Genomic DNA, 72,089 nt, shown 5'->3' on the forward strand with positions numbered 1-72,089 from the left:
ACGTTACATGTATGGTAAGCCTGCAGTATTCCCACGTTACATGTATGGTAGGCCTGCAGTATCCCCACGTTACATGTTTGGTAAGCCTGCAGTATCCCCACGTTACATGTATGGTAAGCCTGCAGTATCCCCACGTTACGTTATATGTGTGATAAGCCTGCAGTATCCCCACGTTACATGTATGGTAAGCCTGAAGTATCCCCACGTTACATGTATGGTAAGCCTGCAGTATCCCCACGTTACTTTACATGTTTGGTAAGCGTGCAGTATCCCCACGTTACGTTACATGTATGGTAAGCCTGCAGTATCCCCACGTAACTTTACATGTTTGGTAAGCCTGAAGTATCCCCACGTTACGTTACATGTTTGGTAAGCCTGCAGTATCCCCACGTTACGTTACATGTTTGGTAAGCGTGCAGTATCCCCGCGTTACTTTACATGCTTGGTAAGCCTGCAATATCCCCACGTTACGTTACATGTTTGGTAAGCCTGCAGTATCCCCACGTTACTTTACATGTTTGGTAAGCCTGAAGTATCCCCACGTTACCTTACATGTATGGTAGGCCTGCAGTATCCCCACGTTACGTTACATGTGTGGTAAGCCTGCAGTATCCCCACGTTACGTAACATTTGTGGTAAGCCTGCAATATCCCCACGTTACGTTACATGTATGGTAAGCCTGCAGTATCCCCACGTTACTTTACATGTTTGGTAAGCCTGAAGTATCCCCACGTTACGTTACATGTATGGTAAGCCTGCAGTATCCCCACGTTACATGTATGATAAGCCTGCAGTATCCCCACGTTACGTTACATGTGTTGTAAGCCTGCAGTATCCCCACGTTACTTTACATGTTTGGTAAGCCTGCAGTATCCCCACGTTACAAATATGGTAAGCCTGTAGTTTCCCCACGTTACGTTACATGTTTGGTAAGCCTGCAGTATCCCCACGTTACGTTACATGTATGGTAAGTCTGCAGTATCCCCACGTTACGTTACATGTATGGCAAGCCTGCAGTATCCCCACGTTACTTTACATGCTTGGTACGCCCGCAGTATCCCAACGTTACCTTACATGTTTGGTAAGCCTCAAATATCCCCACGTTACTTTACATGTTTGGTAAGCCTGCAGTATCCCCACGTTACGTTACATGTTTGGTAAGCCTGCAGTATCCTCACGTTACTTTAGATGTTTGGTAAGCCTGCAGTATCCCCACGTTACTTTACTTGTTTGGTAAGCCTGCAGTATTCCCACGTTACATGTATGGTAAGCCTGCAGTATCTCCCGGTTACATGTGTGGTAAGCCTGCAGTATCCCCACGTTACGTTACATGTGTGGTAAGCCTGCAGTATCCCCACGTTACGTTACATGTTTGGTAAGCCTGCAGTATCCCGAAGTTACTTTACATGTTTGGTAAGCCTGCAGTATCCCCACGTTACATGTTTGGTAAGCCTTCAGTATCCCCACGTTACGTTACATGTATGGTAAGCCTGCAGTATCCCCACGTTACGTTACATGTATGGTAAGCCTGCAGTATACCCACGTTTCGTTACATGTTTGGTAAGCCTGCAGTATCCCCACGTTACGTTACATGTTTGGTAAGCCTGCAGTATCCCTACGTTACGTTATATGTATGGTAAGCCTGCAGTTTCCCCACGTTACGTTACATGTGTGGTAAGCCTGCAGTATCCCCACGTTACATGTTTGGTAAGCCTGCAGTATCCCTACGTTACATGTTTGGTAAGCCTGCAGTTTCCCCACGTTACGTTACATGTGTGGTTAGCCTGCAGTATCCCCACGTTACATGTTTGGTAAGCCTGCAGTATCCCCACGTTACATGTTTGGTAAGCCTGCAGTATCCCCACGTTTCGTTACATATATGGTAAGCCTGCAGTATCCCGTGCCCCATGCACACTGCCAAGTTTCGCTGGCCAACCGGCCATGTTTAATTTGCATTTAGACCTATTTGATTATTTACATGTATGATTTTATATTCAGCTTATTTAATTCAGTCATACGTAAAACACATAAACTCCCTGTTAAAACCTATATTCCACCAAAGTGCCTATTATATACGCCCTCTTTGAAAAGAAGGACGAGCCTCACATCCCAATAAATCATTGCTGATGAGACAGCGATTAAATTCTTATACACATGATATAAATTATACACCAAAAACATGAATATGTCATGACCTTATTTCTAGTTTCCAAATTCATACCAAAAGGCACACATTTCAGAAGCCAATTGTCTATTTTCAATAATGACATTAAATACTCCCTCTCATCTGTGTCCTGTAATACAGTACTCAGAGTCAACCAGAGTTGATTCACAAACTTTAAAAGATAATAAATTTAAAATACACATCTTCGGGTGGAAGCGGTACATAAAATATATATATATAAAATATAAAGAGTCACACAGTTGGAATTGTCAGACAGTCACACGGGCAGGACAGTCAGGTAGTCCGGGTAGACCAGTCAGACAGTCAGACACGAAAACAGCATGCAGTTAGCCACTCAACAAGGACAGACAGTCCAGTCAGACGGGAAGAGCTAACAGTAGTTAGTCTATAGTCAGATAGTCACACTCGACTAGGACAATCAGATAGGCTCTCGACTAGGACACTCAGATAGGCGTTCGACTCTGACGGTCAGGGGGACACTACGCTAGGACAGCCAGAAAGACGCTCGACTAGGACAGTTAGAAACTTGCTCGACAAGGACAGTCAGATAGACACTCGGCTAGGACAGTCAGACAGACGCTCGAGTAGGACAGACAGAGGGACACTCGACTAGGACAGTCAGATAGACGCTCCAGTAGGACAGACAGAGGGACACTAGCCTAGGACAGTCAGATAGACACTCGACAAGGACAGTCAGAAAGGCGCTCGAGTAGGACAGTCAGATAGACACTCGACGAGGACAGTCAGATAGACGCTCGACAAGGACAGTCAGGTAGGCAATTGACGAGGACGGTCAGATAGACGCTCGACAAGGACAGTCAGACAGACGCTCGAGTAGGACAGTCGGATAGACGCTCGACAAGGACAGTCAGACAGACACTCGACTTGGACAGTCAGGTAGGCACTTGAGGAGGGTCAGATAGACGCTCGACAAGGACAGTCAGACAGACGCTCGAGTAGGACAGTCAGACAGACTCTCGACTAGGACAGTCAGATAGGCACTCGACAAGGACAGTCAGACAGACGCTCGACAAGGACAGTCAGATAGGCACTCGACAAGGACAGTCAGATAGACACTCGACTAGGACAGTCAGGTAGGCACTTGACGAGGACGGTCAGATAGACGCTCGACAAGGACAGTCAGACAGACGCTCGAGTAGGACAGTCGGATAGACGCTCGACAAGGACAGTCAGACAGACACTCGACTAGGACAGTCAGGTAGGCACTTGACGAGGACGGTCAGATAGACGCTCGACAAGGACAGTCAGACAGACGCTCGAGTAGGACAGTCAGATAGGCACTCGACAAGGACATTCAGATAGACTCTCGACAAGGACAGTCAGACAGACGCTCGACAAGGACAGTCCGATAGGCACTCGACAAGGACAGTCAGATAGCCTCTTGACTAGGACAGTCAGACAGACACTCGAGTAGGACAGTCAGATAGGCACTCGACAAGGACAGTCAGATAGGCACTCGATGAGGACGGTCAGATAGACGCTCGACAAGGACAATCAGATAGGCTCTCGACTTGGACAGTCAGATAGGCGATTGACTAGGACAGTCAGATAGGCGTTCGACTCTGACGGTCAGGGGGACACTTCGCTAGGACAGTCAGACAGAGGCTCGACTAGGGCAGCCAGAAAGACGCTCGACTAGGACAGTCAGAAAGATGCTCGACAAGGACAGTCAGATAGACACTCGACTAGGACAGTCAGACAGACTCTCGACTTTGACAGTCAGATAGGCACTCGACTAGGACGGTCAGATAGACGCTCGACTAGGACAGTCAGATAGCCTCTTGACTATGACAGTCAGATAGACGCTCGACTTGGACAGTCAGTCCAGTCAGACAGGGAGAGCTAACAGTAGTTAGTCTATAGTCAGATAGTCACAGGAAGTCGCTCGACTAGAACTGTCAGAAAGACGTTCGACTAGGACGGTCAGATAGATGCTCGACTAGGACACTAGGACAGTCAGATAGCCACTTGACTAGGACAGTCAGGAAGTCGCTCGACTAGAACAGTCAGAAAGTCGCTCGACTAGAACAGTCAGAAAGATGTTCGACTAGGACGGTCAGATAGACGCTCGACTAGGACAGTCAGATAGCCACTTGACTAGGACAGTCAGGAAGTCGATCGACTAGAACAGTCAGAAAGTCGCTCGACTAGAACAGTCAGAAAGACGTTCGACTAGGACGGTCAGATAGACGCTCGACTATGACAGTCAGATAGCCACTTGACTACGACAGTCAGGAAGTCGCTCGACTAGAACAGTCAGATAGACGCTCGACTAGAACAGTCAGAGGGACACTACGCTAGGACAGTCAGATAGCCACTTGACTAGGACAGTCAGGTAGACGCTCGACTAGGACAGTCAGATAGACAATCGACTAGGACGGTCAGATAGACGCTCGACTAGGACAGTTAGATAGCCACATGACTAGGACGGTCAGATAGACGCTCGACTAGGACAGTCAGATAGACGCTCGACTAGGACAGTCAGATAGGCACTCGACTAGGATAGTCAGACAGACGCTCGAGTAGGACAGACAGAGGGACGCTCGACAAGGACAGTCAGATAGACACTCGACAAGGACAGTCAGAAAGGCGCTCGAGTAGGACAGTTAGATAGACACTCGAGTAGGACAGTCGGATAGACGCTCGACAAGGACAGTCAGATAGACTCTCGACTTGGACAGTCAGATAGACGCTCGACTAGGACAGTCAGATAGACGCTCGACAAGGACAGTCTGATAGACGCTCGACAAGGACAGTCAGACAGACACTCGACATGGACAGTCAGAGAGGCACTCGACAAGGACAGTCAGACAGCCTCTTGACTAGGACAGTCAGATGGGACGCTCGACAAGGACAGTCAGATAGGCTCTTGACTTGGACAGTCAGACAGACACTCGACTAGGACAGTCAGGTAGGCACTTGACGAGGACGGTCAGATAGACGCTCGAGTAGGACAGTCAGACAGACACTCGACAAGGACAGTCAGGTAGGCACTTGACGAGGACGGTCAGACAGACGCTCCAGTAGGACACTCAGACAGACACTCGACAAGGACAGTCAGATAGCCTCTTGACAAGGACAGTCAGACAGACACTCGAGTAGGACAGTCAGATAGCCTCTTTACTAGGACAGTCAGATAGACTCTCGACTTGGACAGTCAGACAGACACTCGACTACGACAACCTGGTCAGTAGGACAGAGGAATGTTAAGAAGCCAGATAAATATAAAAAATACGTACGATGCTGTGGGTCAAAAGTGACAGACAAAAGGCCCATACAGTAGCGTAAATGTCAGTATACAGTTTTTGACTACCCAACTGATCTATTCCAGTGATATGACACGTTTATTATTGTCGGACGTTCTAAATATAGCCCCACAGCAGCAGCTGGGTGTTGTCTCGAAATGAATACAGACTGACTGAATAAGAGATTCCGACATCATTAATAGTCAACGATCACTATCCACGATACGGGCTAGTGTGGAAATACTCAGCCAGTAGCCTATGCTTATGCATAGAATGACACTCGAGACCTGTTTGGTCGGGTCGTTCTAGAATACATTAACCGAGATGACATATGACGAGAGGTAATCAAATGTGAGGTAGTCACGTCACCTGTTGACAACATGTGAAATATACAACGTGTGACCTTGATGCTGTTTATATTAGTTGTGGACTTCGTGACCGAAAAATATTGACGCAAGCAACAAAATGATTTTCTAAAACTTTGTTAAAATTATTGAGTTTAATTGGGAGTTATATATGTTATTTTATATCAATGAATGTTCATGTTTTGTTCATTATTCGCGATGATTATCTAGTGACTTGTGGGTTTAATTTGTTTAGTATATTCAATAAGAATTATTGATAACGAATTTTATACATCACAGCGATCACTGGTTGTGTGAATGGAATGGGTTGGGCGTGTCAGATTGGGAGGATAGCCTAACGTGGGATTCGTGTTGTTTGATTGTTTGTATTCCAGCTATATGACAGCCGTCTGTAAACAATCGAGTCTGTACCAGACAATCAAGTGACTGACATCATGAGCATCGATCCACGCACTTGAGATACGACGACGCAATCAATCAAGACGGACAGCTAGTTGGCGACCTGTACTGTGACCCCATGTGTGGAGTGTTGACGCCTATTTGAGTCCCTGTCAATACCAAGGAAACAGCATAATGATGAAAGACATGCCCCTATGGGAGTGAGTGTTTGTCAATGTGTTCCCGGCGCTGCTAAGCCAGTCCAATATGAGGTACAAAGCAGGGACACATCTGATATGACCCGTGAAGATCCGGGGTAGAATAGGCGACTGTGCTTGTCGTAAGAGGCGACTAACGGGACCGAGTGGTCAGGCTCGCTGACTTAGTTGATGCATGTCATCGTATCCCAATTGCGCGGATCGATGCTCATGATGTCATTCACTGGATTGCCTTGTCCAGACTCGATTATTTGCAGACCACCGTCCTATAGATGGAATATTGCTGAGTACGGCGTTAAACAACACATCCGATATTCTGGATTATTTCAATACGCGAACATAAGTATTTTAGAAATCTATGAAGGTGTCTAACCAAATACAACCATTGTGTTTCTGTCACCAGAACACTGCAAAGAATGCTCTCCTGGGCCATGTGTGAAGTTCGCACATGTTAACTGATTTACGTCATAATTCGGTTAACCTCGGCTGCTCACACCCACTGAACCCATGGGTGCAGTATACTGGTTTACAGCCTACAAGTGACTTTATCGTAAGAGCAAGTTATTTTCATTTGTTGATTTAAACATGAATTAAAACATTTTAATGAATATGATTAACTTCGATTGTTGATATACACACTATAAAATCCACAATGCAACTTAGATGATGAGTTTTCATCTCTGGGTGATGTGCTGCGAACTAGTTTTAACTTTCTTGTCGTTTTACATGCATTAAACAGATAAATACAATGGCAGCTTTGTCAAGCAACGAAACACCTATTAGCCTCGCATTGTGTGTGTTATTGCAATACTCAGAGGCATTGTGCTTCGCGTTCTCCAAGCAGCCATATTAGATATTTATATCTAAGGTTGCATTATAAGCGTTTCATTTCAGATACTGCTTTAAGTTTTCCTTGAGTAACGCTGGTTAGCTCAGGTTGATTCTAGTCAACCCTGGTTGCCCGAAATGTGGTAATCGGTCAGACATCTGATCGTCACAGGAGTGGAGGGCCAAGATGACCACCCCACGACAAGTCCAGTACCTGATCGTTCTCCATTAACGTCACAGGTTGATGGCGATGACGTCATATGCATCAACATCACAAGCCCCCCCCCCCCCCCCCCCCCCCCCTACCCCACCCCCGAGCAGAAAAATGGTGATAAGACGAATGTTAGTATCCGAGCCTCTCATTTCATCATCTTACTAAATAATGTCGACAGTTCCCTCACTCATTTGATCACAGTTCACTCTCATTTGATCATTGCACTAGATAACGCCGTACTCAGCAATATTCCAGTAATATGACGGCAATCCAGTGATTGACATCATGGGCATCGATCAACGCAATTGGAATCGATGACATTCATCAATCAAGTCAGCGAGTCTGACCACCGACCCACAAGTCGCCTCTGACGACAAGCATAGTCGTCTTTTACGGCAAGCATGGGATGCTGAAAACATATTCTACCTCGGATCTTCACGGCAAGCATGGGATGCTGAAGACCTATTCTACCTCGGATCTTTACGGCAAGCATGGGATGCTGAAGACCTATTCTACCTCGGATCTTCACGGCAAGCATGGGATGCTGAAGACCTATTCTACCTCGTATCTTCACGGCAAGCATGGGATGCTGAAGACCTATTCTACCTCGGATCTTCACGGCAAGTATGGGAGGCTGAAGACCCATTCTACCCCGGATCTTCACGGATTTCATCTATAAGATTTGCGGTAATTAGGTAATACCCGGTTTTAGAAACGCAATATGAGTGCGTCTTAAGATATTTATTTCCATCCCGTTGACTTGAATCAGTTATACGAGAACGATTGCATATAGTTGTCATAGAAACTAACAATGTGAGAAGGGTTTTCCTCTAGAATATCCTGATTCTTTATCAACACAATTCATACACTGGATGAAAAAGCTGATTAAATCGAAACGGGCCCTCGGAAGAAACAACCGATAGAAAACAAGTGATAAGCTTCGCGTTTATTTGAGAATATTAAACGTGAGTAATTCGTAAAACATTCAGTGGAAATCGCAATTTAAAAAAAATACATATAAAAAAACAATGATTTATTAGATAATCGGAAATCAACGTTGACACTATATCACAATTTGTGTGTGTGGATCAGAACCCGAAAAAGACAATTCAAATATTTACGACAAAGGATGTCAAACATTTACTCTCCGAGAAACGCAGGAGTCAAACGGGGCGTCTTGTCTGGCGATTTGCGGTCTCTTCTTGTCGCGTGGTCTTCCACTCGCCCGAAACACACGGCAAAAATCTAGGCCAAAAGTATTTGTATAACCCCCACAATCCCCCTGTTTGTGTACCCAGGTGCTGCAGCCTTAAAGGGGATGGGGGGGGGGGGGGGGGAAGCTGGGCACGTAGGTAAGTGCACATACACCTACACTCACATACAAACTGATTTAAGAACATTACAACCGCAAGATCAGTTTCTTCAGAGTTTGTTACTATTTGAGAACAACATATACCACATGGGACATGCTTATCGGGAGTTGGAGGCTCCATTATAGTTATCGGCTAATAATAGACCACAGAACTCGCGACTTGAATCATCACAATGTAAAAGTTACGCAACGCAAATACAACCAAGACCCAGTATATACGCGGACATTGATGCAACGCATGACGCGCTTATTAAGCCCCGTGTATAACCATATATAACTGTGACGTTATGATTGGTGGCGTAAAACGTGTTCATGCCATAGTCAGCGAAATAAGTCTCCTACAATCCGTTATCTGGTACAGGCAAACCATGAACTATTGGAATGAGAATCGACCGCATGATGTTCAACGGATGAAGAGAGATCGCAGGTGTGACAGGTATGGGTCACTCTTCATACGCACTGCCCTCATAACTTCACGGGCATTAAACAGACAATTACTTCGTTCGTAAAATAACAATCTTAAATGTCGCTGTCGGGGATTTTCTGAATCCGCTGGTAACAAAGCCATTTGTCAGTGTCTCTTCACCAGCGTCTGTTTCCTATCAGGTCGTCATGAGGACTGTATGTAAAGCCGGGTTCAGTATCGAGGTCAGCGCGTGGACCTCAACAACTGGTGTCTGGCGTCATTCGGTTCGGGTAGATAGGTTAGCACGTCCCGGCTAATCCATTATAAATCAATGAAGTCAGCACCTTCACCTTCTCATTGTCGTGGCCTGCTTGTGCGGCGATTCGAGGACGCCTTTGAGATAGGTTTTGCAAGGACTGCCGAGTGAAGGACATTAAAATATAGGTTAATAATAATAACAATAATAATAATGTATTTAACTACAGAAGTCGTTAATAACGATATTTTCCTCTTCAATGCACCAGTGACTCATTCGACAAACACGGCTACAACGACTACTTCAGATAATGTCAACGGCTTCCACAACGACATGAAAATACCAATCCTGATATTTCTGCACAAATAACGCCTTATGCCCGTGTGTTACGGCGATGCCATTGCAAACTCTCCGCCATTTTACGTCAGGGTTGCAATAAGTGGTAGAAATGACATGCATCAACCAAGTCAGCGAGCCTGACCACCCGATCCCGTTAGTCGCCTCTTACAACAAGCATAGTCGCCTTTTACTGCAAGCATTGGTTGCTGAAGATTTTTAGCAAAATATATATTTAGTTTAACTGCTGTTCGCTATGTGAAACACCTAGTGTACCTTCAGTTTCATGAGAGCGATATATGCCTTTAAAGATCGGCCATCAACATCTGTCAACGTGACACATATTCTGCTAAAAAACAGTCTGTGTCAATTTTGCGAAGGAGCCTTGAAAGGTACACCTGTCACTTAAACGTCTCGCGAATAGAGGCGACGGTTTGAAAGCCCATCTGGACTTGATGACAATTAAACATATGTCTCATTCAAAACATGAAATCATAAAATATATATACAACTAATAAATATAAGTATTAGATAACCGTGGTAAAGATTGTATTACAATCACTGGCTCATTCCGTTCAACATACATGTATGCCTTATTCATAGAAATAGCTAAAGAATTGCATAATTACATTCTGTTGTTTTAAATATTAATTATATCCACAAGAACCTCCTAAGGTGTGTTTTTACTAGTTCACTTGTCAAAGTCTGGACAGGCAAATGTATCAGTGGTTGTTAACGATAACCACTTCACCTGACTGTCATCCACGTCGCCGTGGAGTTCCTGTGTACTGAAAATGGACAGTCTGGTTGTACCCCTCGTATTACAGCACCAGTGACAATCCTGGTCCGCTGGGGCCCGTTTGAGGTAAATAAACATAGCGGTAAAATATTGAGGCCCTAAAGCTGTCACTGCCTCTTGAATTCTGTAGGGAATGAGACTATTCGTTAGTGCGAGGCTATTACGGGAACGAAAGTCGGCGGAAATGTCCCCATTCGTCTTACGTGGTCATTGGTAAAGCCAATTAACCAAGAATCGCAAATTGGCAGCAATCGATGCTGGGTATTAGCTTGATGCCCCTTTAATTCTGATAAACATTTTGGTCTAATTGATTTAAGATAATCCCGTTGAGTCCGAAAAGCCTGTGCGAGGCTTATCAATAAAGTCGACGGGTTTAAAAGGAAAACGTGTCAAGACCTTATGGGGTGTTGTTTTCAAACGCAGACGCCTTTGGATGATTGGACCAGTTTAAGGATTTATTTGTACCTGAAGCGAACTGATGTGTACCATATGAAGTGGAGGTCTATTTTGAACTTGTTTTATTTCTTGTTTGTTTGTTGTTTAACGCCGCACTTAGCAATATTCCAGTTACATGACGGCGGTCTGCAAATAGTCGGTCTGGACGAGACAATCTAGTGATTGATAAAAAATGGAAAACGGAATAATACATGCTAAATACACTGAGGTGGAACTTTTGAAAAACAAGAAACAGGTCGGCTATGAGGGCACCCAACTAGTGCCCATGAGGTGACCAACTGTATCTTCCATCCCCACAACTGACAATGAAGAGATACCATATTTATCTCTTCTGGAGGTGTAAAAAACCAAAACAATTTATGTATTTCGACTCGTGGCTGGTGAAAATACGAGACAAGGAATGATATATAATGCCGCGTCACAGTATTTGTGCAGTTTCACTGTGACGTCATGACAGTGTAATCTTTTTTGTTTGTTGTTTAAAGCCGCACTCAGCAATATTCCAGCTATATGACGGCGGTCTGTAAATTATCGAGTCTTGAACAGACGATCCGGGAATGATATCATGAGCATCGATCTAGGTAATTGATACATGCATCAACCAAGTCAGAGAGCCTGACCACCTGATCCCGTAAGTCGCCAATTACGACAAACATAGTTGCCTTTGCTGAAGACCTAGTCTAGACCGGATCTTCACGGGTCTCAACGTGCAAGTAAAACTTGGATCATGTCTTCTGTGTCAAAATAACGTCTCGAAGATTTAATAGAAATCGTTATCCCACACTACTTTGCATATGCCTTGAAGTATAACAAGTTGCACATGAGTTTATCATCATCATCATCATCATCATCATCTCTAAGTAGGGTTTATATTCAGTGTGAGAGAGTGAGTTTGTTTGACGTCGGTTAGAACACGTCAGACCTATCACACAACATTTATCACATCAACTTGATGTGGGAGGAAAGCGCGAAGTGGCTTTGGACGTTTACCATTTTTGTGACTTAAAGTTTCATCTTCTCTTCACTAACATGATTAAAGCAACTCCTAGTTTCAAGTTCTAAGTATTGATTAGTCCATAAATGTCGTTGTACAAATGTACTGCCATTAATAATAAAAAAACCAAGATTTTCTAAAAACAAATGCAAACACTGACATCTAAACATTATCATCAAACACACGTCAGACACTTACGTCAGACAAAAGGGTAACGTCCTCATCTGACCGTCTTCGTTTCCATCCACTGTACAAATCGATCACACGTATTATGTCACGAACGGCTATCCATAGTTACGTGACTTGTCTGTTGCCAACTCGGTGACACAACAAAGTGCACGTAACCGATTCTATTTGTGCTCTCGTCGATTAGAGCGCGTGCGATAGGGGAATTCCCACATCGATAGACAGGACATTCTGCACTGGAGAAGACTGTGTGCCTGGTGGGTGTGACGGTGTAGGGTATTTTATCTTCTTCCGTCAACACAGACACTGGGTTGGTCCAGGAGGATAGTAGAACATTATGCTGTAAACAAACTGTTTTGAACGTTTAAATCTTCGACCGTTGACCTTGTATTTGTGTCGTAACATGGGTGGGGTAATATGGGTAAATATTTTTGTTGTTTTGACACTGATCGTTTATAATGAATTCGAGAAGTGGATAAATAAATGGCGGGTTTTTTTTTTCATTTAAAAAAATGAACGATGTTAATAATATTAATATTATTATAGTTTTTACCTAACCTCGGCGAGTTTTTTTAACCCACAGTGTGATCTGGGGTTATACAATGATACAAAGAAATTTTATAGTATTGGTTAATAAACAACTCCTTCGTTTTTAAAGATTGTGTTTACGATCATTGCGTTCTTGAAACTGTTGATCTTATGTGTTTATTGGGGGAATAACAACAGTTGTTTTATATGTTTGTTCTTTTCGACCAACAACATTACCGGCTGAATTTGTATCAAATCGATTCTTGGACATATTAAATGTAAAATCAATATCAAAGTCAAAAAGATTTACACTTGTATCTCTTGTCTACTGAAAGGCAATAATAAGAATGCTGGTCAAAATATATTGAAAAACTGAAATGAATCATAACTTTGACGTCACAGACAAAACAAATCAGTCGCCAGGACCGCCAGGGTTGCCAGTGTCGCTTGCAGCCTGCCTTCTGGGGTCAAATCTCAAATTGTCTTCCACTTTCCAAACACTGTACCTGTGCATCATGGAAATAAGTAATCAGGCATTTCCATCATCACGTGATTACTCATATCTTATGGCAAGAAGTAACGAAATGATTACTCATGTCAAAATCTCAAGAAATGATCAATTTTGTCAAGATCTCAAGAAATGATTACTAAAGTCAAGATTTTAAGACATGATTATTTATGTCAAGATCTCAAGAATGCTTGGCTTTTCAGTCCAATTTAAACAAGGAATACTTTAAAGAGACTTGAGTTTGGTCAAGAATCACAACACAAATATATCTACGATGTTCACCATTACCTGTGTTTGTAAGTACATATAGACGAAGTGGGGCGGAAACTCACAGGAATCTTCCCTCTGAAAGTCTCCGTGCGCCTCGATTGGCGCAGGTTGTTGTTCTCCGTGCTTGTTCATATACATCGTGCTACGGCTGAAATTATTGACAATTCAGCGACTAGTTTCTCACCGGTGAGTGTGCACTCGTGGCTTTGCTTGACGTATCTTTCGCCTGTCTATATGGTCACTCCGACGAACCGGGTTCGATTTCTTGTGTCCCCCAGCTTGAAATTGGATATTGCTAAAAGCGGCATAAAACCTGACTCATTCACTCCTTTCTGTGCAGAGTTGCGTCCCTTACGCTTGCAAGAAACCTATGACCGGCGGCTCGAGTTGCGGTGCGACCTGATTATGTTTCTAGATATATTACCACCATACTAGCGCTCGTGGGTTTCAGGTGTAAACCTCCCAGAACTGCACCGTTTCGGGCTTTCCACATCAAATTGGATCGATGCTCATGATATTAATCACTGGTGTGTATTGTCCAGACTCGATTATTTACAGACCGCCGTCATGTAGCTGGAATATTGCTGAGTGCAGCGTTAAACAATAAACCAACCAACAACCACATCAAACTGACATGCTATGAAAGATGTATAACTGAAATATTGTTCAAACCGACGTTAAACCTGATTATAAGCGCTGCTAGATGATGATGATGATGATGATGATGATGATGATGATGATGATGAACTCTGTATGCAAATTGTTATATTTCAAGGCATATATAAAGGCATAACCAAGTCAAAGATAGCATAACAATGATTATCCAAAGGTTAGTTTCTTAATAATTTCGACAGATAATATTTATTGATGCATTTATACAAAATGGTATAATAACATTCATAGTGGCCGTATACAGTGTCATGTTAGGTTGGCAGAAAAACAACAACATTTGGTGAAGTAACTGTTAGTTGTTTTATGGGATTAGCTACAAATTCTATCCATTTTAGCTATAATAACGTTATTCTTCAGGGCATTATTATATGCAGAAACACTCGGACTGTTCAACTGCCCTCCTTCGTCGGTTACTCTATATTTGTTTTGTTGAAGTCACGAACCTGATTTCTAAAAAAATATTGTCCTTGCACATTATAGTTAAGGATATAAAAAACACCAAACACTGTCGAATAACGAATTTCTGCGCCAGTATATTCAAGTCTAATATATGATGTGGGTGTTGGAAAATCTAAGACAGGATACGGTCTCATATTAGTTCCGTATGAACCATCTTGGATTTTTACTAACGGTATACGGGCTCATATGGGGCCAGTTGTTGTGCTCTCTGATTGGTCAATCTCACTTTGAAGCATCATAAATGTATCTGTTTAAGATCCGATAACAACCACATTTTATGTATTTTTATCTGTCTCACTGCAGACGTTGACAATTAAAACGTCTTAAGGTCAAAGGTTAATAAACAAACATGGAGTCCTCGTATGACGTCACCAGCTAATTTTCTTCAAAGAAGACCACAGAATGTATTTGACAGGGTAATTTGGTAATAATTGCCACACAAATATTTAGGGGAAGTAACTCGACCAGATAATGAGAATTTATGTCCATAATTAAGAAAAAAAATAAAAATCTGCTTGAAATGCGACCCCTGCATATCGTGCAGAAGTGCTTTTATTAGTTGTGGGTACTTGGGTGTACTGAAATTGTGGGATAAAACATGATTTGGCTCATAAAGACTGACATGACTCTTTATCTGTCCGCTGTGTTCGTGTTTTCCTCCACTGGGGTATTGATTTTGTGAAGCGGTTCTAACGACAAGCAACGACGGGCAGCATTTACTATACTTTTGAACGGTCACGTTAGACGGAACCCAGTTATTACGATTGTCAAGGTACATTGGTGTACATGACATGTTAGTTGGTTGGTTTGTTGTTTTACGCCGCACTCAGCAATATAGAATAGGTCTTGAGCAACCCATGCTATCCGTAAAAGGCGACTATGCTTGTCTTAAAAGGCGACTAACGAGATCAGGTGGTCAGGCTCGCTGACTTGGTTGATGCATTTCACCGTATCCCAATTGCGTGGATCGATGCTCATGATATCAATCACTAGATTGTCTGGTCCAGACTCGATTATTTACAGACCGCCGTAATATAGATGGAACATTTCTGCGTTAAACAGCAAACAAACAAATACAATAGGAATTTAATAAATAATTTTCTAAAAAAACCTATGTATATTTCCTCGTCTCCGGTATGTTCCAAATGAATTTTAGAACAATGTTTAATTTTTTTTATTATGTTTGTTTGCTTTTTTCAGAGAAATTTGACACGTTATTTACGTGTATCTGTAATAGAAGATACCTTGTGACACGTGAAAGGAATAGCTTGATATGTGCTAATCTACAACACGGCTGGGATCGTCCCCTGTGCTCCAATTATATCCCTTTGGATTCAATAAAAACTTGTTTATCCCCCCCACTTAATTTATGACGGAATAACAAACAACCATATTAGAACATACACAATAAAAGCACCATGTTATAACATCCAAGGTTGTAAAAGTGCGCTTGGCTGAAATTCGGGTTCGCCAGTGCGGCTTGCCATAAACTGCTGGCTTTGATCTTGTAAAGTCATTCTCTTCAATATGGTTGACTGCGTCACGTGACAGCGTAATATCATCTACGTTATAACGCTTCGGTGGGTCCTTTAACAATATCGTAATGCCGTAATTAGTTTTATGATCAAGCCAGAACTTAACAATCCCATGAAGCCATTGGCGCAGAAGCGAGAGACGTACTGTTGACAATGTTCTGACGCAAACACAATCAGGACTTTCCGAATTGTCTATTGATTCCTCTGAAATTGGAAGGGTTATGAAACCACTTCATCTGTTGTTTCTTTAACGATGTGGTATTTGATATTATTTATTGCTCACTGTACCAATTTGAACATTAGAATCTAATGTATATTAATAATAACTTAAATGCTATCTAACAAAGCTACGGAAATGCGTTGGTAATAATTTGTGATCGTTAATACATTTATAGCAAACCTATTAAACAAAATTCCTATTAATTTGCAGGATATATGCATTATTCCAAATTTTCACGCCGATCTTCTTACAAATGATATCTGATTCGTTCTGTAAATGATTCAGTAATGACGTGATTATAGTAATTAATGAAGCGTCTAATTAAACTATTCACAATTACCCAATTACTCCGCGATGGTGATTTTGCGATGACGTGCCTGCCGTTCCTAATTCGCATGCTTCAATCAATATCGTATGACGTCATTCAAACAAAAAAAAGAACAAAATAAATCACCTGCCGACATTTTTCTTTTCTATTTATGGACCTGAACTCAAGACCCGTCATTTGTAATTTTATACAGCCTTGTCGTTTTCGAGGTAATATTTATGGCTCAATTGTGAAAGGCAATGTCGACCCTTAGCATCTCTTGTCTACTTCATCGATTATCCTCTTGCCTAAGGATTTTCGAGTAATCGAAGAAAGTATCGATATGTACTGCGGGAAGAGTGAATTCCGATAACTACAAGACAAGAGGAGTTTTCGTTTGGTTTTTGTTTACAGCAGAACTTATGAAAGCGGAAGTCTCTATCTTTTTCAGTCAAGGTGAGTTGATACGATAACGTTTTGTGTATTCTTTAACGCTGTATTCCAGCTACATTACGGGGGAAATTAGTCGAGTCTGGACCCATCTTCCCCAGACTAACGAGTCTATGCATAGTCCAATCAAATTCGCGTAACGAACTAGACATCCAGGTCGTAAACAACATGGATTTCAACGTGCAGATTTCAGTCGACTGCGGGATTTGCAAAGCAAGTGTACCGCCAACTGGGCATCGAAAGATATTTTGCTAATCTTTTCATGTTTTAATGAAGGTGCTCAAGTAATTTGATGTACTTCTCGAGGTAAGGCCCGTTTTATTACAATATAGATCTTGATTATCGATCAAATCGTCTTGACTGGGCGCCGCCATATGAAGCAATTACAAGTGATATGAGAGGTGAAATCTGATTGGTCAATAGGAGGGACATAACTCGTAATAACTAGGGTTGAGCCTGGAAATTCTAGCCTAGTTGGACAAGGGTGCAAAATGGACTTTTTATAGTCAGTCAACGCCCTTGCCTCGGGAAGATGGTCTGGATCAGATAAACTTGTGATCGATAATATGAACAACGATCTACCCCGCCGGGTCAATCAAACAAGCCACTAAACCTGACCACCCATGTCGCCTCTTCAGACAAGCATATGTTACTGAGAACCAATTGTAACCTGCATGATATCTCCGGACGGTAGGGGCGGTGGTCTTACAAAGTGGTTTAATGTTCTCTAGTCACGTTGAAGACCTAGGTGAGCCCCCACATAAGTATATTATCTGCCGTGACAATGCTGGAATATAACTGAAAGCGGCGTAATACATACTCTCTCTGTGCCTCCCCTCTCTCTCCCAGCCTATCTCCCACTCTCCAACCAACATGCCCAACGCTGCCCCTCCTCTCTCTCTCTCTCTCTCTCTCTCTCTCTGATATTCACTTTCAACGGTAAGGATTTCTCACACTTTACAGTTTACTGACAAAACGTTTCTCCATAGCAGAGATAAAACGAATTTCGATGCAAGTATTCACACTGACACACCAGAAATACAAAACGTCAACGCCAGAGTATTACAATCACGGTTATCCCCCGAAACAGTACCATCGTCACACATGGCCAAATAGCGGTGGAAATGGGATGACACTGGGTGTTAGGGAACAGGTTGAGTGTAGCCGTGTCGGGGTATACTACTTGCAAACTAAAACACTATATTAATATTAATAAAAATCCCGTTTCTCGGTCCTTGAACCTGATACAAAAACACGAGCTGAAGTAATGTCATTTTGTTGAATTGCGAGCAGGAGACTTATTTGATTTCTTCTCATCCTATCCCTTGAGACAAACTTCAACACCAGTTTTCAACATTCGACCGTCACTCATTTCAGACAGATGTCGTAATACATTGCACAGAACAAATTACGACAAGGCGCGACAGAACAGATTACCTCCCCTGGGACCTTCAACTACCAATAACTGCTGGTCGCGGCCCTCGGTGCCAACATTAATTGAATAATTTCAACATAAATATTAGCTGAAACATTTTGGTGAAGTGACAGGTACATCTTTACCATGTCTGCAACAACCCAATGCTTTATTTTATATAATCTGGTCTGACATTGTCAGCGGCTATTATTTTTGGCCGAACTTACATTGATCTGAGGGTTTGCATGTTAGAGAGTAGATATTCGTGGAGCACACAAATTGCATTACTGAAATACTGGATTGAAGCGCAAAGTCGTGTGCTTCCTTGTGAATTAATTTTGGCGTGGAGTTTGCGGACAGGCTTTGTCGGAACTATTATGCGGCAGAAAAGAAGCGAACGGTGGTATTCTTGACGCTTAGTTTCTGACAATATACAATGCTGATAGAAACAAGCAACTACATTTAAATTGAAAAGGAGCCCCAGTGAGAGGGTAGAGCCTGTGAAAAATCTAGACTTTCTTCATTTAGAGCTATGGCATAACAGTGGGGACTAGGCAGAAAGGGAAATAATAGGGTTCAGGGACTGTTTGACCTACTTTGTAATAATCAGTAACGCTACTCTTAATACCCAAATGTAACGTTTTACATGCGTTCTAACTCAAAGTTAGTGTTCCGCAATTTGAGATACACTATTTACGTCCATAGTATTTGTATCGGGTTGAAAGTTGTAATTGTTTTAATACTCATTTGTTCCCGTCTCTATCATTCATAATTCTTATTTTCCTCTGTCTCTCACAACTTACTCATTGTGTTACTTATTTCTTCTTTCTCTCATCACCACTTTCTTCTAGATCTGTAATTCTTTATACTTCTGCCTGCCATTAACACGTTTGCCATTCTCTGCGTGAAGACTTGACGATACCTCTGTTGGAGGTCGGTACAGGTGAACATCTACATTCTTATCATGAGTGAGCAACGCATTCAGGCAAGCATGTGTGATTTCTGTATCTCGAAAACGAATAGAATCGGGGAGATCCGAATGCAAAATAACAAAGGCCGCGCTAATGGATTGGTATGTATGTGTTTTTTCTTCGCCCAATGACATCTACATCCCTAAATGTGTACTATATTTGTGTTCTGTGGCGGTGTTTCTTTTGCAAATATTAAACAATCCGAAAAATAACAAAGGCCGCGCTTATATATTAGCGTCAGTACGTATCTTCGACAGTCCTCACCCAACACACGTCAGTTAGATGACGTCTGTAGAAGGTTAACATGCTTTAGGCGACGTCTGCAGAAGGCTAACGTGTTAGGTGACGTTTATAAGGTGACGTCTGTAGAAGGTTAACGTGCTTTAGGCGACGTCTGTAGAAAGTTAACGTGTGTTAGGTGACGTCTGTAGAGGGTTAACGTGCTTTAGGTGACGTCTGTAGAAAGTTAACGGGGACACGGGCAGTTGCCTGGGGCGCCACAATTCTCTATGCAGAATTGCGCCAGAAACCTATGATTGTGGGTTCAAATCCCGTTTCGCCTCTATTATATTTCCAGGTTTGTCAGCACTAAATCCGCACTCGTGGGATTAAACAAATCGGTAAACGTCTGAGACTTGCATCACTTCGGGGTTTCCCCCTACATGGTGATATAACTGAAAAACTGTTCAAAGCAGGGTTAACCCCCAGCACGTATGGAAGGACGATACTGTACTGAATCCAGACTTAAATTTTGAGTACTGTTAGTTTTCTAATGCAGTGGAATCACCGCAGAAATTCCTGGACGCTACTGTGTGAACGCTAATTCTGTCGTATTTTGATTTTTGTATCTAGATACAAAATATATATTTGCATATGTGTTTTCTGTATGCCATGTTTCATAATTTATGTACAGTTTAGAATGGACATCACGCCTCATAGGCTTGTCGACCGGATGTGGAATATCAATATCGTCATCGGAAACTGTTTTATTCTCTTAAGCAATACGTGGCGACTTAATAAACAAATATTCTTCTTCTGCCTCTTCTTCCTTACACACATGCACACGTATATCACTCCACGTACACTCCCCGTACACTCAACGTACATTAACACTCACAGCAACTTAACCTCTTTGCATCTCACCACAAGCTTTTTTCTCAATTTCCAACAGAAAGTGCGAGCTCATCACATCTTTACCTGCTTCGCTGAGCATGTGAGTCTGCCCGGGGGAGGTGCCAGGTCCCCTGGGTGTGTGGATCAAGAATACCACCCTTACTGGCTATCCTGTCCTATTAAGCTTATTATTCCTCGTAAGTATGTCTGCGACCCCACTTAGGTGATTCGACTGAGGCTGTTATGTCTCGCCCCGTGCCACTAATGCGGGCTAATTCGTCGCTCACGGTCTGTCTGGAGCGCCCGTAAAAATAACTGGCCAGTGACTATTGTCGTCAATGGTAATTGTTATTGCAAATGTCCGTCTGATTTCAACAGGGAAACCTATTAAGCGGAGACATTACGCCGTGTTTGTGACTACAGAGTTCTGGGTTATTTCAGGAAAGGTCCCTTGTTGTTATGTGTAGATTTGGGCGGAGTGGTCCTGACTTCGGCATATTTTCCGCGAACTCCCTGGAAAATGTGATTTCAGTATTCTATGGCTTCGTATAGAATTATCAAGTTAGTGAATCCATGCCTCAAAGGTTTCAAAATAGTAATAGCCTAGTTTTTCAAGGGCATCAATACATTATCGATCTTTTTCTGTTATCGCCAAAGATACAATGAAAAAGGTTCTTATAAAACTAGGGAAAACTCTAAAACTTGCATATACATGTACGTTTTGACATTTTCTGTGAAGAGATAATCATTGTTGAAAACAATGGCAGCTATTTACGTCGCACAGCTTCGAGTAATCTGAACGGGCAATTTGAGTTGATGATTAGCAATGCTATATATAACTTTATAAATACAAAACAAATTCTCATGTTCTGCAAAACGGCGCAAATGTTTTAAAAAGTATCATCTTCTGCTGGCAACATGCCAAATGGATTTGGTTTCATGAAACTATAAGGATTTACACTCGCTTTTATGCCAACATAACTATTAGCATATTTTTGAAATTCAATATCTTTCTCCGCGCAAAACGTTGTTGGTGTCAAAACTTTAACCAAAAATTCAAGCCCGTATAAGATTCCTTACTTGACCTAATAATCCGAGCAGCTTGATAAAAATATTGGCAACTAGAAACCCAGTGGCGGGGCCAGCTGACCCCAAACGACCTTTAAGACCACGTGGCTTGCACAACGACTGTCGGTATGGCTTTGAAGTGGAATCGCCCGACACCGCAAGCAACAGCTACCCAGCCACCTGTTGACGCGGTTGCCATTGGCGACTCGACATCAGATGGGCTCCCGTTGACAGGGGGCGGAGTGTGCGACACACCTAGAAATATAGCTATCTGAAATACATGTGTGTCTGTGACAACAGAAGCCACATGAGAGTGTCTTTGTAACATTGTCTTCTCCAAGGTCCGTGCTTCTGAGCGACGGACCTCGGAGAAGACAATGTAACACTGATGGCGTCTCATCAAACTGAATTTAATAAATATCCAGTAATTGAACTGCTGTCGGGCGTGACATGGCACGGTCACATCTCATACGGACACGAAACTATCAAGCTTTCTAGGAGGAGGAGGAGGGCGCTATCTCTATTCCTATTTCCTGCAGGGGCGGAAGGGTAGCCTAGTCGAAGGCCTGGGTTCGAATCCTTACATGACAACAATGTGTGAAGCACATTTCTGGTGTCCCCCGCCGCGATGTTGCTGGAATATTGCTAAAAGCAGCGTAAAGCTCAACTCACTCACTCACTCCAATTCCTGCAAAAAAAACCCACCGTTTTATATTATTTGTTATGATTGACATTACAAGTTCTTTGATAAGAAATTGTGACCCATAAAAGTTGCATGTCTTCATTTACGTACGTTACAGCTGACATTATGTTTTTTTAAAAACCAAGCAGTATAATCAATGCCGTGTAATGAGTGAAATAATATATTTCTCTAAAACTATTTTCTATGGAACAAAAACAAAATGTTTCATTTCCGCAAGCACATGACTACATAAAAATGATAACGTGCAATTAAATAATCAAACACTGAACTATGCTTCGAAACATATTTTAGTCATTTCACTCTTAGGTCGACAATTCATGGCATGATCCAGGCGGAAACTGCCGATGTTTCCTGATTGACAATCGACACGAACACTCTTAAGCCTAGCAACTACATGAACCATATCATATAACGCGACGTTTGCAATTCATCGATAAGTTGTCGTACATATCACATTGCCGCATCTAGCCCACTGTGACACAAACCACTAGAAAGCAGTTGTTAGGGAAATATTGTTTACAGTATCAGGTGGACATGATTGACGATTTGCACATCTCGACCGGTCAACCGGTCATTTAGCTCTCTGTCTCCCAGGTCGCGGGCCGGGATAATGTTTGTCTTCAAAGAGAGATGAGAAAGGCGGGGATTCATTCCGTCTAGATAATTGAGTCTAGGTGTCCGAAAACAAATAATTACATGTCATACGAGCTTATAAATGCTTCTCTGGGGACGGAAAGTGGTACATATTACTTGCGGTGACATACGCCATTTTGTGGTCGTTTTGTATCCTCCCCTATTTCCTGTTTCCCTTGTCTGTTTAAAGTGTGTGTTGTATGGGAGTATAGTTTATTGTTTAACAGTGATTGTACCCGTGTTAAATTGTTTCTGTTGAGATTCGGTAGACGCTCACTGCATTGTGTTTGGACAGTGATCAGTCGTTAGAAGGTTACTATACCTAGATGCCAGCGTGGTGTGTTTAAACTTCCGGTCCGGTATACCGCGGACGGTGATAGTATGTTATAGAAATATGTGGAATATTCTTTTTTTGTGAAGGCACTGTGTAGAAATTTCCAAGAGCTTGGTAGGTTGTATATAAAGAGACAACAGCGTGTTTACGTATTTCTCAGGAATTTCATCGCTTCGGAACCAGCTTTCGTGTGTGGATCACTCACCATCCCCGATTCCCTGCCCATCCCATCTCGGAAGCTAGGAATAGGTGCTGGCCGTCCTTCATCTTCACAAGGCAAAAGAGTTTACTGACTTTAAAAGTCCAGTTTTAACCCTTGCCAAATTACCCGGTAGCTGGAATTCGTGGGCTCGATCATAGCGCCACCAGTGGCTATTACGAGTTATGCCCCTTCTATGCCTCTCCATTTGACCAATCATATTCCACCTCTCGTATAACTTGCATTTACTTCAAACAAAATGGCGGCGCCCAGTCAAGACGACCTGATCGAGCATCAAGATCTATATTGTGATAAAACTGGTCTTACATCGCGAAGTGCACCTTGATTAAAAACATGAACAGATTTGGAAATTATCTGTTGACAATGAGTTGGCGGTGCACATGCTTTGCAAACCCCACAATAGACCGAAATCTGCATGACAGTTTGTGACTTCTGAAAATTTATTTTTCGAGTTTCTATTGCAACGACTTTGACTGAAAATGGCGGTAGTGTTCGTGTCCAGAGCAGATCTTGAAAACCGTACATTTCTTGCCTTGCACTCAGCGGGAAATGTGGGATGGCGCTGGGTATGAATATTTCATGCTTGTTATCACTGACTTTTGCTATCACCACTGTCTTGTTATATTTGATACTGACCAATGCCATCTTAGTATATATTGCCACTGCAAATTGCACATAAGCGGTACCAAAATAAGCGACATTTAATAGTTACAACTCCGTTAGCTATCGACATCATACTGCTTCATAAAGATTTGGTTTGTAAGACAATAGGAGTATATCATACACGTGGGTACCTCAAAGGTTTCAATTCTACAAATAATAATAGTTTTATCTCACTATCTGCGTCGTGAAATACAATATCAAACATCATTCGGAGTTTAATCATTTCTAAGGAAAACGTCAGACTACTTGATGTTTAAAACGTTAAAAGTCACTGTATCAATTTGCAAAGGGAGAATAGTAACGTGACATTTGCGAGAGCGCCCGAGTATGTCCATCTAACCATTCAGCGCCAACTTCGGCAGAGAGTAGGATCTGATTAGCAGAAAATAGTTTTATTAAGGAAACAATTTCTATAACAAATCCCAACGCTGTAAGCGAAATATTAGTTATATGATCAAAGGTATTTCAGCCACAATGGCAGAAAACCTGAACATGTTAATTCCTGAGGAGAATGCCCTACAATGAAGAGGAAAAAGTATTATCCAGTCAACACCACAATAATTGAGTTCCGAGTGCAGTAAAACTTCGATAGTCCGAACTCTCCTCGTTCTGGACGGTCATTGTGCGACCGTTATACAGAACAGTTTGTCCACTACGGCATTACTGATCACGAAAACAACACACGATATTCCATTTCTCATTGGGGTCATGACGACAGGTAATTAGGTCAAACTACCGAGTGAAAAATGGATCTGATTATGCGACATTCAAAGAGACTGATTAATTAAGGAGATCCATGATTAATAATATTTTGTTCAAGAATGTCCTAGTTAAGAAAAAAACGACGATAAAACACTGCAGGGAGAACAAACCACCTAGGGCGCAGGGAGAATAAACCACAAGGGGCGCAGGGAGAATAAACCAACAGGGGCGCAGGGAGAATAAACCATGAGGGGCGCAGGGAGAATAAACCACGAGGGGCGCAGGGAGAATAAACCACGAGGGGCGCATGGTTTATTCTCTCTGCAGTGTTGTATTGTACGATTAACAACCATCAGGAGTCATTTATTTCTTACATGGAATATCAGTAGTACGTTCCAGTGGGTTGAGGTTCGAGCAAAATGTACAAGCTTAAAAAATATTTACCCAGTATATAAATAATGATGACTCCCTAAATAGAATCCGACCTCGGCAATGTCAACCAAGTCCATTTTATGAACGGTGGTGTATACATTTGGTATTCCCTCTACAAAATAACGTCGTCCGAGTTACGTCGTCATCAAGTTGCTAACGTGTTTTAGAACGGACAGAAATAATGTCATGATAGAACGATGGTTTATTGCGAAATAAACCACGCTTCGTTCTTCATTGTTCTTTGCGATTTCTCGCGTGGCTATCTTATATATAAATATATGCGTACAGATTACAACTGTTGTCTCTGTTGTGGATTGTGCGCAAGGTCTGATTCCGGAAGTGTTAATAAACAGTTACAGTCACAGCTGCGCATGAGCATAAGATGTCACAGACAAAAAAAACCCCAAAAAACCACCGTTTCCAGATTTTATGTTTGATGTGCAACTGGTTGTACCTCAATCAGGATCCGATTTTGCCACAATAAAAAATGTAATACGATCTCCAAGCATCAGAGAACAATTTTCCTTATCTTTTAAATGACAGGTATCTTGTTATTCTCCGAGTTTATAAAGGTCACGGCTCCATAGAAGACAAAAAAATGTATAACGGCAGTAATAAGATATCTAGTGTTTAACATTTGATGCGGATATACCGACGTATTCCGCAAAGCGATCTTAGCACTAAGACTGTCGATAGTTAAAGTAAAAACATTCGCGAGATCGCTTCGTGGAACGGGGCCTTGATATGTTTACAAATTAAATGTCTTTAAATATGTAAAGTAATAAGCATTTATTCAACATTCTTTCAAAAGAGAAATGTAAATTTTAATATTTTGTCTGTTCGCTGTGTACCCAGACTGATATGTAATCCCAGAAATAAAGTTATCTTAATAAAAATACATTTTTTGAATAAAATCCAAATGGAACCCAGAACAATCCTTAATTTTTAGAGGCGAGGTAATCTAGACTTGCCAAATGGATAAGACTTGAGTTGGACTCCTTTTCCAATTTATTCTGTCTGGTCTTGGAGACGGACAACTGTGTACAGACAGTGCTATGCTAACTTAGAAAGCGAAGAACCTTAATAACGTATTCATAGTTGGGGCTGGTCTGTGACATTCAGGGTGTATTTTGTCTGTTAGTCTTATTCACAGGCCCTGAACCATATTAATTTCCTTTCCTCCGAGCCCGTACTGTCATGCTATATAGCCCTAAATGAAGCAAGTCTCTACTTTCCACAGGTTCTGAATCTTCCACCTCACAAGGGCCCCTTTCATTTTAAGTATTTTTGTTCCTATCAAAATTAGATTTTATAATATTTTCAGAGATAAACGTAAGTCCTATAAAACTCTGGGAACACCAGTGCAAATGGAACATTACTTTCACGTCGTTCCCACTGTGATAACATATCTTTACAAATCAATTAATAGCTTTTTCTTTCCACCAAAACGTTTATCATGAATTCAAATTAATTAGGTATGTATTAGCAATGAGTTAGACTATTGCTTGATTAGTCTTGTGCCTAGTGTTTGAGGAATCAGTGAAATCCAAGCCTTTGTGAGTGTGTGAGACAATATTATTTTCCCCGCATGCAGTCAGAATTTTTCAGCATTGGCCTCGCAAACCAGTGGTTGATGTCATGAGCAAGTCCCACACCGTGGGAATACGGTGATAGAACATCAGCGAAACCAAATGTCATCATCCGCCAATCCTTATTTAGTCGGCTATTCCGACAAGGATGGTATCTTAAATGCTGGATAGTCGGAAGCCGCCCCCGTCTCGACATGACTGCAGTGCTCAAAGTGGGTGTGCATTCTAGTCTCTCAGCATCATAGCCGTTCTCCTGGGTTTAACAAAGAGATTACTGCCGGCCTCTTTTCTCTCTTAACTAAAACTCACTCACTCACTCCGCCAGCTACATCTTCCCATTAATTCACACAAACAAATGTTCATCTGAATGAATAATTGTTAGCCGACCCCAACATCTATTGTCGGTTACCAATTATTCCGCCAAGTTTACAGTCGAACTTCCTATTCTTGGACACAAAGGATATCAAAGTCACCGTCTGTTCGTCACGACTTCTTCCGACGATAGTCCCCCCCCCCCCCCCCCCCTCCCCTCCTTCCACACTCGAAGGTATTATTTCCTTGCCCCTGTGATCCCACCCCTCAGGCTTGCCGCCCTCCACCCCCAATTAACCTCCTTTTTATCGCCTGTCCTCTTCCTCTGTAATCCCGCGGATCCCTCCTCCTCAGAACACACTGCTTCATCCCAGATGCCAGCCTCAGTTGCTTCTTTCTCCAGTCCCTTTCTCCTGTCTTCACCATGTACCCTTCCGTCTTTCCCTCACTGTTTCCGACTGGACTTCCCTGGTCTTCCCTCTACACCAAACCCTGTGTCTTTTTTTAACAATAAAATATGTTTAATAAATACGCACACACACACACACACACACACACACACACACACACACACACACACACACACACGTGCATGTATATACGTTCTACCCGTTTTCACCATTCACAATCCCAATCCATTTACTATTAATTAACACCGTGTTTTGTCCCCATATTCCCCATCACGTCTCCAGTACAATTTGCCTTTTGTTTTCCTTGTCGCATATACCAGATACTGGAGACACGGTACTATCAAGTCGCAGATGGCTTGCCAGTGGTTCTACCGACTTCTTCAGTTGAGTGATCGAGTTGGGTTTAAAGCCGCTTTGAGCAATCTGGAGACGTATTCCAGTTAAATCACGGCGAGTCAGCTTAATGTGGGAGGAACGCTTGAAGTGATGCAGGTCGCAGACGTTTACCACTTTGGTGAAACCCACGAGCACGGGTATGGTGCTGACAAACCTAGAAACATGACTGTTTAATCGATGTTTTCATTTCATTTATAACGAAATACAGTACATCTTTTAATCATGAACAACCTATTACTTTCCCTCAAGCCGCTCGGATAGGTAACATAGTTTTTACTCACAAATATTAAAAAAACACACCAGCCAGCCAAGCCAATTACCTTCCCTCCACATCTAACACCCCCACACCCAAGTGCCCACGGCTAGGTATAAGACACGCACCATTTACCTACCCAATTCCTTGACGGCCGCTCCGGACGAGGGTCGTTATAATTCTAGGTCATCTGATCTCTATCAGTAGGTGTAAGCTCAGGTCCGGCTTTTCTCATCCGGCTTTACAATTGTTTCCATGTTGTCCGGATTATAAGGGACTTGTTCTTATGCCCGATTTATGCGTGGCTTTAGTAATCGCCAGGTGGGGCTGGCTAGGGGGTATACACCGTTACTAAACGCTTGGACATCGGACACCACCCTTCACACCAACAAAACAACCCCAGAGGAGGTCAAAACATAATGAGAGACAAGGAGGGTCCGATTTAGCGAAAAACCAACATGGCGGCGTGAATTCGATACTTTCTATTGAATGCGGGATATATTGCTCCATTAATTAGGTCTGCTTTTCATGCCGGTGATTCAAGTGTAATCTCACAAAACAGAACTTGATGACATTGTAAGAAGAAACGACAGTCATGTTCCAAGTGTGTGAGTGAATATTCCTTTCAGCCGCATCAGACATTTTGCAGCTGCGATTCAGCAACAGGAGAGGACAGCGAGGTTGGGAGGGAGTGTTGACACCGTCTGTACACAGTCTAAGGCTCCCTAACTCTTAACCCTTAGCTGGCAGAATGGTTCTGGGTTCGAATCCAGATACCCACGATGGCACTTAGTCACGCCCATATGCACCAGGATCTGCTGGGCGTGGGCGCGAAACGTTCAGCCCAGTTATGACCATTGGACTGCCGGAACAACTAGCCACTGTTATCACAGGAGCCCTTGGTGATTAGAGCGGGACCGGGATGAGCCTGCTGATGACCATTGGTCAGTCAGTGTCATATACACTGCTCCATGGGTTCGCCCGTCACGCAGAAGGCCCGGGTTCAATTCCCCATATGGGTACAATATTGCTACACGCGGCCTAAACCCATACTCTCTGTCTCTCTGTGTCTGTCTGTCTCTCTCTCCACCCCACATGTCCACCCACCCTAGTCCACGTAATCACGCAATCTCTCTCTTTCTCTCTCCCCTCCTCTCTTTGTGACTCCCCTCTCTCTCCCTGTCTGTCTCTCACTCTCCACCCCACATGTCCACCGCTGCCCACGTAATCTCTCTCTCTCCCTCCCTCTCTTTGTGCCTCCCTCTCTCTCCCTGCCTGTCTCTCACTCTCCACCCCACATGCCCACCGCTGCCCACGTAATCTCTCTCTCTTTCTCTCTCCCCTCCTCTCTTTGTGCCTCCCCTCTCTCTCCCTGCCCATCTCTCACTCTCCACCCCACATGCCCACCGCTGCCCACGTAATCTCTCTCTCTTTCTCTCTCCCCTCCTCTCTTTGTGCCTCCCCTCTCTCTCCCTGCCCATCTCTCACTCTCCACCCCACATGCCCACCGCTGCCCACGTAATCTCTCTCTCTTTCTCTCTCTCTCCCTCTCTTTGTGCCTCCATGTCCCCCGCCGTGATATGGCTGGAATATTGCTAAAAGCGGCGTAAAACCATACTCACTCTCTCACTCTTTGTGCCTCCCTCTCTCTCCCTGCCCATCTCTCATTCTCCACCGCACATGCCCACCGCTGCCCACGTAATCTCTCTCTCTCTCTCTCTTTGTGCCTCCCTCTCTCTCCCTGCCCATCTCTCACTCTCCACCCTACACGTCCACCGCTGCCCACGTAATCTCTCTCTCTCCCTCTCTCTCTTTGTGCCTCCCTCTCTCTCCCTACCCATCTCTCACTCTCCACCCCACATGTCCACCGCTACCCACGTAATCTCTCTCTCTCTCTCTCTCTCTCTCTCTCTCTCTCTCTCTCTCTTTGTGCCTCCCCTCTCTCTCCCTACCCATCTCTCACTCTCCACCCCACATGTCCACCGCTGCCCACGTAACATATCTCTCTCATAACTATTATGTTTTAGTATTGAACAAATCTTATATTTAATTAACGTGGCATTGTTATGTACTTATACGGTATTCATAACCTTTCGTTCAAATCTTAAATGATCCGTTCACGAGCCGTGTTATAGATTCCTCCACAATTACATCGGGGTGGGGAAGAGATTACAATATAAACACCGAGTGCTTTAAGGTAAGTCGTGCAGCCATTGAACACTCGCCATCTTTGAACCCTGCAATAACATTAAGATTCATCCCCAAACAGCCCACGCATTTAGAACTAACGTATCTACATGACATATATATTGTAATTCAGTGCATTCTGAATGTCACGTTGTCAGATCGGCGACAATGGCCAACACCAGGACACCTGACCTACAGGCCATATGAGCTGAACAGAATTGTCATAGGTGAATGCCGTTTTAAACAAATAATTGATATACTTTATCAATATCACAGTTCTAAAATCACTCCAATTAATCCATAATTACAGTTGTTATATTCCAATAATAAGTTTGGCATCTTTATTAATATTTATCTTACAACTAGAGAAACCAAAGTACATTTCTGGTTGTTATATTCCAATAATAAGTTTAGCATTTTTATTAATATTTATCTTACAACTAGAGAAACCAAAGTACATTTCTTAAAATTATGTTTGTATGTAATTTGTTTGTTTGTCACAGACCAGTTTAATCGATGACGTTAATCAACCGTCACAATCAATGACGTCATTTCATCTATCGTGTAAGCATGTTACCATATCGTCAGCTAGCATCTCTTACAGTTCCGGAACCTCAAGCAAGTCTAGAGTGTCGATGAGTTACAGACCGGCGCGATGTAGCTGGAATATTGCTGATTGCGGCGTAAACATAAAGTGGTAAACCATTCCAGTAATCACAAGAAATCTCCAACAGCACAGCCCATTGTACAATTCCGATCACATCATGAGCAACAGTGAGTGAGTGAGTATGGTTTAACACCGCTTTTAGCAATATTCCAGCAACATCACGGCGGGGGACACCAGAAAAGGGCTTCACACATTTTACCCATGTCGGGAATCGAACCCGGGTCTTCGGCGTGACGAAGTGCGTCCGTCTGTGTCAGTATGGGGGCGGTCGGGTAGCCAAGTGGTTAAAGCGTTCGCTCGTCACGCCGAAGACGTTCGATTCCCGACATGGGTACAATGTGTGAAGCCCATTTCCCGTGTCCCCCGCCGTGGTATTGCTGGAATATTGCTGGAATATTGATAAAGGCGGCGTAAAACCATACTCACTCACTCACAATGTCGGTATGCGCTGTGCGAGATTTACAATGTGAGTGATATACACAATTGGGGTTAGAAATGTTGTTCAGATATTACAAATGTTTATGAAACTCAGTAAAGTGGTACAAGTTGTATCATGTGTCACTGTGTTGTTCTTGTACAAGCTCTGGTACAAACAATGCTCGCAACGCTTCTTCTTCTACTGCCCGACAAAAGCAATCATACGCTTACAAATTGGATTTGAAAAATATATTTCAAACGTTACCAAAACCTTACTAGGCTGGGCAAAGTGCATATTTTTGTGTCGTCTTACCAAACCAAATTTTGTGCACATGCAAAACTGAAAGTGTTTATTAGGAATTGAACTTTCTTGTTGAAAACTTGTTGAACATAAAATTGAAAACACTCCATTCCGAATTCATAAATACATTTCTATTATCAAGATAACATGTCTTTGTCAAATCGGATATTCATGCCGACGTCAAAGCACCTCGTGAAAGCAGGTTATCGCTCTGACCATCTGTCAGGGAAGACTGTCAAGCCGCAGACAGAGATAAACAACTGGCCACTGCTGACCGGTCACGCCTGAGAAACACCAACCGTCGCCGGGAACCTTCGTGACCGACATTCGGATCTCTTTGGGCGACTTCCAAAGGTCGTATTGCTCTCAGCGATATGAGGTCAAATCCTTAAGGTCAAGTTGTGACCAGAGCTACTTTGTATTCGATGTCCAGCTAACGAGGGCAGCTTCGTAAGTATGTGTTAAAAGCGCTATAGTAGCTCTAAAACATAAAATGTAGGAACAGACGGAACACCATTTCGATATTGAGAAATATTGAGTTCGTCGTCACCTCAGGCGCGAGTACGGGATTCCGGGACAGTCAAAAGGTCCCCAGGATCTCTTTTGTCACATCAGGGAAAAACAGAAAAGTGATCAACTGGTTGCAGTATGTGTTGACAATGATTGCTTGGTGACCTGGTTCTGACTCGCCATGTTTTATGAAGAGGACGCACAGTCACGAGGTTACGAAAGTGTAAACACTGATGTACACTGCCTGGCCGACATGGCAAAGGAGACACAAATTAAAACGAAAGAAATACACATTAAAAGCACATGGTGCTTAAAATAGTATTTCGACACAAAACATAACACAGTGCTGCTTAAATTACAATTCTGCATTTATTCCCCCATACCCAACGTCGTGTCGAAGATTATTGCACTCATATAGCGACGTGTTTGCATGTATATGTGGGTGGCGGCTTGTACTAGTCCGATTTTTTAGTGCTAGCCCACGTGATCCCATGCTGCAGTTTAACAGGAATACCCCACTCAGACACAGTGCACCGACTCTGAGCTGACTAGTGATTGTTTTAGCCCCTTAATGCCGAGCACGAGGCAGGGTAGTAACAAGTACCGCCGTTAACGTCTTTTGGAATGACGCGTCCACGGATCGAACCCCGGACCTTCCGCTCTCCGGGCAGAAGCTCTACCACTAGACCACGGAGGCGGTCCGTGACAAACAAACACTTGTACTACTAGGTCGTCACATCACCCCTCTCTAACCTGACCAACAATAACACATGTTAATGGCTTGACTTACAATTTGAGTTTCAACATATTGGTTGAGATTGGATATTAGGCTGAAATACTTATCTCTTTTTGTGACCTCGTTTGGTTAAGTGGGTGATCGTACCCTGAGAGCAAAGCTCGACGTTCGCCTGGCATGTGGTACACATCTTATACAGGCTTGATGTTTGCAGGCCACTTACAGGGGTCGGTAGCCCCTTAATACCGTGCGCTAGGCAGGGTAACAACAAGTGCCATCTTTTAACGTCGTTTGGTATGACGTGGCCGGGGATCGAACCCCGGACCTTCCGCTCTCAAGGCGGACGCTGTACCACTAGGCAAAGGTTACCGTACGTATATATTTGAACCCTGTTTTTTTGGATAATTACATTTCCCAAACCCCTGCAACCAATTAATAACGTTACATATTGAGCGAGCTGTCCCTGAAGAGGGGCCATATTTCACAACCCGATTTATATTTGAGACCAGTCTAGACATTGAAGTTAATGCCACGCGTGAAAGTGAGACAATACGTATGCGTAATTAGGTCAGTCGTTAACTTTTATATTGAAATATAGCCAGCAGATACATACAAGTGTGTCTTGTTAAACTTGTTATATGGCCACTTGGACCCAGCCAGCTATCTCCTCAATTTTACTTTGAACAATATTTAGTATCACATGGGAGCCAAACTGACATTGAGGCAGTTTGTAGTCGTATATTACTGGGAACGTGTTGACAGGCCCGTGTCTTAATCCGGGTCTATCCCATCTCGGCTACGGGGCGTATAAGAGTTGTAGATTCTTAAAGCGCTGAGTGAACGTGGATCAAATCCGAATACAAAACGTGCGTATGTTCTACGAATATAATAGGTGTGCATGTTCAACGATACAAAACGTGCGTATGTTCTACGTGTACAATGGGTGTGCATATTCAACGAATACAAAACGTGCGTATGTTCTACGAATATAATAGGTGTGCATGTTCAACGATACAAAACGTGCGTATGTTCTACGTGTACAATGGGTGTGCATGTTCAACGAATACAAAACGTGCGTATGTTCTACGAATACAATGGGTGTGCATGATCAGCGAATACAAAACGTGCGCATGGTCTACGAATACAATGGGTGTGCATGTTCAACGAATACAAAACGTGCGTATGTTCTACGACTTCAATAGGCGTGTGTGTTCTACGGATACAATAGGTGTGCATGTTCTACGAAAACAATGAGTGCACATGTTCTACGTATACGATACTTTCGCATGTTCTACGAATACTGTACGTGGTCATCCCTGCATGCATCGCGTGCAATATAATCAAAGACAATACTCTTATAGCTACTAAATGTCTATTTCTGTTATCTGCCATGAGAAACATTGACTGCCGTAGTTTTAATCTCAGCTAACTCGCATTTCTAGGCGTAATTGCACCTAGAAGCACCAGTTATTGGATTTCACATTCTAAATTTATAGTACAATTATGCGTTTTAATGGGTATTACCATTTATTTTGATGTTTTATGCATTCTCGAAACCGTTAACGAAAACGATACGTGGTGTACGTTTTTAATTGAGGTTTTTAAGCCAATATGTGGTGCATGCAAGGCTAGGACCATGTGTTTCCCAGCCCTGGCCTTGTTTCAGGGTAAGAGAACGACCGGATAAAATATAAGATATATTAATATAAAACGTATACAGTTTGAATAAATATGTTTTCTGTTGTATATGCTATGTGAAAAAAATGAAGTCGTGAACTGAGAGAGTTCTCAATTATGGTTAAAAATGCCGTGTGTCTTATTTTAAACTCTCCGCTTTTTCTGTCTTTTAAGCTTTCAACGTCTATGGAGCTGCCTTTGTTTTACCAATAACACAAAAACGATGCTGTGATCACACGCGCTTTTAGGAGGACATCTTGCCAAAACAGCGGTGTTATTTGCACAGTGGCTACCATTTTGGAATGTCCTTCCTATAAGCTACATGTAGCAATAATTGATTTTTATGAACCGAAAAAACTTTAAGTATTCTCAAGACAAGCATCGTGTATATTGATGGATTACAAGAAACACGGTTGCCAATGAGCAACATTCAAAACATACAGGTGACAGAAGCAGCATGCTTTGTTAGGAATTAGGAAAGAAACAAGGTACATGTAATTATTGTAAGTTGAGTAAAGATGGCGGTTTGAAAATGATCGAATGTTGACCAGACAATCCAGTGATTGATATCATGAGCATAAATCGACGCAATTGCGATACAAAGACATGCATCAACCAAACCAGCGAGCCTGACCACCCGACCCCTGTAAGTGGCCTGCAAACATCAAGCCTGTATAAGATGTGTACCACATGCCAGGCGAACGTCGAGCTTTGCTCTCAGGGTACGATCACACACTTAGCCCAACCAGGTCACCAAAAAAGATAAGTATTTCAGCCTAATATCCAATCTCAACCAATATGTTGAAACTCAGATTGTAAGTCAAGCCATTAACATGTGTTATTGTTGGTCAGGTTAGAGAGGGGTGATGTGACGACCTAGTAGTACAAGTGTTTACGGACCGCCTCCGTGGTCTAGTGGTAGAGCGTCTGCCCGGAGAGCGGAAGGTCTTGGGTTCGATCCCTGGACGCGTCATACCAAAAGTCGTTCAAAGCTGGTACTTGTTACTACCCTGCCTCGTGCTCGGCATTAAGGGACTAAAACAATCACTAGTCAGCTCGGAGTCGGTGCACTGTGTCTGAGTGGGGTATTCATGTTAATCTGCAGCATGGTATCTCAGTGGCTGAGCACTATCAAATCGGCATGATAGACTGGACGAGTACAAGCAGCCACACACACGTGCATGCACGTCGCTATATAAGTGCAATAATCTTCAACGGGACGTTAAACCCCATTTGCCTTCACCTTACCTCGTTCGTCTCGCTGAAGGCCTGGGTTCGACTCTCCACATGGGAGTACACAAGCAGAGCTGAGTTTGTGTGTTTGTTGTTTAACGCCGCACTCAGCAATGTTCAAGCTTTAAGACGGCGGTCTGTAAGTAATCGAGTATGGACCAGATAACCCAGTGATTGACAACATGAGCATCGATCCACGCAATTCGCGTTTAGCAATATTCCAGCTTTATGACGGCGGTCTGTAAAATCGGGTCTGGACCAGTGATTGACATCATGAGCATCGATCTACGTCATCGGGAATCGATGACATGCATCAACCAAGTCGGCGAGCCTGACCACCCGATCTCGTTAGTCGTCTCTTACGACAAGCATAGTCGCCTTTTACGGCAAGCACGGGTTGCTGAAGACCTATTTTACCCCGGATCTTCACGGGCTAGTAGAGCTGAGATGGGGATAGGTATGGGCTGCTGAAGACCTATTCTACCCCGGATCTTCACGGGCTAGTAGAGCTGAGAAGGGGATGGGTATGGGCTGCTGAAGCTGAAAAGGGGGTCTGTAGAGGAGACTTTTCAAAAATCACAATATATATAATTATGTAGAAATTCCAATGTCATGTTGCGCACATTAGATGATTAAATATATAATGTTGTGATCTTAACTTTAATAAATTTAACAATTTTGAAAATGTTATAAAATATTACGTTAGGATTCCACACCATTATATCCCTCTGAATTTGTTTGTTTGGTGTTTGGTTTCCGGGCAAGATGACATATGACGTGTATATCTATAGGGTTAAACTATTCCCAAAAGAGCAACGGAAATAAACATCCTAATTAAAAATCACAATCTGATCATGAAACTACTTTACTTTTTAACACATTTTTTGTCAAAACCACAAATGGATCAGATACAAACTGTTGGTCCTCATTTTTAAAATCAATCGTCTGGTTATGATCAACTTTTATTTTGAAACACGTTTTCTTGCCAAAGCGACACATGGATCGGTCATTAGCTTTGGCCTCACCAATACTCACGCACTTGTATCCTTGCATAACATGATACAAGAACGTTAAGAAAGTCTGCTTCTAGGTCGACAAATAATCATGTACACGATCTCATATATCGCCCCGAACTTTGATGTTTGAAGCGCTTCAACGCGTAATTAATCAAACATCAGCATATCTTATCAGCATACCCAAGATAAGCGCAATAACTCCCATTTCAAATTTCCTGCGGATGTAATTTACATTAATTTTTTATATCAACCAAACGTAAATATTTACAAGTCAAACAGAAGCAGGCCATTCAAGAAGGAGCTATAGATAACATACGAGCTTATCAGAAACATGTTCAAATATAATACAAATTTTAACAGGAAATGACCTCGTTCCAGCACTTCCACAAAGGCACTTGACCTGGTATATGTAAATGACAGACAGGAAGAGAGGGAGAGAAAGGGACTTCAACTTATCTTCTTAAGGCATACCCATTACTTACGTTGACTGGGTTCCTGCTTCCGTTAAGCTTTATCTCCGTAGGTGCTCTGAAGAGTGCGCAATCGAAAAGTTGAACTGGTTCGCCACAGATAGGTCACACAGGCGACAACGAATTTTCAAGCTTGTGATAAATTTCGTGTCTTATTTTCTGTTGATGGGATATAACAGTGAGAGCATATATTGTTACTGTGAGGCGGGGGCGTAAATTTGTAATGTATTATCAGCGATTTGTGAAGGACCGTTTGGGAGTAAAGTGTGTCATTGTCTGACCCCTACTGACGTAGAAAGGAATTTTGACTATGGCCGACCTGCTGCCATGCAGTTAATCATTTTGCGTTGATATGAATCTGAAGAGCTTGAGAATACCTAGGTTATAAAGCATGAGACATGATATTGTCATAGACTTGGTGTAAAAAACCCTCCAGATCTTAATAGAACCACTTGTGGTTCGGAGGCGCAAAACACGCCATGCCAGTAGGATAACACTACCACAGACGTAAGTACGCACGTAATCCATCGCACAACAATCCATCAAACTTCATACCACAATACTAGACACTCCATCAAAGTATTATGCAGCAATACTAGTCGCACGACAACCCGTCATAGTATCATACTATACCAGTTGTACAAATAACCCATCAAAGTATCATACCGCGATATTAGTCGCACATCAACCCATCATAGTATCATACTATACCAGTTGTACAAATAACCCATCAAAGTATTATGCCGCAAAACTAGTCGCACAATCGATCAAAGTATTGTACCGCAATACTAGTCGCACAACAACTCCCAAAGTTATAATACTGCAATACTAGTCACACAACAACTCCTGAAGTATTATACTGTAATGCTTGTCGCACAGCAACCCCCCAAAGTTTTTTACCGCAATAGTAGTCACACAGCAATTCCTAAAGGTATTATACCGCAATACTTGTCACACAACCACTCCCAAAGGTATAATACTGCAATACTAGTCACACAACAACTCCTACAGTATTATACTGCAATACTTGTCACACAACAACTCCTAAAGTATTATACTGTAATGCTTGTCGAACAACAACCCCCCAAAAGTTTTATACCGATATACTAGTCACACAGCAACTCCTAAAGGTATTATACCGCAATACTTGTCACACAACATCTCCTAAAGGTATAATTCTGCAATACTAGTCACACAACAACTCCTAAAGTATTATACTGTAATGCTTGTCACACAGCAACTCCTAAAGGTATTATACCGCAATACTTGTCGCACAACAATTCTTCAAAGTATTATACTACAATACTAGTCGCACAACCCTTCAAAGTATTATACCACAATACTAGTCGCACAAAAAAGAAGAAGCATAATACCGCAATACTAGTCGCAAAGCCCCTCCTCAAAGTATTATACCGCAATACGTGTCACACAACAACCCCCCAAAGTTTTATACCGCAATAGTAGTCACACAGCAACTCCTAAAGGTATTATACCGCAATACTTGTCGCACAACAATTCTTCAAAGTATTAAACCGCAATACTAGTCGCACAACAAATCCTCAAAGTATTATACCGCAAAACTAGTCGCACAACCCTTCAAAGTATTATACCACAATACTAGTTGCACAACAACCCCTCAAAAGTATAATACCGCAATACTAGTCGCACAGCCCCTCCTCAAAGTATTATACCGCAATACTTGTCACACAACAACTCCTCAAAGTATTATGCTGCAATACTTGTCGCACAAAAAAAAACCAAAAGTATAATACCGCAATACTAGTCGGACAGCCCCTCCTCAAAATATTATCCCGCAATACTTGTCACACAACAACCCCTCGAAGTTCAATACCGCAATACTAGTCGCACAGCTCCTCAAATTATTATGCCACAATACCCCAAAACGTATTCAAAGACCACTGTTTGTTTGTTTGTTTGGTGTATTTGTGTTGCTTAATGCTGCAGTCAGGACCAGACAATCCAGTGATTGACATCATGACCATTGATTCACGCAATTGGTATACGATGACGTGCATCAACGAAGTCGAACCACCCGATCCCGTTAGTCCTCTCGTAAGACAAGCATTGGCTGCTGAAGACCTATTCCACCACGGATCCTCTCGGGTCTTATTGTATTTGTAATTATTGTTTCCATAACTCTTGAAAAAAGAGATGGATACGGAAAGACGATCCTTTCACACAACAAATTTCACACACAAGGACAGTGTAGCCGGTAATCACAAGAGAATTGTTTTACGCCGCGATCAGAATCTGTACTGAAGTCGGGGCCAAGCAAACGAGAGGTTGATAGCATGACCAACGAAGAATGACTTTAGGGCAATGATGACGCACAATCAGCCTGTCACACCGTGTGTCCACCCGATCCTCATTTCGACAAGCATGTATTGCGCTAAGACTTTTCTGACACTGAATCTCCAAAATATAAAAATAGTGAGTGAGTATGGCTTTACGCCCCTTTTAGCAATATTCCAGCAAAATCACGGCGGAGGACACCAGAAATGGGCTTCACACATTGTACTCGTGTAAGGATTCGAACCCGGGTCTTCGGCTAGGCTACCCCACCGCCCCTGAAGGAGATAGCGTTCACCTAATCGTCCTCATCCTCCTCCTACTCCTAGAAAGCCTCATAGTTTCGTGTCCGTATGAGATGTGACTGTGCCATGTCACCACAGACAGCAGTTTAACTCCTCGATACCCGACCACCCTCAAAGTATAGAAATAACCCGAATACAGAGAAATGATTATAATGAATCACATACAAAGGTTTATTGTGCGAATGTTAAATTATGGTTTGAGGGTCCCAGTTGGTCATGAGTGAGTTAGTGAGTATGGTTTTACGCCGCTTTTAGCAATATTCCAGCAATACCAACACCAGAAATGGGCTTCACACATTGTTCCTATGTCGGGAATCAAACCCGGGGTCTTCGTCGTGACGAGCGAACGCTTTAACCACTAGGCTACCCCACCGCCCCAGTTGGTCATGAAGCTTGATGTGTTAAGCGTTTTATAATACATCATTTCCATTCGACACAGATTTCATCCAGTGGAACATACGTCTCGTTGTCAATCCAACAATCCAAGACTAAATGGGACACCATACTTTCTATTTGTTCGTTATATAAACGAGAAATATACAAAATAATATTGTGAGGGCGATCTGCACCCACTCACCTCCGGGGTGTTTACCTTCATGTCATCCCACGCCCCGTCATGCAGCTGGATGCCCTTCTGCATATGCGCAAACCATCAAACAACCGGAAGTTAAGTCAAAGGTCAGTGTTGCAGATCGTTTGACAACGGAGATTCTGCGTATGTTATGCTCGTGGCTAAACTGTAATACTGCCTACTATCCTCATCTAGGGCCGGTTGCGAGACAACAACTACACGTAATATGGATAGGTATCGTACGTGAAATTCTATCACTTAAACGGATGCATGGAACACGATGTTACCCTAAGTTATATAATGTCTAAACCGTATTGTCAACAATCGCGCGAGTTTTGTGTGGTTATGTCGGTGTTGTGCAGAGAACCCCATTGCACATCTGTTAGACATGCACAGTCGAAAGTCATTGAAAATTGCCTTAGCTCTGCAAGAGTAACCAAGTTCCCCCGCTAACATATGAAGGTAGCCTCTTTGTATCAAAAGAAAAACAATTAAAACAGGAGTAGATGACGGTTCAATGAAAGCTTTGTGTTGATGCTTGATCGTCAGAGTGAGTGAGTATGGTTTTTGCGCCGCTTTTATCAATATTCCAGCAATATCACGGCGGGTGACACGAGAAATGGGCTTCACACATTTTACCCATGTGGGGAATCCAACCCGGCCTTTGGCGTGACGTGCGAACGCTTTAACCACTAGGCTACCCAACCGCCCCCGGAAAGAAGAAGATTTCTTAAACAGAGAAGAGGTTACATGAAAGAAGAAGAGAAGAAAGGAGAGGCGAGAGAGGAAGTGATTAAATGAAAAGACGCAAAGATGAGACAAATAAGAGGAAGTGACAAGATGAAAAAGGAAAAGACGAGAGAGGAAGATATACAAGAAAGAAGAAGAGCAATAGATAGTCGACATGAATGTAAAAGAGGTTAGATGAAGAGGAAGATAATTGTAGACATGAGAAAGAAATAACTTACATAAAGAGGAAGGGAAGAAGAGAGGACGGTGTGTATACGACCGTTAGAGAAAAAGATTCCGTAGATTTGAGAGAAGCGTACAGATATGATCATAGGAAAGAAAGGGAGTTAGGAAAGAAACAATTGAGTGAGTTGGGTTTAACGCCGCTTTTAACAGTATTCAAGTTATATCGCGGCGAGTCGGCTTAATGTGGGAAGAAAGCCCGAAGTGATACAGGTCTCAGACGTTTACCACTTCGCTGAAACCCACAAGCACGGGTATGGTGCTGACAAACCTAGAAACTTGATCAGGGCGAACCGGGATCCGAACCCACAATCATAGGTTTCTGGCGTGCCTAAGGGACGCAACTCTGCACAGCGAATCGCGGCGCCTTAGACGACTGGACACCGACACCCCCCCCCCCCCCCCCCACACACACACACACACCCAACCCACCCCTTGACCCCCGGAAAGAAACAATGAAAATGTTAGTGTAAGTTGAGTTAAGATGACGGCGGTGTGTAATACGAGTCTGGACAAGACAATCCAGTGACCGATCCACGTAATTGGGATACGATGACATGCATCAACCAAGTCAGCAAGCCTGATCATCCGCTCCCAATATAATGTACATTATTACAAGTTTTCCTAAAACTTTAAATAAGCATTTTGCTGTTAATACAGTAATACACTTGCATAAAAAGCTTTAACCTGTAAGACAAAATCATATTTCCCGGATGTTAATTGAATACTTATGAGGCCAGATATAATCGCGTGTGCATTTGCGTATTTCCCAATAGCCGTATGTAATCGCAAACAGTCATTCACCACACAGATAATATGCGTGCAAAATAAGAAAGTGTCAATAATTTGAAGTCAAAACACCACCATCCTGCCATGACGGACCTGCACGAGCAGAGCTAGTGTTGAATAATCGGGACACAACATCTCGTAGTTCTCTCGAAGCCAACGAATCAGTAAATATTACACAGGTGTCATAAAACCGTTGAAACCAACCCAACGCAACTACTTGTTGCCACATGCTCGTCTGTACTGCCTGACCTAGGTCGCACTCGCTATTTGGGGTCATCGAGTTCATTACTTACTTGCGTACAATGCATCAAGCGAGGGTCAAACGCCGAATATAGATTAACATTGATCATGCTTTTTCCTGGCCCCACTATCAACATTCGCCGCCCTGATTCGGTGTTTCGGACATGAAACAAGTTATTGAGAACATAATTATTCACAACTGCACTCAGCGGTTGTTTGGTACAAAAACATACTCTCTGTTCTGTGTGATGGTTTGAAGTCGAGGTAATGACAAATGATTATTTCTGATACAGACGGTGTGACGAGTCAGTTTTTATGGTACAAACACCCCGCCCAACCATACCACATCCCACCCACACGCCTCCAACCCCCACCCCCGAAATACCAAGCCCTTCACACACCCAACCCCAGTAACAATATGATGCAGATTGCAGGGAGTCAGCCGTGATGTTGACGTTGATCCTAACGATACAAAACACGAAAACAACAAGCTGTGTTTATTTTAGCTGGGATTGATTTTTTTGCGTGGTTTAGACAACAGGTCCTGTTAGTCAGAAGCAAAGACGTGTTTGTCTATCCATGTACGTATTTGTCAGAAGCTACAAAACTCAGCGCGTTGATTAAGACAGGCCAGTCTTCGAAGTCAATGCACTACAGAGGCTTTTACTGTAAACGGGCAAACGCCAGGTTTCATAACACAGCGAGCAAAGTGTCATTTCTCGTCTGAACATGGCTGTTCCTTGAGAGAGAAAAAACACAGCGCATGTGCTGCACGTGCGTCTGTTTTTGTTACGCTATCGGACGTTCAACTCGATTCAGGGAACAACCATTTCTTTTATGGTCGGGGGTAGCATGTTGGGCAGGAGGTGGGGTGGTTGGGGCTAGGAGCTTTGTTTGTTATAGAATATTTTTTTATCGCTTCAAAACAAAGAATAGCTTTAGTTTGAAAGGAGGAGCGAAACACCGTTTTTTCTTCACTCATACCACATTATTTTTCAAACCCTCGAGCATGTCCCCACTCAATCCGCAAATGGCACATGGTCGCCCCTCGCCCCTCAGTGTAACGAGAGGCACATCAACACTTGTCAAAGAGGAAATTCCATCACAACAGTTGTTTTGAGGCTGAAAATAGGCATCTGATACTTCATATTCAAGGTCAGTTTCAAGGCCACCAGTTTTGCAAACGAAAACATTTACTTTTCTGAACTAATCTTTGAAGTATTTTTCGTTACTAATATAAGATGTTATTACAGTTATTAATTAAAAATTATTTATGAAAGGCGTTGTTTGTTTGTTTGTTTGTTTGCTGGCTGTTTAAAGTCGCGCTCAGCATTATTCCTGCTATATGGCGGTGGTCTCTAAATAATTGAGTTTGGACCAGACAATTTAATGATCCAGGGTAGAATAGGTCTTCAGCGACTCGGCTTGTCGTAAAGGGCTACCAACAGCATCGAGTGGTCAGGCTTGCTGACTTGGTTGATGCATGTCATCATATCCCGATGGCGTAGATCGATTCTCATGATGTCAATCACTGGTCCAGATTCGATTTTACATGACATGAGAAGAGTGCAACAAAGCTTTGGAAGGCAGTGCAACATGACAGCATGGCATGAAGAGAAGTTGTACCCATTCATAACAATGTGACACATGACATGAGAAGAGTGCAACTAAGCGTTGGAAGGCAGTGCAACATGACAGCATGGCGTCAAGAGAAGTTGCACCCATTCATAACAATGTGACACATGACATGAGAAGAGTGCAACAAAGCGTTGGAAGGCAGTGCAACATGACAGCATGGCATGAAGAGAAGTTGTACCCATTCATAACAATGTGACACATGACATGAGAAGAGTGCAACTAAGCGTTGGAAGGCAGTGCAACATGACAGCATGGCGTCAAGAGAAGTTGCACCCATTCATGACAATGTGACACATGACATGAGAAGAGTGCAACAAAGCGTTGGAAGGCAGTGCAACATGACAGCATGGCATGAAGAGAAGTTGTACCCAATCATGACATCACAAAGAATGTGAAACATGGCATGGGAATAGTGCGTGAAGGTAACATCTTGGGTTGTGCAGGTGATATCTTGGGTTGTGCAGGTGAAATCAGAAGGATGTGAAGTGACATCTTGGGTTGTGCAGGTGATATCTTGGGTCGTGCAGGTGAAGTCAGAAGGATGTGAAGGTAACATGTTGGGTTGAGCAGGTGACATCTTGGGTTGTGCAGGTGATATCTTGGGTTGTGCAGGTGAAATCAGAAGGATGTTAAGTGACATCTTGGGTTGTGCAGGTGATATCTTGGGTTGTGCAGGTGATATCTTGGGTCGTGCAGGTGAAGTCGGAAGGATGTGAAGGTAACATGTTGGGTTGAGCAGGTGACATCTTGGGTTGTGCAGGTGAAATCAGAAGGATGTTAAGTGACATCAGAAGGATGTCCAGGTGACATCAGTTGTTGTGCAGATCACACCACGCTGTGGAACATGGAACTAGAAGGCTGTTCAATATGATATGGGAACACTCTCCAAATGACATGGACGGCTGTGCGGGAGACATAAGAAGGTCTTCCAACATGGCATCAATAGGTTCTGCATCATTCTAATAATGCATGGGAGTCAGAAAGGTGTGAAGACGGTTTTGCATCAGCCATGGCACCGGGAAGTACATTGCGTTACAAGGCTATGCAATATTGCATGAAAAGTCTGTGCATCAAACAACAAAAATCAATACCCAGACCCTTACTCCATTCGTTATTATTTAACACATCAGAGAAATTCTACAGAACTATAATGACGTCTTTTGTTCGTCTTTTTTCCAACACTTATGGTTGATCATAGTATTTACTCACTTTATCGCAAAGTGGGTGAATCGTTGATATATGATACTGGATATCAAAACTGGTATTTTCCTATTCATAAAATGCAAATATCTTGCACGACCTGGTTATATGTGAAAATATATCTCTTTCAGCAAACACTGAAAACATGAAAACCGGTTCCTTGATCTTTCCCATAACACTATTACCAAAACAGAAATGGTATTTTCGGAACACGTTCGTCAGAGGGCGATTGTCATTTGATGAACAGCTTTCCCCCTCCAATACATTTTCCCCAGACGCGAATATCGATCTCACGAGATAATGACGTCATATGACGTGATTTCCTCGTCCAACGGGGGCGAGGACATGTGCCTGTCAACCTGGAGCCTAGCGATAACCATTGACCATGCGCGAGCTCATTCAGAACATAATTTGTGACGTTGTTTACACGAGATGTGCAGAACGAAGAAAATTAGTCGCCTCTAACCGGCAACTTGTGGTCACCACACATGCGCCTGAACGATAAAAAATAATATACATTCTTGGAATAATTACTAGTGTGGATAATACTTTAGCTTAAGTTACATTTTATACATGTATATGTTTTGCGTTTGTTGTTTCATGGGCTTTGTAACAGTTGAAAAATTCGCTATCGCATTTTCTTTGATGAGCTGGCAAATAAAGGCAAATAAAGTCGAGTGTAATAATCAGGTTAGCTAAACTTGTTCCATATGGATCAATATCATCGGCTCCATCCATACAATAAGACACGTTGTACATAAACAATATATCCGTCATTTGGGTAGGAAAAGGCATAGTGCCTATCCTGCAATGATAACGTCCTTGCCTATATGTATAACAGTAATATTGAATGTTAGTAGCACAGCAAGCTCGTTCCCGCGGAGATGGTGTCCACGGTGGGCGTCATCACCGAGCCACGCCCCATGTTGTGACTTCATCTCTCATACTTCTGTCAATCATGTTCAGCTGCCGGAATCAAAGAGCTGCAGAAACACTCTCAAAATAGAAATACTATTTTAATTGATTCAGTTGAAACTGGCATATCAACTCGCACCAGAAAGGTACATCTTCATACGTTGTCTCTATAATCATTCGAGAGAATTATTTCCTAACTACCATACTATCGTAGTGTTCGACAGTTCAGAATAAGGCGGTTTGACATATCACAGGTTAGTTCGTCACCCTACTTTTGGGGAACGCATCACCTTTAGCAATTTGTTGCTATGAGATAGGTAGCACCTTGGTCCTGCGCCATGACTGTGGAACACACACACACACACACACACACACACACACACACACACACTAAAAGCCTAGACAAGTCGAGGTCGAACTAAACAAAGTCTTGTTTCCTTGATTCCACACAGCAGAAGAGAAAAGGTTCTTTTGAATAAAAAAACAGACTGTCCTTGTTGAACCTACCATCCCAGGGTTTAGGAGGTTCTTTTGTAGGACCTATCATTATATGATTAGAACTCCCTTGTATGACAAATGAGGTTAGGGCTAGGGCAACCGCCTTGGACCAATCATCCAAGGATTAGGGAAACAGTGTAAGACCAAGCATGCCACATCACTCACTCAGGTAAGAATCTCCGTACAGCACCCGTACGAGAAATGATGTTCCAATAGTTTGAGGTGTAATTGTATCTGAGGTGCGTGTCTGTGGTGTCTGTGTTGTACCTCCAAAGATTGTGAACACTTACTAGCTCACACGCCAAAGGAACATACAATGCAGATGACCATGTTCCTGTTTATATTTTTAAATGACGATTGCAACAGACATCTTTGCGTTGTCTAACATTAATATTCGTCATGCGTTCAATGAAATCATATGGGAGTTATGCAACCCAAACGGACCGGAATGTCCGAAATGAAACACCTCAATGCTTTTGCATGCAATTTCCGTGCGCGTGAAATCAAACACTGCCATTTAAACGCAGTCGTTCTGATCAAACACACATTCCACACAGTTCAAATTATCATAAGAAGCAGTATACATGTGCACAGAGCAACAAGAATCGTTTCCGCTGCATAGAATTATACCCAGTAGAAAACTTGAACACACGTGGCCCTCCTCCAACTCTACCCTTAGGTACAAAGAACGAATGCCAATTAACTGTGCCGAGATTCATTACCCGGACGTCACCAAAGGTTATTTTATCTGCCACTGCAAAAAGGACGGGGATTATCTGTTCCCTGGGCATATTTCAATACCACAAGCCATCTGGAAAATCAGCCTCGAGGATTTTCCGACGACTGCGCAGATTACAACTACACAACACGTGTTCACTCCGCAAAAAAGTAGTTCGGCAAGTAGTTCCCCTTGAAACATTTCCTCGGTGATGAGAACTGACGACGGGAAGCTGCTCGAATTAATCTTCAGCTGATTACGTCTGGATGTATCAGATCTTGAAATAGAATTACAGACAGAGGCTTTAATGTAACTCCGATGTAAAATCCTATAAAACATATCATTTCCCTCTGCTGGAGTTAGATAGAGGCTGTAAACCGGTCTTTAACGAGATGGGTATTCGTCTAATGTTTGTTTGGTTTGTTTGTTGATTAATGCCGCACTCAACAATATTCCAGCTATATGTCGGCGGTCTGTAAATAATCGAGTTTGGACCAGACAATCCAGTGATTGACATCATGAACATCGATCTACACAATTCAGCATCGGTTGCTGAAAACCAATTCTAACCCGGATCTTCACGGGTCGTATACGTCTCACGAAGGGGTTTAGCATTTTCCAATTGAGGAAACCAAATTTCCGCCCAATTCCAGTCATATAAGAAATAGCTTCGACCTTTTTTTATAACATGAGGCAGCAATGGTCTCTTCATGAGGTGAACCATTGAGCTTTGTCTTTTCATTGGTATTATTTTAAACCTTTAATCTAAATAAAGACCATCTCTCAGATAAACCTTTAATAATATAAATCTTATTTGATATCGCGATATCTAATTTAAACCTTATCACCCTCATTATATCAAACATTTCTTCTCCAAGAATTGACAAGCTTTGAAATTACCTTGCGTATTGAAAACTGACTTCCTTTAAAATCTAATGAAGCCGAAGACACTTTTGGTCTCCACGAAACCAATTTGGCTTCTCTACACTGTATCTCTGGTTAATATTACAATCCAGAGAATGTGACAGCCAAGCAAGACAACTCAGATTATACATCTCCAGCATCAATGCATCGCAAGTCAGTGTAAACACCAAGGTAGGTGATAGTGTTTATAGTTACAGCTTCAGTTTTGCCTTTGTTGGCTGTCATCAGAAAGTAATGTGATAAAAACTGGACAAAAACAAAATGTTCGTAATTTTGATTTAAAATATGATCCATATGCTTATACGTAGGTTATTATTTCAATGCCAAGTATTTTGGAAAGTATTAACTCCCACTTGTGTCCAAGACAGGGTTGACCATCAGGGTTTGGACACAGATGCCATAGCCCCTGGAAACGACACAGAGGCATGGGTGGTGTATTATGGTCCATTCCCCTCCAGCAAACCGGGCTTTTCCGGCTGATAATGTTCTACAAATAACATCCCCAGACTCCTGTGTCTGAGTTTAATGTTCACTAACGGCCCATGATGTTTTTATGAATAGTTCATGAACCATTCATGGAAATAGCCCAGCAGTAGTGCTGCAATACCACTGTGAAAAAGTTTGTATCCCCCGCCACGAAGTATGACTGGGATACAGGAATGGAGTCCGTCCGTCCGTCCGTCCGTCCGATTCACAATCGGGACACATTTTCTAAAAAAAATGGTTAAGTCAGGGAAATTAAATGTCACACAGTGGTGTAACTGGTGGTAATGATCACAAATGAATTCGAAAATTGTTGTCTTAAAATTCATTTTTACAGAGTTGTGTCCCCTGCGCCGTGCTTTACAACTTAGTGAATACTGCATGAAATGGGGACAAGTGTTCTCATAAACCGCTGAAGTGACATGAATGAAACGTTCCAAGCTGATACAAGAGATACAAGAGATAATTATCAAGACTAAGTTCGAGAGCTGGTGCCATATACAAATTCCAGAGAAGGGGCCTTTTTGTGTGTATCAATTTAACAATTAATTGTTTTTATCTGATTACATAAACCTTTTTGACAGTTAACATTAACTTCCATGCTATTCACTGTTATGAGAACAAACTAAATTCTAATGTGGCCCCATGGTGGTGATAATGATAACGCTGTTGTGTTGTAATTTTAATAGAGCCCATTGCTAGCCTCCAAGACAAAACCTTTCACGCATTGTGATATTTTATGCATAAGTACCTGAGTACAAAATGACGACCAAAAAACCCTACCATAGTTTTAAATCACTCTAGTTTAATAACCACAAAAGATACATGCAGGAAGTAAAAAGTATCGAAAAGATCGAAAACTCAACATTTAAAAAAATGACAGAATCCGATAATGGCATGACAGTTGCCCAAATTGAGGTGGGGAAGCAAAACTAATCTTTCAACGTGATGGACATAGGGGACTGGTGCGATCTAAAATCGCACCAGTTCAAGGATAGCGTATATGACCAACTGCTACAGGACACACCAGAAACTCTCCGGCGCACAGGAAAAGTAAATCGTCTGATGACGTCACGTTGGATGTGTCGCCATTCTTCTTGGAGGGCCTGGATCAGATCTTGTCGGTTGGTTGGAGGATGTGGTCGCTGTTGAACACGATGATCCATGACATCCCAGAGATGTTCTACGGGGGACATGTCTGGGGAGCGTGCTGGCCACGGTAACACGTTGACATTGTTGGCTTCAAGAAAGCTGTGTACGATTAGGGCTGTATCGGGTCTGGCGTTGTCATGCTGATAAAGGACACCACGTGGCACCTGTTGTAGAAATGTTAGCCGGATAATCGGACCAAGAATGTCTCCCATGCAATGCTGAGCTGTTAATTTCCTTCAACGATGACCATTATTTTCTTCTGACCACAAATTGCTCCCCACTCTATTACATCCTATCCACCATACGGCACGACATCTTGAACGCACCATGTTGCCATTTGTTCTCCCGTTCGGTGTAAACACGCTGTCTTCCATCAGCCCTGAACAGACAGAACCGGCTTTCATCAGTGAAGACGACCCTCTGCCAGTCACGCTATCATAGACGAACAGTTCGGGCCCATTTCAATCTCTGATGACGATGGTGCGGTGTCAGTAACTGTTCACTGTAATATATAAGTAAGCCCTAAATGCTAGACTAATGATATTCCCTTAGGTATTCGTCGTCGCTGATGACGTCCTTGTCAGGAATCGATTCCGGAGATGCCAAGTACGCAAGTACCGGTTTTCATTGGGCGCCATTACCCAGGCTCTTCCTGTTCTTGGCCTATCTGATGTCTGCAGGCCCGGTCTGTCGTGACGTTGCATCAGATTAGTAACAGCAACACAGGAGCAACCACAAGTTCTAGAAATGTGGGTATGGGTGGCTAACATCTTTATCATACCCAGGGCCCGCTCGCGTTGTTCGGGTGTCAGTCGTGGTGTTTCTGTGGTGGTTGTTAACAGTGTGAGTGTCTGCCGTATCATTTATATACCCTTATTGCACGTGTAGTTTCGGCTGCCCAAGCGTCACATGTTTTTAACTTTTTCACATTTTCTACCAAAAGACATACCGTGGACGTGCATCACTTTCTGCAATGAGCATTGTTGTGTTTGGGCTATGTGTTTTGCACTGATTTACTTTAAACTTGTGTTTTTAATTTTTTTTGCAAATTCATTTTAAAGTGGTAAATTTTCTTTTGACCTTCAGTTTATTTTGTTGAATTTCATGAAGCTGTTATGGTACTATTTCTAAACAATAATCTGTGTTACTCACGTATCTGCTTTCTAAATGTTAGTATGTTTTGACGGTATGTCTGTCACGTGGGTCATGAACATGAGAAAACATATTGTGAGTAGCAGACAGCAAACATTCCTTCCCCCCCCCCCCCCCCGCCCTAATCTCTCTCCAATCAGCTCTTGTGACAGACATACAACCTTCCTCGAGTTGCTGTTGACAGATACCAAAATTGTCCAGAAATTGTCTTATATGACATTAAATTATTCATCAATACGTTAAGATGTAGACGATAACTCGTGGGCAATCAGCACTTTCATAATTTATTTATTGAAATGGCAACATATCGAAAATATGTTACCAGCTGTTTCATTAGTTGACTGAATAGCCTAGTTTAAAAAAAAGTCGATTATATATCCGCATGATTCATGTGAGATTATCATTCTGTGTTATAAGTTATACGACTTGTCATTTGGAATTAACGTGTCTCATGGAAGAATGGACCATGGTCTTCATGCAACGACTACAACAGCCTTCACGCCTACATGTTGGCAATTAGGCGGGGTACTCACGAACCACATCTGGCTCTAAAACGTTTGATCTGCATATTGGATTTTGAAAAGAAACGAAATATTTAAAAGGTGGTTTTAGATCGTCAATATTCCAGATCAAATGCAATGTTTGAAGCAAAAATGATCAAAGTGTTGTGCATTCTTGTTAAATGTAGTTTATGATGTCTTGGCGTGGATGATGGCATTCCAGATTGAAGATTTGGTAACATGTAAAGATTTTTGTGTCGGCATTTAGACGCTCGTTGTATTGCAATACATGACATTTATTCGTTTGGTTTTACACGTTTGAAATAATAATTTTGTCATCCATTGAGTTTCATGTCATCCTAACTACATACGCATGTACACAGAAGCCGCAGTTTGACGCAGCTGAAATTTTAATTTCTAGCACATCATGTTGGTTAAATGTGGGGTACACCTTCCCTGTGTGTACGGGCTTCAACGAAGTTTTCCTTACCGTTCCATAGAAAATACACTGTATGTTGTAAGGTCGGATAACCAATGTTACTGACTGATTGTATACACAAGAATTTGTGAGAAAGGTTTTACTTTAAAAATATTTTTCAAAGAACAAATCGTTGTCCTTTCAAATCTTAAACCTTACATTTTCCGGCAATCAGTCAGAAGTTATTGACTGGTGCCCACGCTGAATGTTATTTGAAGTCAAACAAAGCATGTTCTGAACCAGAAACAATGGCTGTAAAATGAAATCTGTCAGTGGCGCTCGATCCAGCACATTCCAGTCAATAATTTCTTTCGAAGGAAATGACATTTCAAATTCACTTGAACGTTCATCATCGCTAAAATTTGTCATTTAAAACTGTTGGCGATCAACCCTGCTCAACGTTCTCTCATATGAAATTATTAGGGGTGTTAACCCTTTGTGTTTGGCGTAACATTTTAAATGAAATATTTTAAAAAATGCTTATCGTTGACGTCATAACGTGTCGTCTTACGTGCACTTGTCATGTTGGATTTCAAGACTTATTACGTGTGAGGCAATAATGATAATAGTGTGTATAGTTATAATGCGCCATATCCACGCCCTAACTCATGCTCAAAGCGCTAGATTATAACCCCGGTCAGTGGATCAGTGAACACTTGATTTTCATTCTCAGAGTATACAACCAAAGGTGCCTGTGAGATCCTTGAAGGTTAACAGCCACATTAGCATCTCATCCTCCCGGGTACCCATTCACTGCTGGGGGAAAAGAGGCACATTTCGAACAGAGCCACTTGCCCAAGGAGACACCACAAGTGATTCAATTGCTTCAGTGTGGGGCAGGACCAAACCCCTAGAAACTCTACAGATTCACTCTGCCGAACCCGGTCACCCCCATCCAACTACTTTCCGAAACCCACGCTGCTTAACATGGCCTGATTTGTGACCTTTGCGCTTTGCACAGGACCACAGGACCACGGCCATACTTGTTTCAAATCATGGCATTCTGTATTATGCTTCTGTTCTGATAACTGGAAATGTTACCCTTTCAGGTACCTATAATGAAAGCTTACAATCAGTAATTTTATATACGTGAATGACAAACGTGCTTGACGTCCCCAAACCTAACGACATCGATTAGCTCATAACATCGATCTGTTTCTCATCAGAAGTTTATTGTCTTTTCCTAGGATGGAAGCAAACTAAATAAATTCAAATTATTGAGCAACATGGCAGACGTTTTTCCGGACTGCATGTATCGTGAAGTCGGAGTCGAAGACTCGATTCATTGCATGAAATCGTACCCAGACAGAGTGGGGCCTTGTTTATAATATCAGACACAGATCCAGAGTCATCGCTGATTTTCAGTCATCCAATCATAATATTTCCCCACAAGTTTTCCTTTTATTTAAGCCCATTGGAATCTGTATCGGCAGATATTCGAGATTGGTTATACTCTGGCATTGACGCTTCATGTCATCTTCCCGAGGCAAGGGAGTTAACTGACTATGAAAGTCCAGTTTCCACCCTTGCCGAACGAGGCTGGAATTTCTGGGCTCGATCGTAGCGTCACCAGTGGCTGATACGAGCTATGACCCTTCTATATCTCTCCTATCGACCAATCAAATTCAACCTATCCTATTACTTGAATTTGCGTCAAACAAAATGGCGGCGCCCAATCAAGACGATCTGGTCGATAATCAAAATCTGTACTGTGATAAAACGGGTCTTACTTCGAGAAGTGCATCAAATCACGTGAGCACCTTGATTAAAAACAAGGAACGATTTGGAAAATATCTGTTGACGCTGAGTTGGAGTACACACGCTTTGCAAACCCTGCAATCGACCGAAATGTGCACGGCAGTTTACGAACCGGATGTCAATTTCGTTAAGCGACTTTGATTGGACCATGCATTGACTCGTTAGTCCAGCCAAACTACAACTCCATAATTCCAGCCCAGTTCGGCAAGGATGGAAACTGGACTTTTATAGTCAGTTAACCCCCTTGCTCGGGGAAGCTGCTGTATTTTGTCTGGCCCAGACATATACAGTTTAACGCTCAATATTGCTGAGTGTACATCATAAAAACATTCACTCACTCATTCCCTATACTATTGGCCATCTAAATACGCCCGACAATTATTTTAACTTTTTCATCAGTGTCAACTAGAATTTGCGCAATGCAAAGTTTAATCGATAAAATGAAATACGTTTGAGGTTGTATTGGAATCATGTGTGATTGAGTGTGTGGGTTGGTGGGTGAGTGAGTGAGTGAGTGAGTGAGTGAGTGAGTGAGTGAGTGAGTGAGTGAGTGAGTGAGTGAGTGAGTGAGTGATTTTAGTTCAGTCTCTACAGGAAATCGAACAGTGTCTCTTGCCTACCTACCGGGAACCCGTTCCAAAAAGCGACCTCAGCGCTACGATTGTCGTACACGTAAATCCATGTTAAAGTATGGAAGTTACGACCCTCCTTGGGCTAAGATCGCTTTGTGTAACCAGGCCCTGGTTCATTTAAGCAATATGATTGAATAACATTTCAAAACCACGGTTGCGTCCAAAGTCTGTCATCCAAATGTTTGGCACCCAAAGTGAATGTATTCTGTATTATCGATCGCTGTGACATCCAACTAGCACTTAACCATTTGGAAAATCGGCGTTCTTATTTCGGGTGAGTTTTGATTCACAAGATTAACTCAACTTCATTATGAAATGGCAGGCAACCGTGGATCTACAGACAACTGCTGAACTCATTATAACTTAACAATTAAGTTTAAATCAGGCGAATGGCGCTTTCAACAAAACTGATTACAAAGTTTGTTGACTGAAATTTTCACCTTGACAATCCAGCACTTTCAATATACAGTTCAATTTCCCTTCATGTCAATATCTGTCGTCCTGTGTTTACTTCGTGTCTTTTGAAACTGATGGCGGTGCCACTATTCAAAACAGGCGCTGAATGTTTGATCAATTAAATCAACATTAGTCCTACAGCGTCCAGATTCGCCCGTTACCTTCTCCGATAAGCTAGCAGTGACTGGTAATAGTTTTCTATCAACTACTGCTAACATCAACATTCGGCTCAGCCCCAGCATCAAGACCGTAGTTGAAAGGGGAGAATCAGTCTTCTGGAAATCATCTATGTAAACATGAATAACGATGGATCATGAACCGATGTCTGACCTCCAGACCTAGCAAGGTCGAAATCATAATGAGGCTACGCTGGTACAGAGGGAATTAAACGCAACGTGCTGGCTTGTCACGACTGGCTTTTTAAGATTGAGTTTTACCTTACATCTGACATTTTGGGCTGTGAATCACAGTGTTTAAAAAGCTTTGTTTCAAACGACGTTACATGGATTGGGAATGTATGTAGATATTGGTTCAGTCACATAAGGAGATGGAAGACAAAGCCTGTTTGTTTGACGTTACGTTTTTCGTGTTACGCAGAAGGTGCAAGGCAGTGTGTGTTTGAAGTTACTTTTCTGCGTGGGATTTTATCGAAAAATATAACTTGTCCCAGAAAATTGTAATTATGCTTCAGACTGTTAAAAAAAAAGAAATTGTCTCACACAAAACGTACATTGTTGCAAGGCTTATTTCTTAAAATCAAATGTAAGCTGATAGTTTTAATCAAAAAGCTGTAGCTGAAAAATGTCTAGACAATATCTGGACAATACCTAGACAATATCTAGACAACATCTGGACAATACCTAGACAATATCTAGACAATATCTGGACAATACCTAGACAATATCTAGACAATATCTGGACAATACCTAGACAATATCTGGACAATACCTAGACAATATCTAGACAATACCTAGACAATATCTAGACAATATCTAGGCAACATCTGGACAATACCTAGACAATACCTAGACAATATCTAGACAACATCTGGACAATACCTAGACAATACCTAGACAATATCTAGACAACATCTGGACAATACCTAGACAATATCTAGACAAACTCCTAGACCGCCCCCAATATATCAAATGATAGGTACCTAACGTGGTCGGTAGAAGACAAACATTTTGTGTTTGATGTTACCTTTCTTCATGCAACGTGGTCGGTAGAAGACAGTGTTTGTTTGGTGTTACGTTTCTTCATGTAACGTGGTAGGTAGAAATCAGTGTGTGTTGATGTTACGTTTCTTCATGTAACGTGGTAGGTAGAAAACAGTGTTTGTTTGATGTTGCGTTTCTTCATGTAACGTGGAAGGTAGAAAACAGTGTTTGTTTGATGTTACGTTTCTTCATGTAATGTGGAAGGTAGAAAACAGTGTTTGTTTGTTATTATATTTCTTCATGTAATGTGGAAGGTAGAAAACAGTGTTTGTTTGATGTTACGTTTCTTCAAGTAACGTGGAAAGAAGAAAACAGTGTTTGTTTGATGTTACGTTTCTACAACTCACATGGTGTGTAGAAAACAGTGTTTGATGTTACGTTTCTTCATGTAACATGGAAGGTAGAAAACAGTGTTTATTTGATGTTATATTTCTTTATGTAATGTGGAAGGTAGAAAACAGTGTTTGTTTGTTATTGTATTTCTTCATGTAACGTGGAAGTTAGAAAACAGTGTTTGATGTTACGTTTCTTCATGTAACGTGGAAGGTAGAAAACAGTGTTTATTTGATGTTATATTTCTTTATGTAATGTGGAAGGTAGAAAACAGTGTTTGTTTGATGTTACGTTTCTTCGAGTAACGTGGAAGGTAGAAAATGGTGTATGTTTGATCTTACGTTTCTTCAAGTAACGTGGAAGGTATAAAACAGTGTTTGTTTGATGTTACGTTTCTTCAAGTAACGTGGTCGGTGGAAATCAGTGTGTGTTTGATGTTACGTTTCTTCAAGTAACGTGGATGGTAGAAATCAGTGTGTGTTTGATGTTACGTTTCTTCATGTAAAGTGGAAGGTGGAAAACAGTGTTTGTTTGATGTTATATTTCTTTATGTAATGTGGAAGGTAGAAAACAGTGTTTGTTTGATGTTACGTTTCTTCATGTAACGTGGAAAGTAGAAAACAGTGTTTGTTTGATGTTATATTTCTTCATGTAATGTGGAAGGTAGAAAACAGTGTTTGTTTGATGTTACGTTTCTTCATGTAATGTGGAAGGTAGAAAACAGTGTTTGTTTGATGTTACGTTTCTTCATGTAATGTGGAAGGTAGAAAACAGTGTTTGTTTGATGTTACGTTTCTTCATGTAATGTGGAAGGTAGAAAACAGTGTTTGTTTGATGTTATATTTCTTTATGTAATGTGGAAGGTAGAAAACAGTGTTTGTTTGATGTTACGTTTCTTCAAGTAACGTGGAAAGTAGAAAACAGTGTTTGTTTGATGTTACGTTTCTTCAAGTAACGTGGAAGGTAGAAAACAGTGTTTGTTTGATGTTACGTTTCTTCAAGTAACGTGGAAGGTAGAAAACAGTGTTTGTTTGATGTTACGTTTCTTCAAGTAACGTGGAAAGTAGAAAACAGTGTTTGTTTGATGTTACGTTTCTTCAAGTAACGTGGAAAGTAGAAAACAGTGTTTGTTTGATGTTACGTTTCTTCAAATAACGTGGAAGGTAGAAAACAGTGTTTGATTGATGTTACGTTTCTTCATGTAAAGTGGAAGGTGGAAAACAGAGTGTGTTTGGTGATGCGTTTATTCAAGTAATTAAGTTGGCAGGTAGAAAACAGTTTTTGATGTTACGTTTCTTCAAATAACGTGGAAAGTAGAAATCAGTGTTTGTTTGATGCTACGTTTCTTCAAGTAACGTGGTAGGTAGAAATCAGTGTTTGTTTGACTTTACGTTTCTACAACTTACATGGTGGGTAGAAAACAGTGTTTAATGTTACGTTTCTTCAAGTAACGTGGAAGGTAGAAATCAGTGTTTGTTTGATGTTACGTTTCTACAACTTACATGGTGGGTAGAAAACAGTGTTTGATGTTACGTTTCTTCAAGTAACGTGGAAGGTAGAAATCAGTGTTTGTTTGATGTTACGTTTCTTCAAGTAACGTGGTAGGTAGAAATCAGTGTTTGTTTGACTTTACGTTTCTACAACTTACATGGTGGGTAGAAAACAGTGTTTGATGTTACGTTTCTTAAAGTAACGTGGTAGGTAGAAATCAGTGTTTGTTTGATGTTACGTTTCTACAACTTACATGGTGGGTAGAAAACAGTGTTTGATGTTACGTTTCTTCAAGTAACGTGGAAGGTAGAAATCAGTGTTTGTTTGATGTTACATTTTTTCATGTTACGTGGTGGGTAGCAGACACACCGCGCTTGCTTGATGTTACGTTTCCTTATGCAACATGACGTTGTTTCTTATGACACTAATGCAACAGTTATTCCTGGGAAACGAATATCGACATGTTAGAACGGATGTCAGGTATTGAGTTAAAACCGTATTAAAAGGACGATGTGCGTTGAAGTATTATACACATTAAAGTTCTACAGAAATTTCTGGTCAGATTTCTGTATTTACTTGACTCATATGTTGCATAGAAAAATCCTTATAACTGACAACGAGCTCCTCTTTGGTACCTCTGATGTATTAATTAACCATTTGATTGTAGCTGCTAAAAGATTTATCTTTGTCCAGTGTATTAAGAATGAAAATGTTGACTTTGTTGCTTTTAAGAACACAATAAGAAGTATCTATGACGTTGAATATCATATTGCACGTAGAATTAACGACTTCTCTGCCTTTAATATAAAATGGGCTGTGTTTACTCAAACTGCAAAATAACTTATTCACTTGATGCTTGCAACATAATTTGATGTACCATAAATACCGCATCTTCTTAATTGTATACATAAATATGCCTTTATCTGTACCATGATGTGGATTATGCCTTAGGCCTCCTCTGTACCACATCCTTTGGAGAAGTACCTGTATTCATAAAGCTGTACTGTTTTTCGAGTGCATATGTATCCTGTGTATATGACTGAATAAAAACTAATTAAAAAAAAGAAAAAAAGTTCTACAGAAATAACGAGGGATTGTGTATACCATGGTAAGGAATGATGGCAACGCCATATATATGGACACGAAAACGAAAACGTGATCTTTTGAACGCTTTCTAACTTTCTGAACGGCCTTGACACGAAGATCGGTTATGTACAGCGCTGATTATATTAGTAGGTCTGTCTGGAAGCAGAGTCAAGCTCAGTCGACGGACAGATACTGGTGTCGCTGGTTCAGGCAACAGATAACTAATTGATGAAATTACTTCCGCTATACAGCTGCGCAGTCTCACTGGTAGACACGGAATCAATCAACAGACTCCATGTTTACTCCAGCTTCTTCTTATGAAAAGTAGCTCTCTCCGTTTGTGTTAGTTGCCAAGTCCTTCTTAAATGCGAAAACAACAAAAACATCATTTGGTCAACAAACGATTTTGGTCTTTCACAGGCATTTAGAAGTTGGAGGATCTTGAAGATATGGATAACAACTCCTATATTGTTTGTCACGACTTTTCTTGGCTGAATAATTTAGGTTTCAGAGCTTCCTTCTTCCTCAAAATTAATTTCTGTTTTCATTTCCTTAAGTTTTTTGTCTCATTTTGATAATTCATTGATGAAGTCCTCAGTTTTGAGATCTATTGAATTATATTCCTCAGTTTTAGTATTAATTTAAGTTTTATTCGTTAATTTAAATACCCCTTAAGTTTTATTCGCCAGTTTAAGTATTCCTTACGTTTTGTTCGTCAAGTTTAACATTCCTTTTAATCTTTGAACGATACTTTCAGAGACAGTGTTTAATGGACACTTGATGTGTTAAGATATGGTGATTATGAGGCAAGACGTACGCCTTTCACGATCTGAACACGTTACACGGGAAGATGAAAACAGTTTTAAATTACATTGAATTAAATTGAACGAGCCTTTTGGATAAGTGAATCTGTTTCTTTGGGTGTTACAGAAGACACGGTGTCTCCAAGCCATGCCTAATGACATTTTACCTTCCAGTGCCAAGATGGAGTGGACTTAATGAACTGGTTAAAGTATGGCGTCTTCGTGTCACCAACAAGACATGGCAGTAGGTTTTGAATTGGCTCCTACTGAGGTTATTACAACGGCAATTGCATTTATTGACATTCCATCTGAACAGGAGGCACGGGTGGCCCATCAGTCCAAGGCGCCGCAATTCGCTGAGTTGAATTACCTCCGGTTCAAATTTGTCCTTCAGCAATAACATAATGCTTATGTCAGGTAAATACCTGTAAGTATAATTGTCGCGGCGTATATTTCATTCCATAGAGTACCACAACTTAAGTATGTTAGTCTAGGATATCCGCTGCAGTCATCTACTAGTATCATGATAAGTGGTTAAACACTGTCACTTAAAATATCAGTGTTCTTTGGATTTCTACCTGATTTGGAAATAGAATTTACTTTTTAAAATAATAAAACACAGTGTTGGGCCGGGAAGGCGTTCATAGATTTTCTTGTTCCAGCGCTGAAATTGCTGAAAACCTCATGTCAGTTTTTAATGTCATGTATTAAAACTGTCTTGCAAACTTTACTTACACTTTTTGTCCACAAGCAGGAATTCTAAGATGAAAGAAAATGTCGATAAACAGTACTGTACCGTGAGAATAAATATAGAATACTAAACGAGCTCCCGTGTAATACCAATTTTATGAAACTCGTTTCATAAAATTGGTATTACACGGGAGCTTGTTTAGTATTCTATATTTGTTAATTTTGTGTCACTATTTTATAATTAACGATATTAGAATGAATGATAGTGGGGATGTAAAATGAAGTTAAAATTTCATTGAGTAACTGTTTAAGGAAAGTTGTTAATTTCAGAATAATAATTGATACACTCGTTGAAATAGTCGCCATAAAAAAACCAAATGGTTTAGTTTAGCCTCAACTCATCTTCCCGAGGCAAGGAAGGCAAGGAACTGACTTTAAAAGCCGAACTAGGCTGGTATTGTGGAGTTATATTTTGGCTGGGCTAACGAGTCTATGCATAGTCACAATCGCGTAAGGAAATCGAAATCCGGTTCGTAAACTGTCGTGCAGATTTCGGTCGATAGCAGGATTTACAAAGCATATGCACCGCCAACTCGGCGTCAACAACCCGTTTTATCACAACATAGATCTTGATTATTGATCAGATCGTCTTGACTGGGCGCCGCCATTTTGTTTGAAACAATGAAAGTAATACAAGAGGCGTAATCTGATTGGTCTAAAGGAGAGGCACAGAAGGAACACAACTCGTAATCATCACTGCTGGCGCTACGATCGAGCCCAGAAATTCCAGCCCAGTTCGGCAAGGGTGGAAACTGGACTTTTATAGTCAGTTAACTCCCTTGCCTCGGGAAGATGACCTCAACTGTGTACATAGCGTTGAGTGGAGTAAAGTTCAGTTCTGTTCTGTCAGCCTGCAATCGACACTGTAGTTTTGTTTCTGAAACAAGCGCTGCTCCCCAAATATCCGAGGAAAGGAGGTGGGCTGAACGTCGTGTTCACGTTTATCTTACAGATACAGCGACGAGCATGCAGGCGTGTGTACAGATATATGTGTGTCTGTTTGTGTGTGTCTGGGTAGCTTCTTGTACTGGTGCAGGTTTAATAGTGCTAGCCCACCAATACACAGTGCCGCAGTTTAATCTGGATACCCCAGTCAGACACAATATACTAGCCCACCAATACACAGTGCCGCAGTTTAATCTGGATACCCCAATCAGACACAATATACTAGCCGACGAGTCCTTGTTTTAGCCATTTAATGCCGAGCACCAGAAAGGGTAGCAACATGTACCGTATTTTAACGTATTTTGGTATGACGTGGCCGGGGATCGAGGAGGTGATTAGATTAGGTAGGTACTACTTTCAGTTTTAACAAATACGGCTGTGGGGGGCCATTCGGTTAAAAAATACTAAGCTGAAAAAGGGACAAAAGTACGCAATAAAGGTCAAATATTACGAATTAAAAACTAAATGTTACTAATAAAGGTGAAAAAACAACAAAACAAACAGACGCCGGTTAAACAAATAAAGGGTTGAAATAAAGGTCGTCACTGAGCGTGAAAGGACGTCTACAAACATGGCGTCGACTTTGTTAATCGGTGATCTTGTCAGAATTAACCATAGGGAATCTGGAGAAACGACTGGGATACTAGCAATTTATTTCATTATCAAAACAATGGTCTCAGATGCTGAAACTCAGAGATTAACTGGGACGTAGCTGAGGCATTTTACAAGTTTTGACAACTTTGGAAATATGAAACAGTTTAGCGAGGACACTATCCAAGCGGTATCAGTTTCCATATCTGTGCTCGGATAGTTGTCCTCGGCGGCTTAGGGTATTTCCCCCAAATATGCCGTAATATATTGATCAGAATTGTTCCCTTGTTTATTTCGCGCTGTGTGCACATCTGCCACTGCATTGCATAACGTGATGACAATATGACATCTCATACACGAGAGTAGCTTCCCTTTGATAAAGGGCAGTTACTCTTGCAGGCTGACCGAGGGATCGCGCGTAAGGCAATGTGTAAACAATTGTTATTTTTGCATACTAAACATGTTTCAATTGGAAACATATTGACTGTTGCCAGTGTCAACCTGAGACCTTCTGCCGTAATATAAAACACAAAGAAACAAGTTAAACACCCCCTGTATATTTTACAATGACTGGTTGCGCGAGCGTCGTTATTGAAACCCCGATAACGTTACCACGGAAAAATGAATGTGGTTTGCAAGAAGAGACCTTTGACAATAAGAAAATAAGTTCTGTCAAAGTGTTTCAACGAACCAACGAAGGACACATGTTACCAAATGTAGGTTTGTAGGCTTCTCACGTGAAATCTGTGGAATATGTTATTACACAATAATTTCTGTTATATTATTTTTTTTAAATATTCAAATTTAATTTTTAATGTGGAAGAGAGCTAGTGAGACTTGACAACTTTAATCACATACGGTGTTGATTAAATTTCGAGCAGATAGTCCGCAGTCATGGCGCAGGACTGGTGGATCTCCTTATCGTTGTATCTAGACTTGACGGAATGTCCCTTTGAGAAGGTTTTAGCGACTCAATCCATCAACTGGTATCCACGCTCAGTCTCCGTATCCGCAGCACTTGAACACGTACAGGAATCCCAACACAGCGTCCCAAGGTTCAATGTGAGACTGTACACTCGCATCCTTCATCACTTATCTGTTGCCACAGTCTATCACATCCCAACAGTTTTATATCCCATTATTCACAACAATCCAACAGAATGATCGATTGTACTCGGCTGAGTCGGCTGAAGTCGGGGGAACGCGAGTCAAATCGGATGATGTCGGGCGAAGTCGCGTCAAATCGGATGAAGTCGATTGAATTCGAGTCAAATCGGATGAAGCCGGATTAATTCGATACAACTCTGAAAAAAAGTCGGGTGAAATCCAAGATGGCTCGGGTGTAGAGGAGATGAAATCGATCGAAATATGTCGGGTTAATATCAGTTAACTGGGAATTGTCTTGGGTGAAATCTAATAATTGACTTCAGACAACTCGAGAACAAGTCACAGGTTAACTCGAGGCATCTCGGGAAAAGCCGGATGAAATGTTACTGGAACGCTATTGAAACTATTTATACATGATACATGTAACGATCTTGCAGCACTCGACCACTTAAATAAGCGAAATCTTTTTACGACGACCACAATAGGATTTGCGATTAATGAACTACAACAGCAGATAGCTTTGACCATAAGATTTGCATAAAGGTATTTTACTTCGCTCTAGATTACCAAACTTTGGCATGGATAAACCTGTACAAATAATTGTAATTAAAGAAGAAGTTATTGCAAAGAATCCCTTTTTAAAAGATGCGGCCAGAATAAACGCAAAGTTCTTTTATAAAAAATAATAAGGATAAGTTCTTTGAGATCGCCCCTTTAACAGTACGCTAGCCGACGCGTCTGGAGTCATTGAGTCCACTGACCACTCGCTGACCAGTGCTAATGCCAGTGCACTGAGCAATCTTGCCAATCAGACTGACCACTCAAGCCTCAGGAAGCCAGACAGACAGTGGTCAGTCTTAACGGAACTGGCGAGAGATTCAAGCCGCTAAGACCCTCTTGAATTATAGATAGCGTCGGAATCCTTCGAGACAGATCAATCTATTTATTCCCGATTATCGATTAGTTGTAAGAATGGCCTTTCAGAAAGTAATCACGTCGAATTAAGCTTTCAGACAGTTCACGACCTTAGGTGACCCCCAAGGTGAAGGTGAAGGCCATCGGAAAAATCGATGAAGATGGCGCGAGTTTTGTGCCAGGAGAACCACTGAAGACGGAACTTCTGATTGCGATCGCCTCAAATATCTTTGGTTGGCGCCGATGATATCATTTGATGTGGACACCATGCTCAAATAGGATGAAAATTCGATCAGATGACCGCTATACAAGCAGATCTCTGTCTCTAATAGAAGTATTGCTTGTTTTTAGCAGTTTGAAGTTGATCTCCCAACAAAAGATCGTCGACCATTTACTGTGTAGGCGAAGACGGAACGTCTGTGATAGGTTCCAAGGAAAGTTCTGGATGGGCTAACAGACAAATTGGTACTTTTGTCCAGACGCTGGGATCCTAGTGATGATTACCTCAGACAGAAATCTACACAGTCTCGTCAACTCAGCAAGTAAACGACGCTAAAAGGCGCGCTGGTGAAAATCGATTAGAGATCGGCTTTGCAGAAAAGATAAAATAACTGGAGACGTTTTTTTCTCCCGCAATTTGTTTGTGTGAACCCGTTTCCGTTTCAATGTTGGCTTTTCGTTTTGAAAGCAATTAAATTTGATTAAAGAGATCGATTACTGTTCAATATAGTTTGGAGGACGTCGTTCCCAATAATGACGTCAAGTTTCTTCGCAAACAAACGTGACTTGGTTCACGAAATAAAATTCACATTTTACTTTTTATGGGAAGATGGCCATTTGATCAGTAAGTTTGAATATTACTCGCAATACCATACTCCTTTCTCACGCTTTCAGCTCAACCACAATGCTTTTAATGATTCTATTGGGAACATATTACCGAAGTCAAGCCATCAAGGCATGTCTTTATAAGGCATTGGCCTATTCACATGACAAAATGTTGAAATAAATTGGATTTAAACTTTTAGATTTGTTTTTTAAACGATCACTAACACCCCAGACATACCAATAAATGTTCCGTGGCGAGAGACATGGGTGTCCAGCTTGGTTGCAGAACAATAATTTGTGTTCACTTTTTAAGATTAAGTAGAATATTACACCGTTTTTGTTTTTTTTTCAACCAGACTTACTAGAACGTTAGTCAAACAAATGACTGCTGAAATTGTTCTTTTCAAGAATGGTTGGACACATAGTATAAATCCACATTTGAAACAAACCATGATCTGGTTTCAGGCAAAAACAAAAGAAATAATATATTTTTAATAGAACATTCTGTTGAATTCAGCATTGTCTGAGATTAAATTATATATTATTAAGTATATATTAAAAAAATCGCACCTGACAGGAAGGAAACGCTCCCTGTCATTCGTTTTGTTCAGGAGAGTGAGTGAGAGAAGATTTTGTCAAATTATCCACTGCTGCCTCAAACTCGGATGTAGTGAACTCGGATTCAGAACTGACAGCCCAATTTGTCCTAGCGGTCAGTACTGTGAAGACCCGCGACACAACTTCTTTGACGGTTGCAATTAGGATAAAGTAAGAAGCAATTTAGTATATTACACTAAAGTATAATCATGATATTAAAATTACAATACTCTACGGATATGAAGGCCTATCATCTGAATTAAATCAAGAGATTCTTTTATCTGTCTATACTTTCTCCACACATTCTGGTAGATTTAAACTCTAAACACTGACACATAATATATACGTTTATTATATACGTCTGTGTGAAAAGTGATATGTTCATTGCAGTGAACTGAACACTTGATATTTCATTGCAGTGAACAGAACACTTGATATTTCATTGCAGTGAACAGAACACTTGATATTTCATTGCAGTGAACAGAACACTTGATACTTCATTGCAGTGAACAGAACACTTGATATTTCATTGCAGTGAACAGAACACTTGATATTTCATTGCAGTGAACATACCCTGACGGTACTATTGTCATACAAGAGTAACCTCCCCTGAAATTGTCCCCCTTTATCCCCGTGTCTAACCTGTACACAGACTGTTGACGTCTTGTTACGTGAGTTCCACATTGATAAGGCAAAAATAATGACAGATGGTCCGTGGAGTTAATATCACTTCTTGCTGTTTGTTATTCTCTCGCAAATGTTTCGTTATAAACTGTAAATTTCTTATTAAATTCGTCAAACGAGACTGTTGGTTTCGCAAAGCGCGATTTTTGAAACTTGACCAACGTGTATTCTTTCGCTTCCAACAGCTGCATCGTTGATTTCAAGAAAATTTTTGGTTAAAGTTGATTTTGTATATAATCATATCTATTTGTACGATAAAGAATTTTCGTGACGCTAAATTATTCTTGACACTTTTGTTTATATTTTTGTAAGATTTTGCAAACTACTCGCAAATACAAGGGTGATGAACCAACCGTCCCTGTGTGTTCGGTTGGGAGAATTTACGTTTCAAGGTTTTTACATTTGTAATGAAATAATTTATTTTTCCAGCAGACAACTACAAAAAAAACTATATAATACATAGGAAATTTCATGTGTCTCGTGACATGGCATGTTTCTCTCATCGAGTGACGGGGACAAGGAGATATTTTCCGTCACTCGATGAGAGAAACATGCCATGTCACGAGACACGTGGACTATCCTCCATAGCGTGTGGTTATTGTGTAGTAACTAATGGTGTGAAAACCGGACGCTGTTGTCAATGACAACTGATCACCGAGGAATATGTTGTATAGTTAGGAATGCCCTGACTATCTATTGTTACTTGATTTTCATATCGGGACATGTATTAAAATTAGAGTATAAACCCATTTCAAGTCGAAATATCTTTAAACCATTACCAAATCCTGACCAGCCAAACCGATGAACGACAGCATGAGTACATTGCACGAGGACACAGTGACCGCACATCCCTGCAACTCCATCCTCTCAAGATCCGTCTGTCATCACGGAAAAAAACATTCGAGAGTGGACCGAAGACGATACACGCATGTAACACAGTGATGCATTTCGTATCGTGAAGATCCGGGTTAAAATAGGTCTTCAGCAACCCATGCTGGTCGTAAGAGGCGACAGACGGAATCGGGTGGTCAGGCCCGCTGACTTGGTTGAAGAGCCGGGGACAGCAGCGCAGTCCTCAATATCCACAGGCTCATTTAGTCTCAAGAAACAAGCGTACATCGGCGTCGGTACAGTGGACCCACGCAGTGCAGGTATTTAATGAACACTCTGCATCGAGTCTGTATCAATCATTGGATGTTGTTATCCGCGTTCCCTGGCGTTAATCACGAGCGACCTCGAGTGTTACACTGGCGGAGTGCATGATCACACACTGATGGTGCTGAATCATTTTAAAGCCAGCTTGGACTCCGGTTCCCATCAACTGCAACCAGCGTAATAGCCACACATGTCTCTCTTGTTTTGCTTGTAAGCAATCCCCTGGTCGTAACGTTTGATGTATTATAGGAAAGAACGACTTCTGACAAAGGTGAAACAGAAGTCTTCGGAGTCTACGCTCTTACGATATACGTCAGCACCTAAGCAATATCAATTTGCACTGTCGTGTTTCTTTGGGTCATGATATTTGTTTTTTTCTGTTTTTTAAAAAGTCATGACATTAAAATCGTCAGTTTTTTTTATGCCAGTTATACTGAATATGTTTATTGAATTGGACCAATATGTCAATAAAAAAAGACAACACCCTTCGAGTGATCGAGTGAGTATGGGTTTAGCTCCGCTTTCAACAATATTTCAATTATTTCACGGCGTGTCAGCTTATTTAGTAAGGCGGGCGATCGGGTAGCCTAGTGGTTAAAGCGTTCGCTTGTTCACGCCAAAGACCCGGGTTCGATTCCCGACGTGGGTACAATGTGTGAAGCCCATTTCTGGTGTCCCCCGCCGTGATATATTGCTGGAATATTGCTAAAAGCGGCGTAAAACCATACTCACTTACTCACTTATTTAGAAAGGGAAGCCAAAGGTGTAGAAATCTACAACTGGTTGAAACAATATTTTATTTCATGGCTTTGTCAACAGGCGATAAAAAATACTTATATCACAGTGGATGATAAAATGTTAAGCTTAAAATATATATAGCTGTACAAAACATGTACTTGTACATTGTTAAATATGCATGAACAGATTCTATCAGTCTAATAATTGCTTCATGTGACAGAGTTCTATCTCCAGGTAACACGGCTTTAAGACTATAGCCTTTCCAAAAACAGAAACGATTTGATCTTATGTCCGTGTAACGTTTATATTAACATAGATAATGAAGATTATCTTCGTAATAGTGTATGAAATCTGCGACTTTGGTGAAACCCACGATCAAGGACAGAGTCTGATGATGGATCACAACGAGGGCAAATCTGGGCTTCGAACCACCGCATACCGACGTATCAAGGGAGCTAAGGGACGTAACTCTTCACAGTGCAATGTAGCGCCTCAGGTGGGTAGGTAGGCATTTTTATTGTTACCGAATATTGTTGAAATCTCAAATATAGTTGCTAATGTGCGTGTGGTAGAAATGAAACGCTGCTTTTGTCATTCGTTTTGTCCGTTCTTTTAATTTTCGAGTAATTTTTAAGTGAATGAGAGAAGTTTGATTTTCGCCGCAGTCAAACCAAGCAATATTCCCATAACTTCAGTCTTTTAAAAATATGTTTAGTAAAATAGTGATTGAGTTTGTGGTTAGTCTCACCCCTCGCCACGTTATACCAACCAACATATGCCCAACCATTGTTGTTACCCTGCCTGGAGCACGGCACTAATGGCATAAAACAAGGACTGGGTGGCTAGGACTATAAAACCGGCATCTGCCCGGACTAGAACAAGCAGTCCCCCCCTCCCCTACACACACAGACACGCACACCACGTACACTACATACACGTCGCTATGTAACAACCATCACGTCACCTCATCCTCGGGTCCTTCGGTATGCACCACGCCAAGCGCGTTTGGCGCTACACGGGGAATTAGGTACCGCTGTGACGATGTGTTTGCTTGTTGATCATGTCAACTGTAAGCATTGTCTGTTAATGAAGCTTGTCGCTATACACCAACGCACTTGGTGATATCACGTTTTTCTAAAGCAGCCTTGACAGAATCACGTGACTTTGCGTCAAGCTACATTGTTTATTTGTGGCCATGCATAAATCATTCTCAAGTGCGGGAAGGTCTCAGAAAATCTGTGCATACTGTAAAACCTTGGTTGGGGTGGGAAACCTGGGTTGGGGTGGGCTTTGGGTCTTTGGTTTGAGTTTTCGGCTGGGGTCTCTTGTACTACCAGATGCAATATGTGAAGAAAATCCCGAAACTGTGTTGGGGACATGTCACGTGACAACATCTGCCTCGCCGCAGGAGAGTTTGGACCCATCATGGCAGCAATCACAGATGCACGATTTTTCCAGCAGACGAATTAGTATGTACAAGCTTTGAAATATGTACAAGGTAGCCAATGAGAAAGATTTTGAATTCTTTATTTTTACAAAAGATCTGTGAAATCATTCATGGGTAGTAGTGGTGTGGCCATGACGTCAAGCTTTAGACAGAAAACATTTGATGTGCACCAAAACAAGTCCAAGACCCCAGCCAAAGACCCCAGCCCATAACCCCACCCCAAGACCCAAGACCCCAACCCAACCCAACCCAGGTCTATAACTGATGCCGGAAATCTGCCCATTCCTGCCGCTTTGCATACGAACGCTTGAAATATGACAAGTTTAACCAGGTGTTGTCAGGGGGAACTGCTGATTGCGTCAACACACTACGGGTGGCCCAGTCGTCTGACACACTGCAATTCGACCTGTGAAGTTGTTTTCCTTAGGCGTGCCAGGATCCTGTGATCTTGGTTTCGAATTGATGCGCGTTGATTATGATCATTGGTTTGTCAGTTCAAGGTCGACAAATACTTGTGTGTTTTACCATAATGGCAACCTAGAGTTGGAGTTTCCCTCCCACACTGACATGACACACCGTCATAGAATTGTTCAGTGTCACTTGCTCTGTTGTCAGCAGTGGCGATACGATGAACGACATACTGTAGGCGCTGGTTCGATTCCAATCTGGCCAAGAGGGCCCCGAGAGATTTCGATTCGAATGGGATATGGGTGCGTTTACAAACATAACAAGCTGAAGTAACCGACTTTTTTATTTGTTTTGTCAATGAGATATACCTTGCTCCACCCAAGTATCTAGATGAGCACAGTTCCAAACTACACACACAATTAAGGAGAGAGAGAGAGAGAGAGAGAGAGAGAGAGAGAGAGAGAGAGAGAGAGAGAGAGAGAGATTAATATGCTTCATGGTGGGCTTAACATTAATTTGCACAGAGGACAATCGAATCCGTATTTCCATTGCGTGTGTAGTGTATGCTTGACCATTTATTTATGAATTCCCATCACAAGTAAGTGAGTGTGATTTGACATTACATTTACTACGGGAGAAATGGCTTCACTCGATGTAATAATAGTTGGAATTAAACCCGGGTTCTCGGCGTGATGAGCGAACACTTTAACCACAAGGCACCTGATCGCCCACTTGCAATAATGTGCAATCCGATTATATTATTATTATTATTATTGTTATTATTAATAAACGCAGCAAAGAGGGTTTGGGTGATCCTGGCACACTCAGGCTGGTTAGGGTCATCGTCAGCCCAGGGCCCTTGCCCCCTCTACACGCAGCCCACACAGCGAATGGGACTTCTCCCAGGAAGCGCTGCCTTGTCGAACCCACCAAGAACTTTTCGGAGAATGTAAAGACTCCCCAACACTGCAGCCTTCTGCATTACCCAGATTGTCAGAAGAGCTGTATTCCTGGCAGCAAACCCGGGTACTCTCCCAATGGCAGTCAACAGATTAGGAGATACCAAACCTAAGGCACCAAGAACAATGGGGAGTCGGACAGCTTGGTACTTGGGATGCAAGCGTGACATGTCGAAAGCAAGGTCTGCATACTTGCCATGTTTTTCCTGAATCTTGTCAATCACATTAGTGTCAAAAGGGACAGAAAATTCAATAATAAAAATGATTTCATTGGATTTATCAAAAAGGACAAGATCAGATTTGTTGGGCTGGATACGTCTAAGGCTGTAAATGGGCCTATTCCAAAGAATTTGTATTTATCATTTTCCATGACGCCCTCTACATATTCTAGCTGGTACCATGGATGGACCTCTGTGTCAAAACCACAAGCATTGCGAAGACGGTAATAAAATGATCGAGCCACTCCATCATGTCGCCTCAGATACTGTCTGCATGCCAAAGCTGCGCATCCACTGACAATGTGTTACTGTTGTTGTTGTTGTTGTTGTTGTTGTTATTATTATTATTATTATTATTGCTGGGACTGCCAATTAAAACCGGTAACTAGAATTCAAGATACAAATGAAAGGATCTGGGACAGTGGAACAAAGACAAACATTCAAATTCAAATTAATCGTCGATTTGATAATATTGTCTCTTAATGTAAACC

This window comes from Haliotis cracherodii, unplaced genomic scaffold, assembly GCF_022045235.1.
Source record: "Haliotis cracherodii isolate W230 unplaced genomic scaffold, xgHalCrac1.p SCAF_23, whole genome shotgun sequence".
Taxonomy (NCBI): Eukaryota; Metazoa; Mollusca; class Gastropoda; order Lepetellida; family Haliotidae; genus Haliotis; species Haliotis cracherodii.